The sequence below is a fragment of the Coenobita brevimanus genome, chromosome 101 (genome assembly GCF_032717465.1).
Source record: "Coenobita brevimanus isolate Jiangsu-jjx chromosome 101, ASM3271746v2, whole genome shotgun sequence".
In the NCBI taxonomy this organism is placed as follows: Eukaryota; Metazoa; Arthropoda; class Malacostraca; order Decapoda; family Coenobitidae; genus Coenobita; species Coenobita brevimanus.
This window is the reverse complement of record NC_137054.1, coordinates 23,397,351-23,469,439: the sequence shown is the minus strand read 5'-3', so window position 1 is coordinate 23,469,439 and position 72,089 is coordinate 23,397,351.

Genomic DNA, 72,089 nt, shown 5'->3' with positions numbered 1-72,089 from the left:
TGTCAAAATATTACTGTGATCTCCAAAGGTCAGCACCACTGTAACTCAGTATGGTTAACCCCGCTCAAAACTCAGCTGGCTGTAGGTAAAGCAGGACTAACAATTACTCCGATACACTTGTGGTGGCTCCGCGCTTTTTTTTTTTTTTTTTTTTTTGCAGTTTAACGCTTACTCTGATTAACACACACACACACACACACACACACACACACACACACATATATATATATATATATATATATATATATATATATATATATATATATCCTCAGTGGTAGAGTGTGCGTTTCGTACACGGGTGAACCAGGGTTCGCGCCCCGCCAGGGTAATAAACTTTGGGAGTGTTCACCCGGCCACGTACTGCATTGGCGGACACAAGGGGTGCTGTGGTTGAACCAGTGTCGCTTACTGTAAAGTATGCTTGCACCCAGTCGGCTTGCGCGGGCCGATTACACTGGGTTCACAGACTACACACACTCCCAAAGCCATTCCAACATTACAGTTACAGTTACAAACGCTTCTCACCCTACATACAATCTCTACCAGACAGCCTAAGCCACTTGGTACAGATACATTGGCTGTATCGTCCCGTCTTCAGTCGGTGATAGGCCGGTCCTGCAGTGGATACTCAAACGGCTGATGATGATGATGATATATATATATATATATATATATATATATCTATATCGGTGTATATATATTTATATAAAGTCTTGTCCTATCATTTTTCTAGTCATACAATTTTTCTTGTTCTACTTTATGTACCGAATTCTTATCCCACCAATGTCAGCTGTGTTAGCACTGTATCTACAGTATCTAGATATATGTACCGTATGTATATACGTATGTACCATCTTAATACTAGATATAATATCCATAAAACTGCCCACACTCTACCTGTCTCTGTTTTTGGCTGAACTCTACCTATTACCACTTACAGTAGGCTACACCCATTTAGCTCTCCATTTAAAACAGTCCACCAAACATCCCTCCATCTGTCCACTTCGATACTAGAACACCTATTTCAATTTTTCACTCAGCCTACCAATATATGCTAGTAAACAAGTTATGTATCTCCATATCTTCCCCATTCTTCAAATACATTTCTCTGTATATCTACGTATCCATCCGATGTATATCAGCAGAAGTATAAATTTAAAAATATGAATCTTTCTACTGCATCCGTTAATTATCCAGCTGCAAAACTATCACTACGTTAATTGTGGATTTATTACCTACTGCATCCATAAAATTGTCAATCTGTGTATCTACCGTATCAATCATATATTTATCAATATAGCTACATTATCCACCAGTTTGTATTTAGTTACTGTGTCCATCATTTATCCATCTTTTCTTCTGTTCTCTGTATGAGTTGTAACTTAGCTGCTGTATCTATCACTTAGGCTATCCATATTTGCGGTTTACTGTCATTCTTTCATCCATCCATCTATCTATCTATCTATCTATCTATCTATATATATATATACATATATATATATATATATATATATATATATATACACATATATATATATATATATATATATATATATATATATATATATATATATATATATATATATATCCATCCACATAGGTTATAGAATTTTCATCAGATTTTCGGTGGTACATTTATCATTTGTTATTCAATTATTTCTCTGTGGTATTGATCCACCATTCATGTGCCATATATATTAACTGTATTCATTAACTGTCCATCTATACAGTTATCATACCCAGTCATAGCCTAATTATATGCTCGTATAACTGTATCTGCCTTATCCATCCTCTATCCGTTTTACACATAAACATCCATTAATTAATTAGTTATATACTGTATATACAGCCTTCATATAATATCCCAACATATAACCCCGTTTCATAAATTATGATTTAACTACATAACTAGCCTATATTCATCAACAAACCATTTAGTATCACGTCTAAAAAATCTACAAAATATTAAGGCCTTGATCTAGCTGCATGTTTATAGGATAAAAACTGAATACTATTTCAGGTATATATTAGTCCACAAGTACATTTATTTGTCAGTCAGTCTCTACTTTTCAGTTCGTCGTGACATCCGTGCATCTTTCAGTTCAAGTTATCAATTTTTCAGTTCATTCTACCAATCTGATATTTAATTAATGCACCAATCTTTTCTAGGGCTGGACAAGAACCAGTTCCATAACCGGTTGCAGCGACTCTGATGAGGTAAACTCAGAATCTATTCCCAACTCGGAACTGGTTCCCAAGAAGCGGTTCCGCCAACACTAGAAATTGTGCTATGTTTTGTTAACTGCAGTCTGTCACTGATAGTAGTAAGTTATGAGAAGTACGTTTATTTAATATTTCTCAATGGTTGGCATTATTTTTTTTTTTGAAAGAGAAGCATGTTTATTCAATATATCCCAATAGTTAGCATTATTATTTTTTATAAAGACTAAGAGAACCATATATGTTTATATAATAAATACCAATGGTTTAATTGTTTGGCATTATTATTGTTGACAAAGAGAAGCATGTGCTTATTTAATATTATTTAATATTTCCGAATGGTTGGCATTATTATTTTTGATAATACTGTGTTTTGGTAAATTAGATTTTCTCTTCCCGCATAATAGAGGTAAAATTGTAAATATTTATTATTTAATGCACCTGCATCACATGCTGTCCGTCCCAGCTGGCAAATTGTCACTCAGCTACTGATATGAACTGGTTCCAACGATTCCTTTGGCACTGAGAATCGGAACTGTCCACTCCAATTTTAACGGTTCTTGCCCAGCACTGTTATTCTTGTCTGTCGAACTGTAAAACATCAGTTAATCAATATATCTGCGTTTTCTGCCCATCAAGAACCCACCGACCGGGCTAATGTATGGCTCGGCCTTTGCTAAAGGCGAAGGAAATCTACAAACGAACGAACGAACGAGCTGCCATGACATTGCTCGCCGCGCCAGCGAGCTTTCTGGTGGCCTGTCCGGTTGCCCTGGCGGACAGGTGGGTGGCCCACCAGCGGAGTGCGGACCCTGATGGGTGGCAGGTGCCCACCATGATATGCTCCTGGCAAAAGCCATCCCCACTGACCGGGCTAATGTATGGCCCAGCTCCCTCTGTAGGAGGGAGATATCTTTAAACGACGACAACAACAACCGCTATGAGTTCATTATTATTTAATGGGTTATTTATATGCACTCATTTGCCAGTAAGTTTAACCGTGTGGTTCTCAGACTACCAAGTTATTGAACCAAAGACCTGTTAAATCATATTACAAATATACTTACCTATTTATTCATAACTTGTGTATCTGTTAATTGATCAAGTTATCTTTTATTTACCTATAGCAGAACACATTTTATTTATCATGAGTCGGTTCAGTAACACTCAACATACCTGTATTGATTTACAAACTCTTATAGATATGGTAAGTTATTCAGTTTATTCACCTCTGCATCTATCACTGTAGTATATTATATCGGTCGGTATCACAGATCGCAATTTTAACATTGCCCATTTTTTTTTTATTGTCTCCGTTGCCTAGCTGACACTGTCTAGGACTCTAAGTTAAAGTTGCCCGCGCGAGTTGACACCCCTGCCATCTAGTGGCGGAATATCGTTCTAACTGGCACCAGTCCCAGCGCGCTGCTACCTTCCCTTTCAAGGAAATAAAAGAGGGAACATTTCTCTCTGACATTTCCATGTATATCTCAGTCTATCTATTCATCCGTCTATCTATCAGCCCTCCCATTCATCGTAAATATATATTCTTGTGTCCTCCGATGTATCATGAGTATATATACTGTATATCTGTACTGTCCAACTATCTATTTATCTATCTTCCATATTTTACAGTACCTTATATCAGTCAAAATATCAAATTATCCAACTCTGTCCAACCATCCAGCGCGCATTTTTCTGTATATCTACTCACCCAACATAAATCTGTCCATCTATCTATACATCAAGATTCTGTGAACCCATCCGCCCTTCCATCATGAGTATCTATCTGTGTCCACCAGTCCTCCGTAAACCTATCAGTCTGTCAATCCACTCATCGAACGTCCATATATCTATCTGTATGTCTATTCATCAGTCTATTAATAGTACATCGTAATTATGCATGTCTATCCACATGTTTACGAATCTATATTGTGAAGCTGTCCATCAACTCACCAGTCTACCCGTCCAGTTTTATATCTATCCACCCACTCAACCACTCACACATCCATCCATCCATCCATCCAGCCACTCTTCCGTGATAATTCTGTCTAGCCATGCGTCATGAATCTAATCTATCAGTAAATCTCTCCAGCCACCTTATATCAATGAATCAAGCAATTTGTCTATCCACCAATTTATCTGCCTATCCAACCACTGTTCCATCATTCCGTCAGTCTATCCATCTGTCCATTCAACAGTATCTCGGTGAACTAGTGTGGGTTGGCGTGGGTGTGGGGAGGGAAGTCACTTCACTTAAGAGTGCAGGTTGGGTGGCCCTGATTGTCTGTTGGCCCGGGTAACTGGGGGGCCGACTGGACGATTGGCTGTGGGATTGGCCGCTAACTAGGAGGGAAGAACGAAGAGACGGGCGGCTTTTTTGCTTAGGTTATTTTTATCTTTTATTTTTGGCGCGGCGTTTTTTTCTCCCCATTTTTAAGGCTTTGAACTATTTTGAGGGACTTGTTATATGACTGTGGCAGGTATTTTATTTTTTACATTAACAATAATAATAATAATAATAATAAACAGTAATTAATAGTAATAATAATGTAAATATTATAATAATAATATATTTTTATTGGCAGTCATTATTATTATTATTATTAATTATTATTATTTTATAATCATGGTATTATTATTATTATTATTATTATTATTATTATTATGATTATTATTGTTTTATAACCATGGTATTATTATTATTATTATTATTATTATTAATAATAATAATATTATTATTATTATTACTGTGCTCGTTATTATTTGTCTTGTGTTGGTTTGAGCTATTCTACACTGACTGGGTTGACTGCGACACTGACAATGATTTCAGATCCTGTGTCTGGCTTACTGAACTGAGTGACTGATAGGCTAAATCTGAGTGTCCGAGAACTTACGGACTATGTAGCATACCGTCTAAATCACTGCCATTGACTGTTTGATATCCATATGCTTTAATTTCTGGGAGGTCACATGTTTAATCAACTGAGAACATTAGTGCCTGAGGATTTTTGGATTGCATGACTTCCAGACTAACAGACGGACTGACCAAAGAACTGTCTCATCGCAAAACTAAAAGCATATGAATGATATTAATGACTGATTAACTGACTAAAACGCTGGCAGGCGGAGTAATTGACATCAACTGAGAAACCGAATGACTCACTGAGCAAATCTGGAATGTGACTCTTACCTGCTTCTGGATTTAACGCCATTACATAATATTATGTTGTTTTAAATCGTCCTGCGCCAAGACCAGACGATTTTCTTTAACTCTGAATGGACTAGTAGTAGTGAGCAGTTTGACGAAAGCTCTATTTAAACACTTCCAGTTCGAAACTTCTCTCCCAAGCAAAATCTATTCGTTAGAAGATAGATAGAATAAAATGCAAATGACGTACTAACAAATTATTAGCCCAATAAGAAAAAGACAGACAACTTGTTAATTACATAACCGTTTAATTGTCTGAAGTGAGTGACTAACTGCCCGATTCAGAATCTAACTCAGTGACTACATGGCTGACCTGACTGACTCGCTGAACACGCTACTAGGCCACATGGTTGTATTTTAGGTGCTACAGGAAGTTTCGTGGCTTCACTTATGTAGCGATTAGTTTACATATTATGCCCAAATATTATCTTTTATACACTTTATATTATCGCTTTAATACCGACACCTGTGCACCTATAACACACAAGGAAACACCGAGCTGAAACGTGCGGAGTAATTCACTACGGAAAAGTTATTATGAAATCCCCAAAGACATAGAATAAGACCAAAACCCATATCCCTACTCGATTGAACATGTGAGCGATATGTTAACAGAAGACTTACTGTTTGTCCCGTTTAAGTGACAATTCCACTGAATCACTGAATGGCAGGTTGACTGGCAATGTTCCTTGGCTGTTAACGTGAATAGGAGGGAGTGTAAAAGGAGTTAGTGAAACTGACTAAAGGAGGCTGCACTGAAGAGTGGAATGAAGAAAGGGAAAGTGAAAAGGGGGAAAGGGAAACTGGTTAAAGGAGGGGAACTTAGGAAAGAAAGTGTTTAAAGAAAAAAAAGAGAAGAATGGGTGAAAAAGGAGTAAGAGGGATGACTGTATGAGGCAAGGGAGACCGAAAAAGCAAGCAAGAATATATGGAAGGAAAGTAAAAATGGAGAAATGAAGAAGTTGTAAAAAGGAAGAAATGAAAAGGGTAAAAAGGGAGAAATAAGAAACGAAGGGTGGAATACAAATGGAAAGAGAAAAATAAAGGAAAGGAGGAGGAAGAAGGAATGATGGGGGGAATTCTCTTAAACAGGGCAAAGGAGGAGGGAAGATGTATACACACAAAATGTGTACCGGTATATATGGGGAAATTGAATGAAAAAAAAATTATAGTATAAAAAAAAATGAAGTAGTTGAAGAGGAATGTAAGAAAGGAAGGAAAATGGATGAGTTAAAATGGGGCAGAAATCACGGGGAAAAGTGAGTTAGGAAAGAGAGAGGAAGAGTGAATATGGAAGACTTGAAAAAAAAAAAAAAATGGACTGAAGAAAGGACAGTGAAAATCGGATATACGAAAAACATAAGAACAGGGAAATAAAAATATAGAAAGAGGAACACATGGAGGGAGAAAGGTAGAGTGAATAATGGAGGAGACACTGAAGGGGGAATATGAAAAATTACAAAAGAGTAAAAAGGCGAGAAAAAAGATAGAGAAAACGGAAAAAAACAGTTAACAGGACAAGGAAAATTGGAAATGTGAGGGCAAGAACGAAACTAAGAAAAATACACAGAAAGGGTGCGATGAGAAAAAGAACAAAAAAGTACGGATGATGGGAAAGAAAGTGGGCAACCCAGAGAGACGGGAAGAAAACGAAAGGAAAAAAAAGTGAGTGAGGAAGAAAATAGGAAAACAGAAAGATAATGTGAGAAACGCGTAAGAAAGTAGGAAAATGAGAGTATAGTAGTTACATGAGGAAAGGGGAGAAGGAAGAACGTGTTACGGGAAAGCAGGGAGTAAAGTAGGAGAAAAACACCATGGGAGAGAAAGTAGATAAGTGAGAGAGAGGGGAAGCAACAATTCTACATGGGATATAGTGCGATAGGAGAAATAAAAGGGCGGTAGAGAGAGAGAGAGAGAGAGAGAGAGAGAGAGAGACCCATGAGGTGACGAGTATAAAGGATGAAATGAGAGAGCGAAGAAGAGAGTAAACCAGAGGGAATGAGAGAAAACAAATAAAGGAGATGCAACGAGAGGGCGAATGAAGGCGAATCAAGGGAAGACGAGGAAAAGGAGAGGGAGACAGAAAATATCAGACAATGAACACAGGAAACAGAGGAATTATTAGGAGTGAGGGGTAAGAAAAGAAAAAAAAACACGACCGTAAGAGAGAGAGAGAGAGAGAGAGAGAGAGAGAGAGAGAGAGAGAGAGAGAGAGAGAGAAAGAGAGAGAGAGAGAGAGAGAGAGAGAGAGAGAGAGAGAGAAGGAAAGGGAAATGGAATGAAGGAAATGGAGAAAGAGAGGATATGAAAGAAAAAAAAAAAAGGGGAGGGGAGTGAATGGGGGAAATGTTGGGAGTGAAGAAGGTAGCGAATGAGGGAGAAAAGATCATGCAAAGGTGTGAGAGAGGGAGCGATTGATAGATTTAGGGAGCCACACTGAGCCACGAACCTTATTGTACGGAGCAAGATCCACAATATAAAGAAAAACTAAATAAAAAGAGGAAAAATTAAAATAACATTACCAAAAGAATGACAGGCACAAGGGCAGGGGACTCGGAGTAAAAGAATGGGAGGAAAGGAAGGTTGGTGACGAAAGGAGGGAAGAGGAAGGAGGGATGAAGAAAGGAATGTAAGGAAGGAATGAAGCAAAGAGCAAGCCAAAGGTGAAATGGGGAGAGGGAAGTAAATGAGGAGGAGGGTAGCAGGGATAGAGAAGGGAAGTAGAGAGAAAGGAAGACAGAAAATGATGGAGCAAATAGGGATTACGGAAGAGAATACCGAGGAAGGAGAAGGAAAGCCACACTGAACAGAGAGAGAGAGAGAGAGAGAGAGAGAGAGAGGTCATGGTGTGGAGTGGAGGACATGAAGGTGGGACGAAAAGGGTGGAAGGGAAGCTGGAATAATTAGGGAGAGAGAGAACAAGCTAAAGAAGAGGGAGGGAGAAGGCCATATGCAGTAGCGAAAGGGAGAGAAGGCCATATGCAGTAGCGAAAGGGAGAGAAGGCCATATGCAGTAGCGAAAGGGAGAGAAGGCCATATGCAGTAGCGAAAGGGAGAGAAGGCCATATGCAGTAGCGAAAGGGAAAGAAGGAACACGGTGTAAGCGAGGAAAAACAGAGAACTGCGGGAAGGAGAGAAGGAGCAAGGGAGACAGGGATGGAGAAAGGGTTACTCATGAAGGAGGGTAGGAGAGCGTGGGGAGGAAGGTAGGGAGCTAGAGGGAAGGAAGGGAGGGCAGGAAGGAGGGAGCGAGAGGGAGAGAAGGAGGGTGCAATGGGAGGGAGCTTGAGGGAAGAATGGATAGAGTGTGAGAGAAATAGATTGTAGGAGGAAGGGAGTAGAGCGAGAATAGGAGAAGGAAATACGAAGAGAGAGAAGGAATGAGATACAGCCAAAGGAGAGAGCGAAGGAAGGAGAGAGGGAGCGAGGAGGACGAAGGAACGAGAGGGAGGCGAGAGCTAGGAGTGACACTAACACACACACACACAGCACCGAGGCCGCCGACTGACTGAGTGGGACAGCCAGCTCTCACCCCCTCTCTCCCTCCCCCCTCGCTCTCTCCCTCTCTCTCCCTCTCTCTCACTCTCTCTTGCTGGCTCTCTCACCTGCGCGCTCACACCACCACAACTATCTCTATGCCTCACTTTCTCCTATCTGTCTATTTACTACTGTATATACAGTATGTACAATTGGCATCTATGCTGTAGGCATCATTTCTCATCTCTATTTAGATCTTCCTATCCTCCCCCTCCCTCCCTCCTTCCTTTAGTCTCTCCCACCCTAGCTCTCTCTCTCTCTCTCTCTCTCTCTCTCTCTCTCTCTCTCTCATTTGCGCACTAGCACTCTAACCACAATCTCTGCCCTTGTTTTTACATATACCAGTATGAATTTATAATCTCACACCATTCTATCTTCCTTTCCCTCTCTCTCCTACTTCCATCCTTCCTCCCTCTCTGCTTCTCTCACCTGCCTGCTCACACAAACAGCACCACTATCTCTCAATCCCTACCTCTCCCTCATTCCTTCTCTAACCTCTCTTTCTCTCTCCCTCCTTTCCTCCTTCCATCTCTGTCCCTACACTTTCTCCCATGCACCCCCCCACATCTCTTTCTTTCTTTCTCTCTCTCTCTCTCTCTCTCTCTCTCTCTCTCTCTCTCTCTCTCTCCAGCAGCACTCCTACCTTTCTATCTTTCTCATTTTTTTCTTTTTTGTTTCTCCAGTGCTTATTTTTCCTTTCCACTTCTTCCATTTTGCCTTCTTTCTCATCTTTCGTTCCTCCTCTTTCTCTTCCTTTCCTCCTTCTGGCCGCTTCTTTCTCCCCCTCTCCTCCTCCTCCCCCAACCACCTCACGCTCGTATCGCCCCTCCCATTACTTTCCACCGATAGCTTCTCCCAAACCCCTCACCTCTTTCTGTACCACCTCCTACTCCCTCCACCTCTCTCTCTCTCTCTCTCTCTCTCTCTCTCTCTCTCTCTCTCTCTCATTTGCGCACTAGCACTCTAACCTCAATCTCTGCCCTTGTTTTTACATATACTAGTATGAATTTATAATCTCACACCATTCTATCTTCCTGTCCCTCTCTCTCCTACTTCCATCCCTCTTCCCACTTTCTGTTTCTCCCACCTGCCTGCCCACACAAACAGCACCACTATCTCTCAATCCCTACCTCTCCCTCATTCCTTCTCTAATCTCTCTCTCTCTCCCTCCTTTCCTCCTTCCATCTGTCTCCCAACACTTTCTCCATGCACACCCCCATCTCTCTCTCTCTCTCTCTCTCTCTCTCTCTCTCTCTCTCTCTCTCTCTCCAACAGCACCCCTACCTTTCCATCTTTCTCTCCGTCTTTCTAACTAGAGAGATTCCATAACGTCTTCCTTTACTCCTTCACTACAAAGAGCTCTCGTATGCTGAATGAAAATTATCTGATGCTAGCGGGCGTAGAATATAAGGCGTCCTCGTTGTAAATGCTTAAATCTCTTATGATCAGGACAGGTCTAGCATTCTATCCCTGCTAAAGCCATATGTTTCTGTTCAGTTGACAGTGAGTATGGGAGTCTGAGAGTGTTGATACTGCCACCTTTATTCCCTCTCAGGATCGGGTATAAGCTAGTAATTTATTTTTGCTAATCCTGTATGATATTATTCACCTAAAAATGGACAATAGGAGCCTGAATGTGTGATGCCTGTAGAAAACACGCTGAATAGTGTAAACATAATCAGTTCATGACTCTTCAAGGGACACCGTACCCTCGCTTATAAGAAGGCATCCATTAAAAAGAAAGACACCGTGGAAACAGTAAGGGTAAAGACAATAGCTTTACTTTTTCTTGTTGTTGTAATATGTTCTTATCAATTCTGTTTTCCAGCAGAAGGCATGTTATTTCCTTGAATTCTCTTGTTGAAGCTTAAACTAGAAAAAAAAAAAAAAAAGTTGCTAATGTCTTGAGGAAAAGAAGAAACGCCACGACAGCAAGTTCAGCAGCCACCATGACACATTTTATCCGACTCATTAGGGTTAATACTCTCACCCTTAATTCAATCATGTCTGTGGCAAAGATTTTATTGAACTACAATGAGTCATGAGAGCCAGAGAGAGTTAACGGAAGAAGAATATAAGTGAGAAATTCCGTTATAAAAAGGCACAAAAATCATTATCGACTTCAGTTCTGTGACGACTCGTTTTTAGCTTGTTCATGCTAATTTGCAGATTATTTTTATCAGCCTGAAAGAGGATCCTCGAAATGGAGGAGTTAGAGACAGCTTTCATGAAGATCACCACGTCAGGTGGCTCTTCTCAGCTAAATGAAAATTTTATGGTAACAGCCAGATACTGTAAACTACGAAAATGTCTTTATGTTGAAAGAGTGAGAGGGACAAACAACCGCAGATGGGCATCCTGGACTTAGTTATGAATACATTAGAAAACAAGTAAAAAGCTTCCCTGACCCCCTAATTAATGAGACCCGAGAGTTAACACCGGACGATGCTCAAATTGTTCACACTTTATTTCTTCACCAGTAATTCAGCTTTCACAAATGACACCGGAAACGAATGCGGCAGTAATTAATTGCCAGTACATATTACCTGAAATCACTATTACCGAAAATGGCATCATAAAGCACAGAAGTTGAATAATCATCCTAACCTAATTTCCCATTATTTTATGGGGTTAAATAAATAAATATGGGTGTGTACAGAGTTACCTTAAAGTGTAAGGCAAGGTAGAATAATCCCTAAAGGAGAGTTGGGGCATTTTAGGGTAATTTTTGGCTACATCTGAGCGATTTGATCGAAGTAAGAGGAGTAGGATACACCACCCTCAAGAGTCAAAGCCTTATGTACCCCACTGAACCCCGGGAGAAGTATACACATCAGTTACGTATGCCTCTATCCCTTTTGTCAAACTACCGATGTCATTAGTCTGTTATCGTCTGATCTTATCCCTGGCTGTGGTTAAAATGAACATTAATGGGTATCAGTGAATACATTAGCGTTCCTTATATTTTATATTTGGCATTTTTACTAAAAACAAACAAAAACAAAAAAAAAAAAAAAAAAACAAAGGCTGGAAGCATGATGAAAGTTGCCCTCTACAGCTACTGGTGGCTTGGCACATGGTCTGCTGTACTCGGACTCGGAATAACACACACACACATACAAACACACACACACACACACACAAACACACACACACACACACACACACACACACACACATTAATAAAAGCAGCAGTTGTAAAACAATCCTCGTCTTTATGTTCGAGCAGACCAATCAGCCGCAGGCAAGTAATTGACCCTGCAAAGCTATCCCATGCAGTGAACCCATGTTTTTTTTGCCGTGGACAACGCCTCGCTGCAGCGAGGGTCGGATAGTGTGGAGATATGATTCCTGGATGGACGCCAGATCTGTGTCTCCATCCAGTTAACAGGAGAACCATAGCAGGCTCCACTTCACCCCGTTATTTGCTTATGTGGTTACCACCCGGTGTTGTCAAATGTTTTCCATGTTACAGGAAACCATCAGGCTTGGCACTTAAGAAGAAGTAGGCAGCACAACATCAAGTGCGTGGATGGTGATGGCCACCACTTACCACTACTAGCATTGTTTAAAATCAGTGGCCATGTGTCAAACACAGCCGTGGACATAATTTCTTCCGCTCAGTCTTCTCTTCCTAGGTAGATGTATCGAAACCCAGAATCATATATTTCCGGATGATTGGAAATAATAATAATAATAATAATCCATCCATCCATCATCCAATCCTATGTTGCCCATGAGGAGCGTAGAAGCCCTGGGCTAGGGAAGCTGGTCCTGACATTTAAGATAAGAGTGACCAGCCTCACTCATCCCTGAGTGGCATTATGTGAGCAAGAAACCTCAACCATCACTTGGATATAAACCTACACACGAAACGACCAGGCACCATAATTTGTTTATATGCTTACCACTCAGCGTAGTAAATGGTATCCTGGTGTACAGGAAACCATTTGGCTTGACACTCAGTGTAGAGTCACCCATAGGCAGAAGGAAGAGGAAAGAATAAAGGAAAGAGAGACAGAAGAGGGAATGTAAACTCACTCGTAAGCAGAAGGAAGAGGAAAATATAAAGGAAAGAAAAACAGAAGAGGAAGGAAGGAAAAGAGGAAAGGGCAGACACTCACAGCAGCACTACATCTGAGTGGATAGTGAGCGTCCCCAACTACAACGTATAATAATAATAATAATAATAATAATAATAATAATAATAATAATAACAATAATAATAACCATCATCATCATCATCAAAGGAGAAGTGCTGAATGATTAAGCTGACAAATGTCAGATCTAGATATGCCAATATAAAACACTTGCTGGCCTCTGCATCAACGGGATACTGCTTCTTAAAGTTAAGCCTTAAGGAATTATAAAAGATTTACAAACATTATACAGTGCAAGTAGTTAATCGTTTTAGAATGTAACATAAAATAATGGTTGCTGGAAGCTCATCCCTCTGGGTCTCGGCTGACAGCAAACTACAACAGGATTTAGTACCTGGACATGTTTCTTATTATTTACGAAGAAGTCAGGCCCAAGTAACCTGACAGAAGAATGTTCAGATAATTTTAATTTGATAGTATTACAATAATTAACAATGCCAGTATAAAAATACAGCAATACCTAATCCATATGAATAGATGACAAGCTAAATTGTAAAGGCTTTTTAGTATAAAAGTAACATGTTATAGATACAAAAGGGACTATGCAATGAGTAAGCCTACCCGGGGCAACATGTTACAATAAAAAGGAAGGGGATTAGTAAGAAAAAAAAATCAGTTTCAAAAGGCCTCAAAAGTCCAAAAAATGATCCGAATCTGTCAAGAGTGCATGAAGAATAATGGGAGTCTTAATGTGACATCCGACATATAAAATATAAAGCATGGTCATTGTACTATATATTAACATTGTGCAACAACATTATGCAATGTAGTTTCAGTCCCCTCAGCACTGCGAAACACAGTTAAATTACGATATGCTCTACACAGAGCAACACAAATCATGCCTTGTTCCTTGTAATAACCTTGTAATGGAAGACTGAAACATATCTGTTTTCTTTGTCAAACACTAGCTTACAGGAAAGAAGCAAATGCTATGTAAACCAATAAAAACACATCTTGATTTTTCATCTTCGCCTCTGTTATAATTACACATAGCAGTAACATAAAATTAAAAGGCATTTAGATAAGATACTCGTATATATTCTTTTTCCATCACAAAAGTGCAATTCAAAGCTGGTAGAATTTAAAATTTCGATTGTACCAATGAAATTTCCCCCAGGCATAACATTCCAGCACGCTACTGCTTCTCACTGTTTTCGTCCTCGATACGCTAACTGGAAGGGTTAGACAAAGGCTGAGTGTGGGGACAGACTTGTGCTGCACTGCCATTCTATTATGATAAGCCGAGGCCCTTAGCATTGTAACCTATTAGGTGGAGCTCCTTTCAACACTGTAGACCGTCTTGCAATCGGTCCACCGGTTTTGCGAAAATAAATTCCACCAAACATATCATTACTTAACTCTAAGACAAACACTGATTTCCCCCTCCCTATCCCATACCCTTTACCCCACACCCTTCATGATCTCTGGTCATAGGAAGTCGTTCTCATTCTAGTTTTGTGACACCATTGTCTAGACGTGTGTGTGTGTGTGTGTGTGTGTGTGTGTGTGTGTGTGTGTGTGTGTGTGTGTGTGTGTGTGTGTGTGTGTGTGTGTGTGTGTGTGTGACTGCCAGTAAAAACTACAGTAGAATAGAATTCATGCTATGTTGTATGACTCTCAAAGTTCTCCTTTCTAGCAAACCAAAGTATTATGTTGCTGAATTGTTAAAACTTCCATCATTGTGCCAAAATGTGGCACTGTGAAGTGAGGATGATCCTTTTCACCCCAGTGAATAAGGAGCTGGTCATCAATTGCCTTTCTTTTATTGTTCGTTTTCCTATGTGGATATTAGATTAAATAAGAGATTGCCATTAGCTATGAAACAGTTGAACTCTGTTGATTTTTTTTTTTTTAAGAGGTGCTCAAAGCCTTTCTCTTTTCAAGGAGGTACGATCTTGAGAGAGTTGTTGTGATGGATATCAAGAGTTTAGTTGCTGTCACTTCTGTAGAAGTCTGATATGCATACGAAAATCTCACTTTACTTGTAATGGTACAGATGTCAATGGTTTTCTAGTGGTAGTAAAATTCTTTTAAAGAAGTAGATTTGGGGGGAAACAATTATTATTATTATTTTTTTTTTTTTTTACTACTACTACTACTACTACTACTAATGATAATAATAATAATAATAATAATGAATTATTACCATTATTATTATTATACGGTCTTAACTGCTAATGTAGTTCTTTGTTGTTGGGAAAAAAATTACATTGAAAGAGAAAATGCATACGTTCTTTCTTTTCAATCGCGTCATTACTGATGATAAATATGAGTGAAAATGAAATGCTAAGCCAGTTGCAGCTTTTTATTGTAAGGGATCAAAAACTGCGGCTGAGTATTTTGGTAGGAGTGATACGGCATTAATCCTCATCACCCTGGGTGTCACCAGCCTGACCCATGCTCCTGTGCAAGCAAGTGTAGGAGCTATCCTGGACAGTTTTTGCGTGTGCCATAAGGCGCTATATAACAAAAATTATAGTATTATTGTCTCAGAAGCGATGATTTGTGACTGCTGAGAGCATTGTGTTTCGCATATTCCTAACAGTGATGCGAGAAAAAAAAAAAAATGCTTCCTTGAATAAATTTCAATTACAGCCACTGACTCTGTATATTTTGGGTAACGACGAAGAAAACAAGGGAACCTGTAGCTTAGATATATGTTGCAGTAACGTGATATGATCATGAATATTCATTTGTAATCTTTGTGCAAGCCGGAATGTTATGAAATTGTCACATAAAAGTTTTTGGTCATGAGAAAGATGCACATTTCCTTCTCTCTGAAGAACCTTCTGCTTTTTACGACCCAACTCATTGCTGGGGATCTTTCTGAAGCACAGGTGGCTGCTGTCTCCACTGGGTGGCTGGGAAAGGAAGAAGTAATTCAAGTCTTCCCAGTCCGTGACGAATCCTTCCAACGCCACACAAAAGGGAACCAACGTGCATGAAACTGGATGTAAGAGTCATGGAGGGGCAGATAACATATGTCTTACTTTCACAACAGGCTATGGGAGGCAACTCATCCTGTTGAGATTAGCCTCTCCAAGCCTTCTCCTGATTCCCTCACTAGCCAGACAAATGTCTGATCGTGGTCAGGTGGGGCTGGGAGAGTGATCCAGTGAGGGATCACCTGGCCATGAACCAAGCTTCCTATCTTCTTAGTGCCCTTGCATGCCCACACCCAAGGTGCCGCCCCACGTGGATGTTATTTTACAGGAAGCGTTGTTGAACCCTGTTTTGGTACTAGGGTTTCTTTCCTGTCCGTTCACTGTTCCGAAGGGGTACCCAAAGACAGACTGATAGTGAATTTCAGTTTCCGTAATATATTAATGGTCACCCACTGTTTCCAGCTAATTACAGCACATGTTTAATTCCACCTGTACCAGGAAGACTGACTCACAGCTATAAGACGAATATTGGCATGTACCAATCCCCCCATGTTTCCACCATTTCCTGGCGATTTGGTTGGATGGTGCGACATACCAGTTAACCTATGTCTCCCTTGAGTCTTCTCCAGAGGTACCAATATGATGGTGTGTAAACTCTCATGGGGAGGTTGACATGTTGACGTACTTAGATAACTAGTTTTTCCTAGTGGCCACCATGGAGAGTATTGTGCAGGTTATGCAATGTGCACGAAAAATGAGCATCTGGGTCAACCTCGAAAAGTTTCTACCTGATCCCTCGCAGCAGGCAATTTGGTTTGGCCTTTAATGGGACACCAGACAAGCCAGGGTCTTGCTTGCAAAGAACAGTATTCATTGATTTATGACAGCACGTGTTTCAGGAACAAGTTTGAGATCAAGTTCCTGTTTGAATATATCTTTGAGTTTATACCAAGATGAGTACTGGGGGAAGAGCGAACCACGTGAAATTTATTTTAACTAAATATCGCCTAAACCAGATGGCATTTCCTTCCACCCATCATGCTTAAGTACCTTCCAGGGCTGCAGTGACAGGGAAGAAGATGGTCAAGTACTAATGTCAGATCTCCCAAGACTAGGAGATCCAGTAAGTGATACTCCAAGGTATAATGTTCTGTTTGATTTCTTTTCCTCATATTCTTGTACCGAAGTGGTGGCAGCTTTATCATGCTCTACAGATGACGGCAGCATTTTATGTTTGTATGTGCTACAGAACGGCAAGCAACCTTTCTTACTGCTACAGAATGGTAGGCAGCAGTGTGGGATATTATTGATTCAGGGAGGTGAATCATATTACGTTGCTTCAAAGACCATGGCCTCGTTTGCTAGTGCTTCCACTCCATAGCTTAAGCCAGTAGGTCAATGGTGTTTGTTCAGTTTTATGACTATTCTGATTTTCCCCCTCTGTGGATTAACATGTGGCTCTGTTCTTGTATTTCTTATACCAAATATTGATTGATTCTTTCTCCAACAGCTTGGCAGCCTGGGGAAATGGCTATTGATCTGTCCTGATTGGATGCTTCCTATGTAATAAGTTAATCTGTTTGTGGCTGCTGGCTACTCCCAACATCCACTCACTTGATATAGTGCTGCCTTTAGGTCACTCTGCACTAAGTGATAAACCAAATTCTTTCCTTGAACTCCAAAAATTATATACCACGCTGGATGGTAACCGTATAACCCAAAGTAAGCGAACATTAATTTCATGTTCATTCACATATTTCACGCAGAGTAGTAACCATATAATGCAAGATAACCACAAAATTGCAACTAAGCTGCCTTTTTGTACAGAAGTAGGTCAACTTCCTCCGCCTGTTACCAGGATTACTCAAAAAGTAATGAACGGATTTTGCGTAAATATTTTAGAGGGGTGATCCGGGCCATCATCCAGATCCAGGAATTTTAATATGATTCTTTAAGATTGCGGAATAGTGACAATTTCAACATTTTTGCTTCTAACTCGATAAATAATGCCTACAGTGCTTGCACACTGTGCTGATATGCGTTTTATATGATTCCAGCTATAAAAAAAAAAAAAAAAAAAAAAAAAAGAGGGAATCTTTTGTAGGGATGTTGACAAATGGGGGACAGCTCAGCCTTGGAGGAGGTTTGCAGTGTCGGATTGCTCGTTATTTCTATGTTGGCACGGAAGTTCGCTAAGATTTTCTTTCATTTTCATGTCTGTACCAATGTTAGTCTTTTCTTTTATGTTGTAAAAACAGGAGGTTGAATATAACTGAAGTGAAATTACGATGATTGTTGACTCCCATGGCTGGACTGATGTATCTTTGCTGGTGCTTCCTTAGTTACCCCTTCTCACTGGACCTTTATTTTTCTTATTTTTCATTTTCTTTTTTTTTATTAAGCTGATCTGGTATAGGTACGTGTGGTACAGGCATGTCTTGGAATGGAAGCGCAGACTATTAGGAGGCACTGTAGTTCTAGGGATCCTTACTGACTTACATTAGGGAATGCCTTCAGGGTGTAAATGTGTGTGTGACTAAATGCAAATGTGATGACTGATTTCAGGGTTAGATTCATACAAGGTTCATCTATGAAGTTCAAAACATAAAGTCATACCTCAAATCGGTTTGCAACTGCACATTTCCTCGAGTATAAATGTCAGGGGAGATTAGTGGTATATATGTTACAGGCAGACTGTTCAATCAGTCATTTCGTGAAATGCCTAGTCAATTCGTGAAACGAGTCTAAACTGGGATGGGTTAATTTAGGTTACGTTAATTTTGGCTGCGGTTAGGTCACAATGTGATAATCTAGATTAAGATTAGGCTAGGTTATATGGGGTTACGCAGGGTCTTGTTAGGTTAGGTTAGGTTAATTTTGATGAAAGCTTAACATAACTCACGTTCATCGAAATTAACCTAATCTAACCTCACCTCACCTCACCTAACCAAACCTAGCCTCACCTAACCTAAACTTAACCTAGATTATCCCAGCCTAACCTAACCACAGCCTAAATTAACCTAACCTAAGTTAACCCATTCCAATTTAGATGGATTTGACGAACTGACTAGGCATTTCACGAAATAACTGATTTCACAGTCTATGTGTAACATGTATACGAGCCAGTTGGCTTATTTTTTCGGTACTACAGAAGAGAGATTAATTTGTTGATTTCATATCACGATTGTATTGTAAATTTCCGTATTCATGCTTCTGTCTAGGTTAATCATTATTAGCTAAAACTGTCTTCCAAAGGGTTGTTGTTGGTGATAGTTAACTCTGGTTCGCCAGACCAAGCAGAACCAATGAGTGCAAAATAAACCACCGCCTTGTTAGGGTTTTCCTATAGGTTCCCTACATCGCCAATGTTATGTCGCTAAGTATAACCTGTGCAGTGCAACGCTCCACTATGTATGAAATGTTCTGTGGGCCTGTTACTGTACCAGAACAAATGTTATCGGTTACTCCACCTAATCCAAAGCTAGGTTGATAACTTGGAAGGGCTTGGTGATGTCCTGATCTTAGCTTAGGTAGATAAGAATATCTCTGATGGGTGTATGCCGGGAGGGTCGTCTTGTGGTTATAAGTTACCTAGAGACAAATGTGTTAGTGGATCTTGCCCTGCCGCTAGCAGGGTTTGACAAGAACAGAGATGTTTTATGTTAGTGTAGGCTGCCACGTAGAAATGTTTTCCTCACATGTTAACGTATTCTCTGACTGAGAGGTCTTGAGTTTCAGACTGTGAGTGGTCTATGGACCAAAACTGGTGAAGCCAGTGATGATGTGTAGTGTTGGTCTGTATGGTCTGCAAATAATGGGTGTTAGATAAGATAGGAGCCCATGCTGGGAATCATAGTACATCTCTGATATGATACAATTCTTGCAGAAGTGGGAGATTGTTCTTTTTTCTTGTTATTCAAACTCTGTTCCTGTAAGCGCCTTATATGCATTTAGTCCGCAGGGTGCATCACTGCAAGCCTAGAACTGCAGCTAATATTACCTGAAGACCAGAAGGCGATTGTGACTTACATCACCTAAATCAGTTTTTAAAAAGTCACTCTCCACTTTTCGTTTGACGTCAGTTGGTGCCTAATGGCCTCTTACTGATCATATGATGGCATCTGAGCTCATTTCAGCGACTTTCCCCACTCATCTCTCCCCATCTGGTCATTTTTCTTAATGCAGTCCCCCTGAATTTCGAAAGTTGAAACACGCACCCCGACTAGGGTATTGCAGACAGCATCTTAAAAATTTGCATACCAATCCTGTAATGTATGGTTATTCATTTCATCATGCTAAAATATCTGTGAAGGAAATACAAAATTAGATTTTTTTTTTTTTCACCAAACTAAAACCGTTGAGCTTAACTGCATAATGAGTAAAGTGTGAGATGTTATATTTAAGAAAGACATACACATCCGTCAACATTTTCTCTTTCATATAAGGGAAGCAAAACTAATTTCTGACGTCATAAGAAAATCGATATATATATATATATATATATATATATATATATATATATATATATATATATATATATATATATATATATATATATATATATATATATATACATATATATTTGCATGCCAAGAACGCGCGAGTTTTCCTATTTTTTCTGTTAACTTAGTTTATGGGTTAATGTCTTGCAAGAGGTTTTTGAAGATGTGTCCAGTGTCATATGCTACTCCAAGGAGGAGTTATACGACACAGGTAATCCATAAATGTGATGTTAGCAGTGTATCGGTGCAGTTGACTGTCACTGATGACGAATATTGTGGTGGATTTGGCTGGCACAATCGCCAGCTTGTCCTCGACCCATGCCTGAAGTGTATTGAGGTAATCTTGATGCAGTTAGCAGACTGTGTCTGCAATGCAGTGTGAGGTTGTTATAGTAATAACATCTGCATATGGAACAATAATTGTGAGTGGCCGCTCTGTTGGAATACCATGCATATGTAAGTCGAAAAATGTAAGTGAGAGAATGGAGCTCTGTACATCCCTGTTAGGGAAATTTAATGTTCATGATGACTTGCCCTGGTAGGTAACGCATGCTTGTGTGCTTGACAGATAGGGTAATACCATGCAGTGGTGTTAAATAGAGTACATGGACCGGATTACCTTATTTATTTATTTTCCCCATTAAAAAAAAAAAAACACTATACTTTGGAAACATACTGTGCAGGGAACATGAGTTTAAGGCCATTGTAACTGACGATGTGATACAAAAACTAGTCCCCAACGCACCCTGATAAGATGCTACATAAGTCAGTTGTTTCATAATAACTTTGCTTTGTGTTACTGAAATTCATTCAGAATTCTAATATATGTCTTGTTAGAGTAGAAGGATTCAGTAATGAAATACATCATGAGAGGAACCATAATACTTTTTTTCTGAACTTGTCATGACAATATGGGAGTCACTCTGAAGAACCCCTTTGTAACAGGAGGACGATTGCACCAGTCCTCTCCTGCCTCGGTATGTCCGAACATGAACTTACGATCTTCTGGGTCTCCAACCCATGGTTTCAGTACGAGTTTCAGAATGAGTTAAAGTTTCAGTCTGAGTATATGTTTGAGTTTGTGGTAAGATGAGTCCTGGGAGAATGGTGAAATAGGTGGTATTAGTTGTAAGTAATTATCACCCAAAACTGGATGATGTTTGCTGCTAACCACCATATCCAAGGAACTTACAAAATTCCAGAGTCAAAGAAGATGGCCCAGGTACCAGTATCACATCTATGCCAAGACCAGGATGACTTATAAGTAGTGTGCCAGGGTAATATATACTGTACTATGTTAAGTTCTTTTTTTTTTTTTGGATTATATGACGGAAGTGTTAGCATCTTTGCTTAGTGCTACAAATGGAAGCAGTGGGTCCTTCTTTGGATAATAAAATAGTAAGTAACATTTCTTAATCTTTCATGGTAAGCTCATTGCCGCCTTATCTGGGAGGTCAGCAAGGTGGCTTCAGCTGAGGAAATGTTACGGGATATGCAGTGATCAATACCCCACTGCCTCACAAAGCCCGTACAAAGATGGCTGAGGCCCATCACACGACCAGTGGGTACCATGGTCCCCACCGGAGCCCCAGTTGACTGTGGTGACTGATTCCTCTAACCATGGTGCGAGTGTGCACTGGTCACTGATGCATCAGTTGCAAGAAGTGTGGTTAAAAAGGACAGGGCTTCTCAGAAATAAGGGTGGTTCTCCTAGCCCTGGAGGAGATCCATTCCTCACCAGGAATGGCAGTTCACCTCCAGATGGACGTTCAGGTGATGATGCACTGCATAAACAAGCAGGGTACCTTCAAGTCCGAGGTTTTGCTTAACTTGACAGGAGGTTCTGCAGTGAGCCTACTGTTGCCAAGTGTTCCTATTGACTCCATATGTGCCTAGCGAGGAGAACCAGTGCACTCTTGAGGTTAAGCCAGCCTCTGCTTAATGGACTCTCAGGAGAGGCATGTCCAATTCATTTATTATTTGGTGGGACCAACCCCAGATTGGCTTCTTCACAGCCAGGGATATGTACCTACTTCTTCTTTAAGTGCCTAGAGCAAACGCTGACAGGAGGTCTGGATATGTTAAATGAGGAGCTGAACACGTTGAAGTTTGTGTATTTACTCCCCAGTTAGTGACCAAAGTCCTAGACCACCTGGAAGCTCTGAGCCCTCACTCATGGTGTGTCTGTGGTGGGCTATATCCTTTCATTACCTGTTGACTGCCATACGGGATATCCTACATGCATAACATGCCTTCAACAAACAGCACCAGTCCTGCTAGAGTGCATTCTGTCACTTTTGGCCATATTTGAGCAACCCACCAGTGATGGAGTTCGTGGTCCTGTCCCTCCTGTTGATCTCACACATAGGAGAGGCAGAAGCAGTGACACCATCGCAGTTCATTTTGTTTTTTTGTTTTTTTGTGCAAGAAAGAAGGAACCAAAGGCCAAGTGCCCGCAAGACTGTTCCCTCCAAGAAAAAACAAAAACAAAATAACAGAGAGCCAAATTCATGATCCGATAATTTCAAGATGCCTGGACACACTGCGTTTGACAGACTGGAGATCATAGGCAGTAGGATATACAGACAGAGGGAGACAGTTCCAGAGTTTACCTGTTGCATACATGAAGGACTGGGAGTAGTGGTTAACACTTGCATTAGAGAGTTGGACAGAAAAGGGATGAGCGTTTGTTGCTAGATGAGTGCTTCACAACTACCGTAGGTGTGAAGGGATGCAAGCAGACAATTCAGAGGAGCAGTGACCACTGAAGTATCAGTTGTCCTCGTGGAACCCTTGTGGTATGGTCTGCCATTAAGTCTCGTCAGTGCCATCTCCCTACTGAGACGGGGATTCTTTCACCATTGTCAGTATCACTGCAGTCCTTGACTCACTTGTCTTCCCTCACCTCAAGAAGATGGACCAGAATATTCCAAATCGGGTTGATAGCATTCCTGCCACATTTCCCCAGGTCATTAGCTAAGAACAATAGGGAAGATTTTCACCTGGGCTTTCTGATGATTCAGTGTTGGAGGATGAACATCACCCATCACTCTGTACATACTCACTGTGTTGTGGTGAGGGCACCGACATAGGTTCTCGTTTACAGCAACTCAGGTGTCACTTTCTCAAAGTGGGCTATGTACAAGCTCATGCGGGAGGCGATTTTCGAAAAAGATCTAAGCAGAGGCCTGAAGATGCATGAATTATGGGGAACAGTGGCATCCTTGGCATTTCTAAAGATGTACTCCTTATCCTTGGTGCAATAGGGAGTGAAGCTCAAGTACATCATTCATCACGAGTTACCTCAACAGTGATCTCCAAGATACCCCACATGTCGCACTATAGGTCTCCAATTGGAGATGGGGAGGGAAGTGGCACACTGTGCAACCGAATCGGAGTGTGCCACGATGAAGATGGTCGAAGCAACCCTCACGACAGTCAATCCTCGGGTACTGGGGCCGCATCTTGCATTGAGTTCCTCCTCTCTGAGATATCTCTGATCAGTGAGCATTATTGTATGGGGCCGTTCTCTCTCTCTCTCTCTCTTTCTCTCTCTCTCTCTCTCTTTCTGTCTTGCGTCACTGGTACTATACCTCACCCACTTTACTAGACCCATGCAAATAGTATCTATTGCGTTAACACAACCCTCATTGATAATAATGCATCTTGCAAGTTTCACACTCCATTACCACCCAGAACTGCGACGAAGTGTTTATCTAGGCGGTTTTTCTTTCGGAAAGGGAGGGGAGGAAGAGGGGAGGTGGTTCATAGAACATTATATAGCCTATAATCCCTGTACATCTGTCTGCTATCCTGGCTGTCTACCAACAAACAAATAAATCCAAAACATAGCCTCCCCCCCCCTCTCTCTCTCCCTCTCACACACACACACACACACACACACACACACACACACACACACACACACACACACACACACACACACACACACACACATACACACACACACACACACACACACACACACACACACACACACACACACACACACACACACACACACACACACACACATCCAGTCACAACAAGCCAGATGAGTTGCTGAATGCTGTGTTGTCGCTTATTGTTAAGACTTTTAAAGTAAGTCACAGAGTCATATGTTTGTGGATTTAAGTTTGCCACTGTACTCAGTCCATCTGAGGTTAGCTTCTGGCATATGTTGTTTGTAACGAAATCGTCCTGTATACAGAAACATTTTTCTTTTTAATTTTCCACCGAGCTACGGGAAATATGCCACAAAATGACCACAAATCTGCTCCAGGTTACAGTGAACCAGTTACAGTTTCCATTCCTTCGCGTGTCGCATTGCATAATAGGTGTCTAGTGGTAGACACTTAAGTGTGTGAAGGTCGTGCCAATTGCACAGTACTTTGAGTTCAATAGGTGACCAGGGACATTTATTATCATATGGGGTGCTTTCACGAGCGATAATGTTTTGGACTACAGTAGCCTATTCTCGAATCTCTTAGCCACTCCCCGAGGAGATTGATAATGGATGGCTGGTACACCCTTTTCTATTTATTTATTTACTTAATTATTATCATTATTATTATTATTATTATTATTATTAGCAGTAGTAGTAGTAGTAGTAGTAGTGGTAGTAGTAGTAGTAGTATCATTATTAATATTATTATTACAGCTTATCTCTCTCTTGTACGGTATTTGTATGTTTATAATTACATACAAACTGTATTTTAAAAATTTTTACGTGCCATATGTTGAAGTAGTCTAGTAAAGGAGAGATACTAGAGGGGCTTATAAGGCTATCGGCACATGGCCCAAAGTAACCCTAATTACCTCAGTCAGTTGCATTCGATGCCGTCTTTCTATTACATCCCTGCCATCTTGAGACGATCATTTCCAGGTCAGGAAGACTATCCAGACTGAAGAAGTTAGGTATATTATGTCCCCGATGAACCCCTTTGTATCAAGATGCCTCCCATAAACCATGTTTAGTCGTCTGTTGGTTACAAGACATGATTAAAAACACGTCATGGCACTGCATGTATACCCTTAGTCATCGCACTGATAACGAGTGAATTTATTTCACATCCTTTCCTAACTACCCATCCACTCCCCCCCCCCCTTAATCCGTTCACCATAATGATTTTATTTTCTAATTTTAATCTCACAAAGTTAACATTTTGCCGCCAGAGGTTTAATCACACTAATAACGAGAGAACTACGTTATTTTGAGCACAAACCTTCTACCCCCATACCCCTATCTCTGTAATGACTCTGGTAACGACTGAACTACCTCACACATAGTACCGGTACTCACACTGCTTTATCGACTAATCTACCTCTCCAGTCCAAGCTCCATCCACTTTATCTGTCTGACTGCTGTTTATGCTCTTCACCTGAGTAAAATCAGCTGGAATTAGTTGGAATAAATTACAAATCTCATAAAGTGAGGCCATGCTGATAATTCAAATTATATAGGATTATAAACCTCTCAGGTTCCAGTCACTCACAGCTGAATAAAACCGGCTGGCGTTAGGTGAAGAAGAACGAAAGTTGTCCAGACCATGAGAGTTAATATATTCTGCTGGGTGGAGGGTTTAAGATACGTTAACCTTTATGACGGTAGCAAGATCAAGAAAAAAGTTCGCATTTCCTGTCCGAAGAGTTAATCACACTATTAACAGGAGAAGTACTCCATTTTATGTACCCTTTCCCTTCACGACTATAATCAAACATCAAAATTTAAAACTCTGTTTCATTAACGACGTTTTTATTAATGTAATTTTCAAATCATAAACAGATGAGGATTTGTATTTCAATCAGATTTTCTTGATGCTTAAGAGTTTTAAGGGATTATCTTAGTTTAGATTATGTCTCTGTCACACACACTCACACACACACACACACACACACACACACACACACACACAGTATGTACAGCCCCCATCTCTCTCTCTCTCTCACTCTCACTCTCTGTTTCACTGTGGTCACGTGAGGTGGTTAACAGAACAACTGCGGAAGGAGAGGTTAGTCACTCCTGTACGAAGATATCACAGGTGTACATTGAAAAAAAATGATTCTGATTATTTTATGCAATTTTTATTTATTTTTGGGCGCTGAATTAAAAAACGAAAACCATTTCTCTCCAGCATGTGATTTTTTTTTTTCAGGAAACCCATTTTTTAAATTTCATTTTATCTCATTTCGCACAACATGATTACTAACATGTGGATATTTTATTACAATGAAAATATTTATGAACTTAGTGTTTCCTAATATTATAATCTATGTTTCAAACAACACAGTTATTTTATTTTATGATAAGTTATAATATAGCTGGAACACATCAGCAATAAGACATATATCACATGGACCTGATCTACCAATCCCAACTTCACATTATAGACTTTATTATGTAGAAACTCACTCAGAGGAAGAAAGTGCTGCGGTAGACAATGAAGAGTTTGTCCCAAAGTGTTCAAGCAATGAGCCACAGCCATTCTCTCAGGATGAACTTAATGATTTAGTAAGAGACCTCGGTCTCCCCAGAGATGCTGCAGAGCTCTTGGGGTCCCGATTAAAAGATAAAAACTTATTACATCAGACAGAACTTTCTCTCGGCACCGAAACAGAGGAAAAGAATTTGCACCATATTTCAAGAAACACAGATCCATGGTTTATTGCACTGACGTAAATGACGTAGTGCAGGAACTTGGCAGAGATCATAATGCTGAAGAATGGAGAGTATTAGATTCATTTAAAAGAAGCCTGAAAAGGGGTACTTCATAATGGTAATAAATATGCATCAACAGTTGTTGTTTATTCTGTGCATTTAGAAGAAACGTGCCAGAATTCGACAAATCTTCACGAGAAAATCAATTACAATGAACACCGTTGGTTCATAAGTGGGGGCCTGAAAGTTTTGTGTATCTTACTGGGTCAGCAGTCAGGGTACAAAAAAATTCCCATGTTTTCTCACTGAATGGGACAGCAGAGCCATGATTTACACTGGGTTCAGATGGAATGGCCAAGTAGAAATAATCCACAGTTTGGTGCCAAAAACATCATTAGATCTAGTTTAATTAATCCAAATCAGGTGCTTCTTCCATCGCCTCATATCTAGCTTGGATTAATGAAGCAGCTCGTCAAAGCGGTATCAAAAGATGGAACCTGTTTTATGTATTTATGCCAGAAGTTTCCTGGTTTGTCTGAAAGTAAACTGAAAGAGGGCGAATTTACTGGACCTGATAGAAAACTGATTTCTTATCCAGAATTTCATGATGCGATGAACGACCTGGAACGAGAGGCTTGGATATAATTCAAAGAAGTAATTTCTAAGTTTTTAGGTAACAATAAGGACCTAAATTACAGAGAAACTGAGAGAAATTAGTTGGTCAAGTTTATGGACTTGGGATGCAACATGAGTCTCAAAGTCCACTTTTTGGATTCGCATTTGAAATTTTCCCCCGAAAATCTTGAAGTGGAGAGTGAAGAACAGTGTGAAAGATGTCATCGGGATATCAAGGACTTGGAAAAAAGATATCAGGGACGTTGGGATGTCAGTATGACTGCGGACTAATTTTAGATGATTATAGTTACGCACCAGAAAAAGTGCACAAACGACTGGCCACCAAAGTTTTAGAGCACTAAAACTGAGAAGTTACAAAGACTAGAGAAGTATGTGAGTCATGGATTATACAGTATTGTTTCCTTTATGTATATGATTAAAAAATTACATTTACTAGATACTGTACATTCATTTTCAATCAATTTGGAGCAGTATTCTACAGTATAGATCGATTAACATTTATATTTTGCTATTGTTTAATTAATTAATTTTTTTATTAACATATGATGTGATGGAAGCATTCTAAATTTATTTTGTGTATTGTGTTCATAAGTGCAATAAAAAATAACTATTCAGAATTAATACAACTTTTTGCAGACCTGTGTAGTTTCCTCAATTGTTCGAGTCCTATGATGTTTTAGTTTTATTTTCACTACCATCATCTATTTTATTTAGCTGAATAGACACTAGTTAAAGTGAAAAGGATGATCTGCCATGTCCAGTAAAAAAAAAAAAAAAGTACTCAGTTAACTAAAATACGTCATCCGATTGAAAGGGGTTAAGTTGAGCAAAGGCTCCCAGTGGTAGGTTATAGTTAAAATGGTGTGTGGGAGGGATGCCTTCGCGCTGTGGCACCGTTATTTCTGGGTGTCTCTGCTGCTTGGTTACACAAAGCTCCTTTAACTCGCCTCTGTGTTCCTCGAAAGGAAGATGACAGACCGAGAAGGGCGACATCAGGCTGAAATTCAGGTTCACATTCGGATGAGCCTGGGGCAACAACAACATCTAGAGGGAATACAGTAGAAGGTAACCTTACAGAAGGAATTAGGTGAGATGACATATAACTCGCCCAGTACGGGGGTCTCTCCCAAGTTGAATAATGTCACCCACGGCTGCCAAAATGAATCAGTCTTGACGTTACCACATTCAAAGAGTTAAACAGTCCTCTACTATGACTTTCTTTTTTTTTTTCTTTTTTTTTTAGTCCTTCGAAAAGTTTTATTTCAAGTAAGGAAAGTTTCACAGAGTAGAAGGGTTAAATATGGCCGTCGTTAAACAATTCAATACCAGAGGCAGTTAGTAAGTGCAATGAAAATAAAAGGTAACAGCAAAATATGATGTATCATAATCAAGGATTAACAAATTGCAAGTTGATAGAAAAAGGTGTGAAAAATTGAGAACAAGAAGGTTCTAGGGTTGCTAAAACAGATAATCAGTTACTGCTAGGTCTCTACCTTTCCTCAGGAAATATCCCGCAGTAGTAGGCTTACATTCTGGTACCCACTCGTTAGGCTAGGTGAATAGAAAATAAGGAAATAATCTGAGTGAAGAAGTATGACAGTTCTGAGGACAAGGTGTGAAATAACGAGAATAAATTAAAAGAACACGACATGCTTTGGGGAAGAGTGATGATCGTTAGGCTTGCAAGAGCTGGTTAGGCGACCGTTCTGGATTTCGTCGCGAGTATCGTGTGACCAAATAATGCTGATGGTTAAGTTAATTAGGCTGATAGAAATTCTCTGCTTTGCCAACTTTCCCCTACTTTGCTGCAACAGCTATTGTGTGTGTGTGTGTGTGTGTGTGTGTGTGTGTGTGTGTGTGTGTGTGTGTGTGTGTGTCTGTGTGTGTGTTTTCGGGGACTAATCAACGTTCGAAAAAAAAAATGAAAATTTCCTGTTTCTTGTAAAACTGAGAATATATATATATATATATATATATATATATATATATATATATATATATATATATATATATATATATATATATATATATATATGGAGCCTCTGTGGTACGGTGGTAAAGTGTGCGTTTCGTACAAGGGTGAGCCAGGGTTCGCGTCCCGCCAGGGTAATAAACTTTGGGAGTGTTCATCCGGCCACGTATTGCATTGACGGACACAAGGGGTGCTGTGGTTGAACCAGTGTCGCTTACTGTAAAGTATGCTTGCACCCAGTCGGCTTGCGCGGGCCGATTACACTTGGTTCACAGGCTACACACACAATCAAAGCCACTCCAACGCTACAATTACACTTATAAGCACTTCTCACCCTACATACAATCTCTACCAGACAGCCTAAGCCACTTGGTAGAGATACATTGGCTGTATCGTCCAGACTTCGGTCGGGATTGGCCGGTCCTGCAGTGGATACTAAAACGGCTGCTGCTGCTGCTGCTATATATATATATATATATATATATATATATATATATATATATATATGTGTGTGTGTGTGTATAGAGAGCTGCATTGTTTGTTTGTCCTATCACGCCCAAACCAAGGGCCAGAGATCCCAAGACCCATATATATTCTGAATCAGGGTGAGCCAGGGATGGTTGTGGGGGGGTAAAAAGTCAGATCTGGGTCATTTGAGGTCACCAGTAGTGTGTTAGCCTTTTTGGCCTGGGCAAAGCCGGGTACCCCTGCAGCCCAGTTTTTGGCATGGAAACTCACATGATCTTCATTTCGGACTTAGGCTATGTGAGGTTAACCTCCGAAGTCGTTTGAGGTCACCGGTCGGAGGTCATTTGAGGTCAACAGTAACAGTAAACAAGTACGCACAAATACTGCGCTTTGCTCTGCAATAGCAGAAATAGAAAATTCCTGGTCCTCTTATAATCCCTCTTCAAAAGCATACGAGGTACTCCACATGGTCCTTCTGGAGTAGAAAGACTGAACTAGAACAAATAGGATTATAGTATTCGCCTTTTTTGCCCGGACAATGCCGGGTACCCCTGCTAGTAATAGAGAGAGAGAGAGAGAGAGAGAGAGAGAGAGAGTAATGATTTTGTCACGCTGATAAATTAATGTGAGAGAGACTATGGTACAAATCACTTCTCTGTTCTGCCTTTCTCTTTGTTTCTTTATACATCTTTTGTCACGTACTACAGGGTGTTCCAACACCTTAGCCCCCCCCTGCCCAGCTTAAATTAAAAAAGGTAGAAAGGAAACAAATATATGACAGAATAGCTGTATTAATTGCCAACACATGTGCACACTTGTAAGAATTTATATCAATATTTGGTGTGCCCACCGGCCGCTGCTCGAACTGCTTCCAATCGTGCCGGGTAAGATTCCAGGAGTGACACAAACAACTCGTGGTCGAACTCCATTTCTTCGAGGACATTGGCCACAGTAAGCAGGAGGTCTTCCCCGGCGTTCTGAAGACGTTGTTCAACCCTGTCCTTAAGTATTGCTCCCAAATGTTCACAGGCGTTGAGGTCAGGCGATGCTCCGGGCCACTCATCATTTCCGAAAAAATCAACTTTGTTTGCCTTCAGAAGATTTTGCGTTGCCAGAGCACTCATGCACGGAGCTCGATCGTGCAGAAATGTGGTTTCCTTGATGCTAAGGACATTTTCTGAGCTTTTTAGGAATGGAATGACATGTTGAATCAACACAATGTCTCGGAAGTATCTTCCATTCCATGATTGTCCTTGTTCTTTGACGACCCACATCAACCTTTTCGTCGTGAACATCAAAAAGATACCAACACATCGTTCAGATTTTGATCTCTCTCGAATCTTCAGTTCTTTCGGAATGTCATCAGTGTTAAGAGCCCAAATTCTGTCGTTCTGAAAGTTGGGATGACGAACCTCATAAATAAAAAATTCATCTGAAGGAGCCAAGAAAAGGAAATCATCTGTTGTCCACTCGCTCAAAAACTCACAAGACCACATGAGATCCTCCACATTTTTCTGCGACAGTTTTGGCGCTGGAACCTGATGAAAAGCCTTGGCACCAATGGAGTGAAGAAACCTGTGGATGCTTGCAAGACTCTTTTTCTTCCCTTGAATCCGTTCAATCTCCTTTTGAAGCCCGCGGATACTTTTTTTCTCTCTAGCAAGCGACTCGGTGATGATTTCCTTGCTTTCCTGAGACAAGCTTTCTGCCACTTGAGCAGGCCGCCTGTCCATTTCGCAGTCAAATGGATCACGATTCCAATTACGTTTGACAAAGTCTTCAGATCTCTTCAAGCATCTGGCAACCCAGGATCGGGATATGGTTCCTGCCGGCTGATCTTTGGCGATGCGAAAAGTGATGGCCATAATGCGGCATATCCACCTCAATTTCTCTGAATCATTCACCAAAGACATGTTTCACAAAATCTGTAATAAAAAGAGAAATAATTATTAGATTACCATAAAATTTGGTATTTGAATAAGCAATTAAATGTACTTTCCTACTGTATTAGTGATTTTAGTTAGTGACGACCCAGTTATGCTGCGCACGGGGGGGGCTAAGGTGTTGGAACACCCTGTAGTACGTGCTAGGTAGTACCTGGATAGACCGATACAAGAAATACCCGAAGCTGCAGCCTCCCTGCTTTGCCAACCTTTTCTCTTTTTAATACTGTTTCCGTCATTCTGATAAACAAGCAAAAACAATGAACTTTTTCCACATTAATAATGCTTCGGTCACGCTGATGAACGAAAAAAAAAAAAAATAGGCACAACTATCCTACGTTCTTAATCATTAGTTTCTATTTAATTATTCTGTTGTCACATTCATGGATGAGACATAAAATGATACACATAAAAGAAATACTCGTGGCTACAACTTCCCTATTCAGCTAGAATTTTCTCTCCCCCTGTGTAGGTGATGTTTTAGTCATGCCCTTTCCAGATTACCCTTCCCATAGGGCGGCTGGCAGCTGTCCTTCCTCTGTAATCTGGCTGCCCCTCTTATTTGCATCTCATCCTACGCTACACAACACTACACAACTCTCTCACTCGTTTCTCCAGTTCTTTCACTTCTTTCTCTTGCTGAACACTTTCCTATTGATATCATGCGTTTTTCTTGTTTTTATTTTTTTTACTAACCTCTTGATCGTTACTTCTCATTTGCATCCAACGCTGCGCAGCAACTCTTTCTCCTCCATTTCTCACTCACTTCTTATTCAACACTTCCTCATTCATTTCATTCTTCCTTCTCTCTCATTTTTCCTTTTCTGGCCCAATTTTCTCTGCATGAACCCCTTTTCAATATCATTTTAAAAATCATTATATGCCTCGACTTCTCCCTCCCTCCTACATTTCCCACTCACCACCCTCGTCTTAAATACTACTTACAGTTTACTGCATTGCTCTTCCTTCCTTTAGTTGCCTTTCACCTTCATTTTTCATTAAAAAAAAAACGCCTTTATCATTATTTGCCCACTTCCCTCTCTCTCCTCCTTTCACTTATTTCTCCCTCCTCCTTTTCTCATAGAAAATTTGTAAAATTTCATTTCTTACTTCATTCTAGCATTTCGAATGCAACTTTCATTTCTCTTTGGTTTCATTTTCATTTAGCATCATTTTCTCTCCATTATTTTTTTTCATTTCAATCTCGTTCTATAACTCAGGATAGCCTTCCTCCATTCACTTAATTTTTATCCACTTATCTCTTCTCTTTCATACTCCTTCAGCAAGTTTGTTCCCTCTCACTCTCGTTTGCATCCCATCGTATGCCACTTCATTTCCTTACTTCTTCAGTTCTCATCCACAGTGTTCCTAAACTTTACTACACACACCTCCACATTGAGTCACATCTCTCTCTTCCGTTTCTCATTCTTATCTCTCATACTTGTAATATGTTCTTGCATATCTTCACTAACCTCTCTCTCTCTCTCTCTCTCTCTCTCTCTCTCTCTGCATCTTGTGTCACATCACGTCAGGTCGGGATGATGATGATGATGATGATTCACCAAACCCCCTGCCTCACTCACGTTTTCATTTTTCACATGTTCTTTCTTCCTGAACACCAATTTACTTATTTGCGTACTATTCTACCCCACACGTCTCCCATCTTCCTCCATGCTTCATTCAGTTTGTCTTCTTTAACATTTTCTTTCTCATTTGCATCCCAAACTACCCCACATCACACCTTTCCCTCCATCCTCCATTCCCCATTCACTCCTCTCTTGATTAGCACGGTCTTAATTATTTGTAGACTGTGCCACACCCCTCCCTTCCCTCCTCCATTCCTTACTCATTTGCTTTTTGCTAAACATGTTCTTATCCACTTCGTCCTTTCTATTTTTTTTTTTTTACTCACTTCTGCCTTTCCCCACGCTCCTCAATTGCTCACTCACATTTCTCTATTCGAAAACATATATTGCTGATTGCGTATTTCCATCTACCATCTTTTACACACTTTTCGCTCCTCTTTCACATTGTTCACATGTAATTCATTTCCCCACTTATAGTCACAAGTTCCCCTCCTCTCCGTCCTCCATTTCTCACTCGGTTTTTTCTTCCTCGAGTCTTTTTTTTTTTTTTTTCCCTTATTTGTAGCTGCTTTGGCTTGCACTTTCTTTCATTTCTCTTACACCTTATCTGCCTCAGCATTTTGTAATTTCCTACAACCTCCTATTTTCCTTTCCTTTCACTCGAATTTATTTTTCCTCTCTTACGCTACCAATCTTTACTTACCCTGCCTTTCATCTACATCCTGCACCAAACCTTTCTTTTTTTTCTCATTCACCTCTCTCTTTAGCACTATATTAATCTTATTTCCTACAGACTCATTTACTCATCTTCCACAGTAAAGATTGTCTTGAAAAATTTTCAAATCTATTTCAGTAAAATAATTTAAGTGAATACTTTAGACCAAAGCAGCACCAGATTAATGGGAGCAAATGACAGAGTAGGTAACAGCTTAAGTTAATTTAGAATGAATGAATATGGATTTTTATATAGAATGTGCTGGATGTTTGCTCAGGTGTGCTAAGAAGTTCTATGATTTTGCAAAAGTGTCAGCTAACTTTGTGAGAAAGGAATTGCATGGTGAATTGTGAAAGCAGACATTTGTTGTAGAAGAACTGAAGAAGGAAAGAAATGAAAATACGAACTACACAAACAATGGAGGTACACACGACAAGGGCTGGGCTGCACACTTTATTTATCTCGAGAGTCAACGAAAGATTCTTTATATACCAGGCAAGGCAAAACACATACTTTGAAAGGATAGTTAAGACGGTGAAATGGAGATAAGAATTTCTACAACTTGGATGATCAGTTAATGGATGAATGATCCAAATCACTCGATATTAATCTGATATACCAGCTGAGTAAACACACACACACACACACACACACACACACACACACACACGAGTATATATCCAATCGTTGCAAAACTACTATTATTACTGACTTAATGGGGGAAACTGGTCTCCCTCATAGTTCACATAAGGTGATTGATAACTGTAGCTCCGTTACGGTTGAAAATTGGTTCCATGTTGATATAGTACTTTTTTACTCAAAGTAAACCCTCGAAACACATTTTGAAGTTAGTGTGTCAAGTGCCGGGAGACCGTTAACTATATATATATATATATATATATATATATATATATATATATATATATATCCAGACGCCTGAATTCCGGAAGTGGTGGGCTCAGACGAATCTCTTCCATATCACCCTGTCCTTGCCGTCAGGCTGGTCTCGCTCCCTGCAGCTTGAAGCCCTGTGAATCATATACCTCTACATCCCGGATCTCCACCTCGTCCTCAGTTTTCCCCTTCTCTTAAACCTCTACACCTTACTGACAAACACTTTTGCTGTTAGTCTCTCAATATCTAGTCTTTTCACTTTGGCAAAATCATCTCTAGCTACTTATCCTAATGCTTTCTAACATACTTATATAAATAACAAAGCTCTCTTTCTTTTCCTTATTAGTCTGCCTGTCTCTCCACATAACTCCAAATGAGCTCTCTTAAATAACTCACTACCACTCCTCTCTCCTATGATTTGTATCCTTTCTGGAGGCAAAACTTCACATCCATGAGCCAAAATGAGGATGCTGCGCGATTTCTTTACTTCTATATTCACATACCTATTTTACGCCATTGCTTTCAATGAACCTGCAGCCTGTTTTCTCTCTTGTATCCTTTCACACGCCTCATCCCCTAACTTCTTTCCTCACTCATCACACTACCTATAATTTTGAAGGCACTCACGTTCTCTAATTCCTGATGGTTCAGTCTCACTTGCATTCTGTAACTTTATTGCTTTCAAAGACTACAGCCTTTCTTTGTGCTAGTTTCATTTTTTATTTCGTTTTTTTACACACACTTCGAAGCTCAGTAAGCAACCCTTGGGACTGTCGGTCATCTTCGTTCAACAATACAGTATCACTTGCATACAACAGTACAGCCAGTTTTCAAACCTACCCTCTCTCACGCAGGGCACTCCAGCACTCACTGCTCTTATTTGTTAATAGTGAACAGACATGATACATCCCTGCATCAGAGTAATACTCATATCCAAGTGCTCACTTGGTTCATCCTCCATACATACCGACGCACTCTTACACATCCTCTAAACAGCATTCAATGAAATCCCACTTTCTATTCACAATTACAGTACCTTCCTCATTACATATCTAACTCTTGCCTCATGCCTCCTCCATATATATATATTTACTAAACATCTGAGAACGTATGTCTGCTCATAACCCTCTCCTTCGCAAAACATATTCTCCCGTCCCCAACTAATGTCTCCGTTTTCCCCCTAACGTTGATGACAAGTAACCTGCTATGTACTGTATATCTTTCCAATTACACTGATAAGACGAGCTCCCCAAAATTTGCCACACACTTTTAATTTATTTTTGCTTTCATTTTGTATAGGGGAACAACGAACAAGTTCAACTTGGGTACGATTTCTCTGTAAATCGTAAGAAATATTTCTGGAAAGATGTAAAGAGAGTTAGACACCGTGTTAAGGAAGTTAGTCGGGGAGTGAAAAATAAAATTGGTAGACTACTGGTGGAGAAGGGAGAAAAAGTGAACAAATGGAAAGAACACTTTAATGAATTGTTGAACATAGAGAATTAAAGCAATGCGAGTATAAGTGGCTGAGGAATGGATGGGAGAAGGAGGGATGTGAGAAGATAGAAGAAATCAGTAATACAGAAGTTGTGGAGGTGTGGTAGGTCTCCATATTATAATTGCAAATCATACTAGATAGATAGATAAATAGATAGATAGAGAGACAGATAGAAGCAGGAAGTCAAATGATGAGAAGGTGTTGTGTTTGCGAGAAGCGAGCAGCGCTAAACGCTTACACGGAGGAAAGCTGACGACAGCGGCCAGTAAGGAGATGATTCAGTTAGCTGTCAGCAGTCCTCTCGTGAGAAAGTTCTGTTGCCACGAGGAAGATACGTGACACACACACCCTACTACACGAGAATTTAGGAAAGAGAGCTCAGACCTAGATTAGCCACCGAACAGGCTAGACAGAAGGAGACAAGCGACCCTAGAGAGAGGTCGAGACGGAGATTAGCTTGAGAACAGAGAGAGAGAGAGAGATAGCGAGACAGGGAGGTAGCTACCCAGGACTTATACTATTATACCTGTTTAATATTTCCAAGACAAATAAAAATAGTCCCATACTATTCTTTACCTCTCCCGTCACTACATGACATCTGGTAGTGGAAACTACTACAAGATATAAAAGCCGCTCGACCACAAGTCTAAAATATACGCCTCTACAAGCAAATACAAAGTCGCTGCTTTATGATACAAAGTCTTTATGACATTTGGTAGCAGCGAACGTATACGAACCTCGTCTACGAATCAACATTAAATTCCTACAAAATATCAAGATTGACAACAACCAACAATATCAGCTCCTGCCCCCTCCGTCTCCCAGATCATTACGCTGATGCAGAGGTCAAGAGATCACTCGACGCCTTGCAAGTAGCTTAACGACAAACCAGCAAATCTGCGGACATCGTCTCCGAATTAAAAGCAAATTTCTACAAAAGCAACCGAGACTACAAGGTTAGCTTCAGTTCTACAAAGTCTACAGCCATCTACAATCAACTACAGCCATCTACAATCAACTACAATTAACAACTCTACGTCGTCTGTATAATCTTCTACACGCACCTACAAGTAGCGGCAGTCTTCATCCCACAACGAATAAATCACTAGAGAAAAGGACAGAGAAAACTTCCACATAGAATAAAGGGAACAAACAAACGAAGAGTGAGACACGATTTACAACTCATCTTACTCACTCGTCTTCACTCAAGTTACTCATCGCTACTCATTCACTCACCACAGCTACCAGTGTGGGAAGTTGAGGTCATCATGCGTGCTTGCTGAACAGACGCCACGTCAGTCAACACACCACCTGCACCACCACTCACACCATTTCCCACCACGGTAAAAATTAGTAAGTTACATAATTACTTCATTTATACAATACACAGTGATAGACAATAAGCTTCTGCACAAACATATAAAACGTGCTGTATAGTTACAGTTTAAATACACATACTTACTTCAGTTATCTGCATAACTCAAACACTAAATAATCACCAACAATAAATATTCTACACTGTATATATTCATTCATCTATTATAACATTTATTTACTACCAACGAGTGTTACCATTTATACCTACGTAAAATACGTGTTTCATACATACAACTATACATTAATTATATCTACAAAGTAATAAAGAAAATATACAATCACGGTTACTCAGTGAGCAATTAAAAGAACTGTATTAAACATTTATTAATTAAAGCTACCTAGTGGAAATATATAAATTAAGTTACAAGGTAACCTAGAGAAGAAAAAAAAAATGGCCAACACAAATGCCGTTAGCAAGAGTGAACATCTTCAACACAATCGTGAAGACAATGATTTCCACACAGTGCTGACACACATATTACTCACAAGAGGTACAGGTGAACAAGTCAGTGTGTATAGTTAATACTGTATATATGTATATATATTTTTTTTTACAAAATAACAAAATATGGGACTATATAATATCATTTTCAGTAGTATCTGTGCAATATAAACTAAACTTTAAAAAAGTATCCCAAGTAAATTAGCCAGTAATTATGTAACCATGAACAACATGGAAAAAAGTGTACACAAGCAAAGAGATACAAACTATAGAAAATCATACAAAAAAAAAAAAAAAAAAAAGAAAGAAAGAAAGAAAGGAAAGTAAAACAGAAAAAAGAGAAATAAAGTAAGATCACATAACAAACAAATGAAAATAAGTGTAAGTGTTACTACATAAGCCAAAATACCACATAAACTACAAACAAAAAAAAGCAAATTGTTGTCTCCACATACAAGTGGCACGACACATCATCACTATCATCGACCGCAGCATATGTTAGGACTGCAGTTATTACAATTGTTACTCCATATTATAATTATGTAACGACAAACGATTGCATTATGTTACACTTTGCCAATTATGTAACAGTTGCATTAACAAGATGTAACTTTTATGTAACTTTAACAACAATTATGTACCTACAAACGATATGTAACAATTATGTAACGACAAAACAGTTGAATTAACAAGATGTAACTTTTATGTAACTATAATTATAAGGCCAACACAATTATGCATTAACACAATATTTGGTAACAATTCATAAAATGTTACAATTATGTAGTACCACAATGTTAGTACAATATTATAAGTCATACAATTATAGCACAATTCTATATTACCAGTATCATCATACAAGTTAGGTGAAATATTAGACATTACTAAAGTGATAACTCAAATATGTAATGTATAACCTAGCAGTATTACCATTGCACAATTATATGCGTACGTCTGTTGTACATGCACGTCTTACAAGTGTTATACAACAACCATTGCATTTATTCAAATATGTATACAACTTGTTTAAATGTAATATTACTGAATAATCACTATTTACTATGAATAATATATGTATACAATATTCATACAATTATGTTACTTTACAATATTATGTATTTCACTTAATTAGCTTATAAGTTCATTATAATGTGTATGTAGTATGTATTAATATATATTATAACTATTAAATGTCGATGGTACGCCATTTTGCGCGGCAGAGCAATGTGGTAGGTCTCCATATTATAATTGCAAATCATACTAGATAGATAGATAAATAGATAGATAGAGAGACAGATAGAAGCAGGAAGTCAAATGATGAGAAGGTGTTGTGTTTGCGAGAAGCGAGCAGCGCTAAACGCTTACACGGAGGAAAGCTGACGACAGCGGCCAGTAAGGAGATGATTCAGTTAGCTGTCAGCAGTCCTCTCGTGAGAAAGTTCTGTTGCCACGAGGAAGATACGTGACACACACACCCTACTACACGAGAATTTAGGAAAGAGAGCTCAGACCTAGATTAGCCACCGAACAGGCTAGACAGAAGGAGACAAGCGACCCTAGAGAGAGGTCGAGACGGAGATTAGCTTGAGAACAGAGAGAGAGAGAGATAGCGAGACAGGGAGGTAGCTACCCAGGACTTATACTATTATACCTGTTTAATATTTCCAAGACAAATAAAAATAGTCCCATACTATTCTTTACCTCTCCCGTCACTACATGACATCTGGTGGGGAAACTACTACAAGATATAAAAGTCGCTCGACCACAAGTCTAAAATATACTTCTCTACAATTAACTACAAAGTCTTTATGACAGAGGCAATGAAGAAAGTCAAAATGGAGAAAGCCCCAGGAGTTGATGGAGTGTGGGTGAAATACTGAAGCATGGGGAAGATATAGTAGTAAAATGGATGTGGGAGATGTGCAGATTGGCCTGGACGAAAGGTAAAGTCCCGGAGAATTGGAAGTCATGTACATATAATTATTCCCCTGTACAATGGAAAAGCATAAAATGAAGTGTATGGAAATCATACAGGCATATGTCTTCTTGGTGTAATAGGTGAAGTATATGGTAGGGTACTTAGTGACAGAGTTAGGAAAATAACAGAGGAATTAGTTGCAGAAGAACAGGGAGGTTTTAGGAAGGGAAGAGGTTGTGTGGATCAGATATTCATTCTTAGGTCTTTAGTAGAAAAATTTCTAGAGAGGGGAAAGAGGCTGTATGCGGCCTTCATGGATTTGGAGAAAGCATATGACAGGGTGGATAGACAAGGATTGTGGAAAGTATTAAGAATATATGGAGTAAATGGGAAGTTGTTGATGGCCGTGAAAAGCATGCTAAGGCTGCAGCGCCTGTGGACAGTGAAGTGAGTGAATTTTTCTATTTGAAGGTTGGATTGAAACAGGGATGTGTCATGCCTCCATGGCTGTTAAATCTGAATATGGATGGCGTTATAAAAGAGATACAAGGTAGGACAGTGGATGCTGGAGCGACGCTAATGAGAAAGGGCAGTGTGTGGAAACTCCCTTTACTGTTGTTTGCAGTTGATACTGTGTTGTTAGGTGAAGACGAAGGGGAGCTGCAAGACTTGGTGAATGAGTCTGGGACAGTGTGTAAGAAACGCAATCTAAAGGTGAATGTAGGGAAGAGCAAAATTATGGTCTTGGAGAGAAATGAAGTCACTGAATGTACAGTGAGGTTGGGCGAAGAGGAAATGGAAAATATGAGTGCGTTTAAGCACTTGGGTAGTGTGATGAGTAACGATGCAAGTTTAGAGGGTGAAGTGCTTGAAAGGATACTACAAGGAATAAGGGTTTCTGGTTCTTTGAAAGCAGTGATATGAAACAGGGAAGTGTGCATGAAAGTGAAAAAGTTATTGCATGGCAGTATTGTGATACGGAAATGGCTTATTTGAGAGAAGCATGTGGAGTCATATGGAGAGACAGACTGACAAATGGGAAAGTAAAGGGGCATTGTGGTGTGGATGTGGATGTGATAGAGGCGTTAGGAGAAATACATTGAGCTGGTTTGGCCACGTGGAGCGGATAGAGGGCGAATGACTGATGAGCGTGCATGTGAATGAGGTGGAGAGGGCGAGAGGCAGGGGGAGCCAATGATGAGATGGAGAGATGGAGTGGAGAGGTATATGAGAGAGAGAGGGGTGTGAGATGGTAGCAGGGCAGTGAAATGGCGGAAGACAGGGCGACATGGAGGCGATTTGTTTGTAGCCACCCCTCACGGGATTACGGCGTCTGGAAATAAATAGGTAGATAGACGATTTCTCTAGAACTCTGCCCTTCTCCCAGGTCATTGTGTACATTCATCATATCCATTCAGTCTGTCTCACCCGAGCATTTCAACATTTCACCACACACTCCACCATCTCCGGTGCCCTCCCTCATTTTGGTATTTTTCAGTGTCTTACAAACTTGTATCCAGCTGATCTCGTCTTACCTTCTAGCCACTTTTATTCTCCCAGCCATTCCATAACTACTTATACTTGCACCAATCTCGTTCTCTGCGTTCAATAGCTTGCTAAAATGGTCTCTTCATCTGATCACTTGCACTGTTTTCTCCACAAACATTCTACCATTTTTCCCTCATCTCTCTAGTCTCTTCTAGTTTCATTATTACAGTCTTATTTTCCAAACCTCTTTCCAAAACAGGTTCTTACACTCCCTGCAACTTCCACTCGCATTTTTTCCTAACTACTTCTCCATTCTCTTCATATTCTCTATTAATAATCTCTTTACCTCTCTTCCCTTCTAAACATACAGCTCTGTTTTCCGTCTCTCCACATATTCCAATCTTCGAATTCCCATCCAGTCATTATGTGGTTTCTTTGTCTCTTCCACAGTTCGTTTCACCCCATCCCACCACGTTGTACCTATCATCCACTTATGTCTTCTCACCCCACGCACTACCTTACATGCTGCACCGATTTCTCTGTGAACACCTTCCACATATCTGCCACTTCCTTCATATAAGTTCGACCGAGGCGCTATTCCACTTCTCTCTTGTTCTCCACTTTCTACTCTGTACCAACTGCTTCTTCATGTCTCCCTCTACCTCACGTCACTTAATTCTGCGCATCTGTCTTTGACACTACTATGAAGTGATACGACTCCCCAGACTTCTATACACCCCTGCGCACATCTTTTTTTTTCATTCGATCATATACACACAGGCAATCATTGCCTCAAATTTACTTAACTCGTCTCCCATCCATTTTATCACCCGCCATGTGTAATTGTGAATCACCGTGTGCCTGAAGAAGGGGATGACTACTGTCATGATCTTCCCTTCAGAAACTCCCAGCAAGCCAGTACTGCTGTCCACTCCATTGGGTACACCTCACCGTCCAACCGTCCTATCTACAGTATTTTGGCATTCCCCTCTTTACATTCATATCTCTAATCAGGGACACTCTACTGTTGCTCTAAGGCTTTTCCAGGGATTTTTCTATATACAACCAAAACTTTCACAGTAATCAGTAAATTCTTTGTCAGGGCATACACATACAAAGTCGCCCATATTTTTTTTCCTGTTTCATTCTTACAACCCTTATTCAACTGGTCCAGATTGCCTTATGCTTTTCTTCTAGTTCTTGCTTTTCCCCATTTCAGATTTATTCATCCTTCCCACATCATACTTTTGGGAGAAGTGGAATACGGTCAGCACAGTGATGAAGATGATAACTAATGGAGCAGAACTGTATGCTAACAGAATAAAGTTAATGTGAAAATTATGGAATAGTTTCGGCATTCATAGTCGCCTGAAATACGATGGAGTTTTATATTCAGAACTAAGTATCAGTACACTTCAACAGTAAAAATTGCAATTGCCTGAATATACTAGGCCGTGCAACGCTGATGCACATGATGAAAAGGAATCTGAAATATATAAAGTTGATTTTAGTGAAAAATATCCGTGTGTGCCTATACACAGAGGCCGACAAACCCGTCAGTCAATCAGTCGGTCAATCATTCATTGGCTAAGCCACTGTACCATTTAGAAGGATGAAATCTTGCAAGATACAACAGTAGAAATTTATAATCGCCACACCTATGGGAGATTGGGGGGTTGAGAGATGGATTTATTGGTAAAGTGTTTAGGCCATGTTTGAGATGCATATAGGTTGCATCTGGGGTGTGTCCAAAGCAAGATCATCTTTGTGCTGGGGTCGTGGATGAGCAAAAGGTGGGTGCTGCTATCTAGATTTTTTTTTTTTTTTTTTTTCGGTGTCTCTGCACGGTTCTGTTTAGCTCACTCAGAAGAAACTTTCTGGACAAAAGAGGTTAGATATAGCCTTCAGTGACTCCTTCACAACAACGAATCTTGGTGGAGGTAGCAAGACTTAAAAGTAAAATACATCAACGAACTGAACGTGTTACACACACACACACGCACACACACACCAAATACAGGCGGTATCTCCTACAATTCGATAGAGTATATGGATTACGACAGACTAGAATTGTTTTACCCACGCCTTTTTCTAGCAATAAAAATTTGCAAGATTTTTTCTGGCTTGCACGGTAATCCTCCACACTTTTATCTGTTGGCTTTTGGTTGGGGGAGTGCTGCCACAAAAGACCGTATACTGTTATATCCCACTCGGTTATAAACGTGCTTGAGACATTATATTTTTCTAGAATCCCCTTACTCATCTCACTACCATGACGTTTCTTATTCTTCCTGCCTTCAGACAAATGTTTTCAGCATCAGACTTTCGAACTGGAGGGAAGAGATATTGCATTCATTAACCCCCTGACTGCCATACTTTACTCTATGAAATTTCAGTCAAATGGTCTTAACGTCGCATGAATCTAATGAAATACACAACATAGCAAAGGAGTGTTTATCCTCTTCACTGCTACGATGTCGTTTTTTTTCTTTTTTTTTCTTTTTTTTTTGCTACATCCAGATCAATTTAAATAAGCGCTCTAAGAGTAAAATGGGTTATTGGGCTATATGAAATCCTCGAAATTAGACGAACCTCTCTCAAGCTGAAAGATATCGTATGGCGTGAGCACAAGTTCAGTGAAATGGACGTCATGACAGTAAAGTGGTTAATTATGTCCCTGAAATAACAGCGTTCCTTCCAGGCTTCCTATATTACTATGGCAAGTATATTAGTCACCCAAGTTCTTACACGCACAGATTTGGTTTTCTTGTATTTCTCCCTCGTTTATTTTTTCCTGACATACCCACTTTCTGACGTAGTTAACCTCTCCTCTTCCATCATCCTCTCTAGTCTCCCTCCTCTACTAACTCTTCCCCCTCCCCTCCATTTCTCCCTCTCCCTTCTCTCCAACACCCCTCCAGCTCCCCTCCCACACCCATAAACTCTGTCACCCCTCCCTCCCTTCACCTCCCCTCCCGACTCCTACTTATTTTCCCATTATCCTCATGCTGTGCCCCTCCCCTACCATCCATTCTTACCCCACCTCCCATCCCCTCATTGCTCTCGAGTCCCTAATTCTTTCTCTACCCCCCTTTCCTTCTATTTGCATTTCTTTCTCAGTATACCTCCTTCATTTACTGTCCTTTCATTTTCCCTTCACCTCCCCCCTTTCCTTTTTCCTCTGCTCCTCATTGCTCTTAACCTCCAATTTCTCTTCCCACTTTTATGCCATTTTCACCTCTCCTCCCTATTCCTAATTCCCGAACATCCTTTCCTGTCCTTCTTCTTCCCTCCCTCATTTTTCTCCCTACGTACCTTCCCCTTCCAGTCAATCTTCTCGTCTACCTAACTCTTTCTGCCTCCACCTCCCTTCCACTTCAAGTGTTTCTTGCTGTTCTTCCTTCCATTCCATACATTTCTCTCCCTTCAGCCCCATTCATTCCTATTAAACTCCTCTTTCCATTCTCTTTCCAGTTTCTAATCTTCCTTTCTGTTCCTCCTTCCCTACCATCCATTCCTTCCCTCCCTAACTCTCCTCATTCGTATTGACTCCTTAATCCATTATATTACCACTTCTCTCGCATTTCCAGTACCCTATTGCCTTTAGTCTTTCCCCTTGCCATCCATTTCTCCCCTCCTACCCCTTCCTTGCCCCTCAGCTCTCTCTCTCTCTCTCTCTCTCTCTCTAACCTCGTCTTATCCTTCTTACCTGCCCCCTCAACTACCACCTCTCTACTCTTCCGACTTCATCATCCTTTCCTCTTCCTCTTCCCTCACCTTCTCGTTCCTTTTGCCTTTACTATTTCCCACTTCCCCGCCCTCGCCTCAATAACTCTTGTCTTTATAACTCTTTTCTCACTATTTTTCCCCCATTTCCAATTCTCAGTTTCACACTTCCTCTTGTACAATACCTTCCTCTCTCCCATTCTTTATTTCTTTCTCTCCCCTTCCCTCCCCCCCCCCACATTCCTCTTTTCTTCCTAAATCTCACACCACTTCCCTTGCTTTTCTTGTATCTCTTCTATTCTTCTTTCCCATTTACCTCCAGACCACCGCCACCCACACTTTGCTCAGATCTCTCTCCTCCTCCCTGGGTCCTATCACTGTTTTTATTTTCCCTTCCTTTTCCGTCTTGCTCCTTTTTTAGCCCACATCACCAGTCTCTCTCTCTCTCTCTCTGTCTCTCTCACTCTCTCTCTGTCAGTGGGTCTTTCTGTCTGCCTCTGAATGTCAGTTTGTCCGTCTGCCTCTATGTATGTCGGTGTATATCTGTTTGTCTGCATTTGTGAACATCTCTATGACTGTCTTTTTCTGTCCGTCAACCTGTCTGTTATGTCGGACTGCTTTCTTTTTCTGTCTGTGTCTGTTGCTGGCAGTAAGTCACTGTCGGTCTGTCTGTCTGTTGATTTGCCTCCGTTTTTCTGCCTGTCTACCTGTCTTATTCAGTGTATCTCAGTGTGTCTCCATCTTTCCCCTTACTGTTTCCAGTGATCCCTTTTACCTTTTTCCTTACTTCCTCCAGGATATATGTTCAGCCTTAGTCACTCTCTCCCTCATCATACTTTTTCACCACACTTTTAAGTCTTTTTATTCCTTCCTGTCTATTTTGCCCTTGTTCTCAAGCATCCTACACTGCCACTTTTCTCCCCCCTGTCTTTCTCCCTTCACATTCCCTCCTTTCCCCCGCCTGTCTCTCTCTCTCTCTCTCTCTCTCTCTCTCTCTCTCTTTCTTCTCCAAATATTAAAATCTCTGTTCCTACTTCTGTAACAATATTAACATTTACCGCACCTTTGACTAAACCCAATTTCATCTCTACAATCTCATTTTATCCCTGTGATTGCTTCGATTCTTCTTGACTAAATATAATCGTCTTAAGTTAGCCTGAAGAAAATTTTATGGTGCATTCACAGCACAGAGGGGATTATTAGCGGCAGTCATAGCTTTTAATCTCTGGAGCTAAAATGGATTTGTCTTTTGGTATTATCCCGACGAAAATGACTATGGGTTTCTATATTACAAAAAGGGTTAACTTGAATATTGCTTTTCGCTCCAATCCTTGCCACTGCATAACCATTATTCCACACCCTGCCCACCTCTTTTGCCATTTAACATATTATCTAGGTGACATCAGTTCATTATTTCCCAGTCCAGTATATCCTCATCATCATACTATAACTAGCTCATGTCTTCTTCCTACTCATAGTTGCCATTCCCTCCACGGCATTACGTGTTTCTAAAGCTCACCTTGCTTCCGGTGTTTTGCCTTCTAGCTAACAACTCATCCCTATCTCCCTAAATCCTTATTATTGAGATTACCGTCTAATAACAATGCCTCTTTTTAGCTCTTTTCATTCCTTAATGTGCTATTTCGTAATCGTAATTGCAACTCCTCAGCCCCATTCATTGTTCAACCAATTATTCTCTAGCTAAATACATTTTCCTTATCCATTAATCCTCTTCCATATCCATAATCATACCTTAATACGTCGTTTTTTACAAAAAAAAGTCCAGTTCCATTACCAACATGACATTTTCTTACAACTGATTCAACCTCCATTTTTTTTTTTTTTTTTTTTTTTTTTACCATTCAGCTAACAAGTCATTTCTATCTCTCAGTTATGCGATCCTCCTATTCTCTCTTCGCTCAACATCTAAACCACGGCCTTCTTCACTCTGATCATGCCAGTCTATTACATCACAGTGTCTCCATATAGTTTTGCTTCTTTCATCCATTTATTATCTAGATGGCATCTCCTCCGTATCCCTTATTTACGTCCTCCCTATGCTCACACATTAATGTGTCTTGTTTACTCAAAACCTTTCTCTTCTATAACCACTTTGTCTCTCTCTTCTCTCTCTCTCTCTCTCTCTCTCTCTCTCTCTCTCTCTCTCTCATTACATTTTCTTTTCAGTGTATTACTGTCCACCTAATTCATTCCCTCAGTCTTTTAGTTTTGCCCTCATCTTTACTACGGTCCCCCATCCATCCTTCCAACAAAACTGATTTGCTTTTGGCTTTTTTAAAACCTTCCTTTCGTATTCAACATCTCACACATTTTCCACCAAATTTATCTAACAAACACATTTCCCTGTGTCCTAATCAAGTAATTAGACTTCATAAAGCCCGTCTCTTCGCCTAAAACCATGCCGCCTTCACTCTAACCCTTTTCGTCTTCAGACCCACACGCTATTCCGTCTCTGCTCCATTATTTTCTAGCAGACCCTACTTTTTTTTTTTTTTCTTTTACGTGTCCGACTCCGGGAAAAGGCTCAGGGCCTATTTCTTGGGGGCAGTGGCCTATCCCAAGGCCCAATAGTCCTCCTACACCTCCACATGTCACCACTTCGGCGCTAACACCCACCGTCCATATTGAATACATGCGGTGGCTGAATCGGTAGAGAGGCGGCTTGCAGTCCTAATGGACCCAGGATCGAATCTCGGCTGGGGCAGGGAACAGTTTAAGGATTTGAATTTCCTAAAAGCAGACTTTCCTGATCTACCAGATGACCCGCCGACATGTCGTAAAAGTACCCCCGCTAATACCAATACACCAGTCCTGTATGAGACAGCCCTAGCATGTATTCAATATGGACGGTGGGTGTTAGCGCCGAAGTTGTGACATGTGGAGGTGTAGGAGGACTACTGGGCCTTGGGATAGGTGACTGCCCCCAAGAAATAGGCCCTGAGCCTTTGCCCAGAGTCGGACACATAAAAAAAAAAAAAAAAAAAAAAAAGGACTGGTGTACTGGTATTAGCGGGGGTACTTTTACGACATGTCGGCGGGTCATCTGGTAGATCAGGAAAGTCTGCTTTTTAGGATATTCAAATCCTTAAACTGTTCCCTGCCCCAGCCGGGATTCGATCCTGGGTCCATTAGGACTGCAAGCCTCCTCTCTACCGATTCAGCCACCGCCTTGGTGCTCTCACCATCCCACTGCCTGCTATCTACAGTATCTAGTCAAAATGTCTCTGTTAGCAGTGCCAACCTCTCATCGTCCAAACGAGCATCCACACAGCTTAATTAGGGATACTTTTTTTTTTTTTTTTTGCCTTTACCACTTTGTCTACCATATCTCTCTCTTGAGATAACTAAAATCGTCTGGAGGCAAGCAGAACGAAAAATGAAAATCAGTGTACGGAAGAGGTTAAAAGAGACTATGTTAAATTACTTCAATATGGTATATGTCCCATACCACGAACAAAATCGTGCGGCGTCATTAATGATATGCCATAGTACTGAAGGGAATTAGCAAATCATCTTTTATTGGAAGAACCTACAACACATATGGAAATGTTTATTGCAGAAGATACAAGAATTGTGACCCGACTTGGGTCTCATTCAAGTATGATGGGTGTCAATATCTGAGCAAAATCATCTCAGTAAAAAGTATTTTCATTTTGGTGTAGAATTCTTAAAGGAGAACAGTTCATAGGACTGTGAGACACAGATATCTTCTCCTCATCTCTCATCATCTTTTGCCTTTGCCTCCCAGTCTTACCTTTCGCCAGTCACAGTGTCTTCTCTCTTTTCCCTGCTGTCTAACTCCTACTACTCCCCGTCTACCAGCCGTATTCTTTTACCCGAGCCCCTCCTCTCTCTTCCCATTCATCACTGCCCTTGATAGCAGAACCCCACTCCCCTCTCCCACTCCCCTCCTTTACCAACCTTTCCCCTTCCATCCACTCTGACTCACCTTTCTAATTAACTAGTCTCTCCTTCCCTCTCTGTCCCCTCCATATCCCTTCCCCTCATTTCCATTGCCCTCCTCTCCCCTCCATTCCACACCCCTATATCCCCATTTCTTTCTCCGTCTCTATTCCCTTCCCTTCCCTTCAACCTCATCTCCTATACTAGTCCTTCCATTCCCTTCTCTCTGCTTCTACTCTCTTCCTCTTCTCTCCCCTCCAGTCTCCTGTACTCTCTTCCTCTGGCCTCCCTCACCCTCCCCTGCAAGTCATCCTTCTAAACACACTCCCTCCCCTCCCTTCCATTCTCCCGACACACATACACACTTTGAAAATGGAACCTCCCTTTTATCCTCTGCCCTCCATCACTACAGCCTTCTTTACTTTAAACTCCGTATTTTCGTTCCTTGTTTTATATTATTGTTTACTTCATGTCATCTCCACACTTATCTCACTACTTTTACGCCATATTTATAGCACTACCTTATTTGACTCTTCGTATCCACTTATCATCATCCATTACAATTCCCCGTTTATTTATTGCTACGGCATACATTTTCGTCCTTCCTTGATGTATTATATGAATTTTCGTGCTTTCATCTAACATACCCTCTTTTCTTATATAATATAGAGCAGCTGTCTGCCATACCCTTGTTAAACGGTCAACTTTCATAACACGTTATCCCATACCTTTTGTTTCGTGTTCGTCTTTTTTATCTAAATTATTACTAAAAAAATACTCTGCCTTCTTCCTGGTTATCTCCCCATCTTCCAGTGCCATATATAGCTGCTGCCTTCCTTCCTCTTTTTTTTTTTTCTCCATATCTGCAGGATTCTTTAATTTTAATTTTTAGTTAGATGACGTACCGTATACTTTATATCTTTCTTACTGTCGTCAGACGATTTTCAGTTTATAAAAGTCAGTTTGAACTAGAGTGGTTAAGATATAGCATTAATTATCTAGAGGCGGTAAGAAAAAGCTAGAAGAACACGTCACCTGTTTCATGGGGTTAACTGTCACTTAGTCCCTTCACTTCCACTGTAATTCATATGACTTTCCATCCCTATCCTTAGCTCCTCCATCTCATTACCGCTACTGAGCTTTCCTTCACTTGTCCCAGTTAGTTAGCTTTTTATCTCTTCACTACGATGGGTCTCTCCCGAGCTGATTTAACACGTCTTACAGTAAAGAGAAAATGAAAAGGAGCAAATAGGTTGACAAACCTAACTTTTTCAACCAAATGACTACAGTATGTGTTCTGTTCTTGCCACTATCAGTCTGTTATACTCAGAGAAGGAGTAACATTCCGAAGAGGATGGGTTGGATATGACCTTCATTGATCCCTTCACTTCCAAACATCATCCTGATTAGAATAAAATCGTCTTGAGTCGGCAGGAATAAACCAATGTCCACACAATCGGTTAAAGAGTTTAATGGCGACGGTTTCCAGCGCTCTGATATACTACGACACAGTACACAGTCCACACTTTCTCATCTCCCCTCCCCGTCCTCTCTTCTGTCGCTCTTCCTTATCTATCTCTACCACAATTCTAACCCTTTCAACCAGCTACCTACCCCCTATCCCTATCCCCCTCCTCTCCCGTACAGCTCTCTCTCCCACCCATCCATCTCTTCCCTCTTCCCCTACCACCCACCCTTCACACCCTCTCCTCCTCCGCACCTCTAAACAGTATCCCTGTGCCCCTCTCCCATCTCTTCTCAATCCACTCTACCTGGACAGTACCTCCCTCCCCTCTCTCCTATCCTCGTCCTCCCTGCTCTCTCCTACATCCGGTCCGCCATCCCCTCTTCCCTCCATCACCTGCCCCACCTCTCTAAACTCTGCACAGTATCTCCCCTCCCCCCCTTTTTCCCTCCAACTACCACTTAAATACTTTACACAGCCTACCACTTTCTACTATCCTACCTTACATCACACACACACACACACACACACACACACACATCTCTGTCTGTCTGTCTGTCTCTGTCTCTGTCTCTTTCTCTCTCTCTCTCTCTCTCTCTCTCTTTCTATCTCTCTCTACACTCATGTATTTATCCGTATCCCATTCTTTCCCCCACCTTTCCTCCATACTCCTTCTCTCCCCCTATCCGCTGTCTCTTCACTCTTCCATACCCCCAGCCCCAGCACAACATCTCATGTATCCCTTACCTTAGACAACAATCTTTTTCTCCTCCTACCCTCCGGAGCACCCCTTCTCTCCCCCTACCCTCCACAGCATCCCTTCTCTTCCCTTACCCTCTACAGCACTCCCCCTACCTTTCACAGCATCTCTTTCTCTCCCCCTACCGTCCACATCACCTCTTCTCTACCCCTACCCTCCACAGCACCCCTTCTCTCCCGCTACCCTCCACAGCAGCCCTTCTCTCCCCTTATCCTCGACAGCACCCCTTCCTTCCCCTACCCTCTACAGCACCTCTTCTCTCCCCTTACCCTTCTCAGCATCCCTTCTCTCCGCCTGCCCTCCGTATCATTTCACTCCTCCTGGTTCTTTATATGTTCTTTATACCACCCTCCACAATATCCACTTCCTTTCCCTGCTCCTCTATACTTTTCTGCACAACACCCCTTCTTTCTCTACCTTCCTCAGGTTTCAAGTATACCCCACAATTGTCCCACGTTTACCCTCACGTCCAACTGACATCCCTCCAACCCATTCCCTCCTACCATCCACAACTCCTACTTCACTTTCTTTCTTCCCTTCTTTCTCATATTTCTCGGTTCACCCTTGTTCCTTGTCTTTCCCTTACTCCCCGTCTCTTCCAGACTCGCAGCTTCTCCAGTACTTCCCTTCTCTCTCTTACTCCTCCTCCATCACCCAGGAATTCTCCATCCTCCAGTACATCTTTTCCTCATCCCTCCCCAGTCACCCCTGTTCTTTCAGCCCGTTCCCTGTAACTCTACAAACTATTTCTTCAATTCTTTTCTCGTAATCTTCCTTCCCCTTTTACCCAATACTCTTCTCCTACCCTTTCTTTCTCTTCCGCATCCGTTTCTCTTATCCTTCCCCTTCCATCATCACTATCCCACCCTCCATAACTCTCACTTCTCTCTCTTCTCGCTTCTTTCTATCATCTCCTTTTATCCCTTCCCTCCCTTCTTCACCCCCTGCCTTTCCCTAGCTTCTCACACAGCAACCCTACCTCCCCAGCCCTCAGCATCCTCTTTACCTCCTCAGTACACTCCTTACTCTTTTCTTCTCTCTTTCTCTAACCTCCCTCCTCTACCCCCACAATCTCACTTCTCCTCCACTTCTTCTCCACCCCCCAACCCCACATCTATCGTAGCCATCGCCGAGCGTTTCCAAAATGCATTAGATTGTAGGGATTTTTAAGAAGGAGAGAATGTTCAAGTTGTTCTTGACGTGGGTGGCAGGAGAAAGATAAAGATGAGTCTTGGGTTTGACTGCAAATTTATTCTCCAAAGAAAGTATCTCACAAGAGCAGTACTGAGGCGAGAGCGGTTTTATGCTTGCTAACTCCGTGCGCTCTGTTCCTGCCTTTCCCATCGTCTCTTTTCTCTCCTAACCCCTTCTGCCCTGTCTCTTCCATTTCCCCTGTATATGACTGGTTGGGTCATGCGTGAGGGCACGTGTCAAGGGACTTTCCAACACTGTGGAAGTTTCCCATCAGGCGCCATCTCGTGCTGTGTGCGAAATTCCCCAGCCAGAATGTATATCGCTAATTCCTCTAGATATCTCGAGTTTAGGCACGACTTTCTTCCAACCTCTATATTACATATTAGCAATATATACGTTACTAGCTATTACGCTTATGTAATGTGTTATGCTATGTTACTGTCAAGACACACCTACACCCACTTTTCTTTATTCTTCCCCCTTCCTCCTCTTGTCTCTCTCCCTTCCTCTTTGCCTGCCCCTTATCATCACTCTCATTCCAATCCTCCAGTCCCCCACCAACACCCCTTCTCCCCATTCCCTCTTCTACCCTCTGTTTTCTCATTCTTTTTCTCTTTTTCCTTCCCTCCTTTCCCTCATCTCCCCTCTCTCTTCTTATCACTTCTCCCTTTTTCCCTTTCTCTCTCTTCTTCCCTCCTCTCCTGTTGGTACCCCTCTCCCCAGCCCTGCACTCACACCCTCTTCTCTTCCGTCCCCTCACCGCTCCCCCGTCATCACCCCAACCTCCCAGCCTCCCACCAACACCCCCTCACTCTGATTAAGGAACCGGTTACCCATTAAACGCCCGACAATTTATTAGACGCTGAATTAATTGCACTACAAACAGAGCCAGCCCGCCCTCTGTCTATCTATCTACTTATATCTGTCTATCTACCTCATCACACTCGCTTTATCTATCGGCCTATCCGCTCGTCTGTCTATTTGGACAGGAGGGGGGAATTTATCGGCAGGCTGTTATTCACCCTTTATTCATTCGTCGATTTGTTTCCCTCGCGTCTACATATCGTGTGAAAAGCGCTTTGATTATTGACGCTTTAATGAATCTGTGTACAGTGGTCTGCACACGAATTTTTACTTACGAAAGCATATAGTTTAGCCTGGTCATGTACTAATCTCTCCATATACCTGCAAATTTAATACAACACCTGTTCAACGCTTGGGTATTGCGAGGGTTTGTGTACTTAAAGTGACAGGAAGTGTGGCAGTGAGATTAGCGGTGTAAAGTATGGAAATATGAGGTGTGGCAGTGTGATGTGTAGCAGTGTGAAGTATGGTAGTGAGATGTGTGGCAGTGTGATGTGTAGCAGTGTCAAATATGGCAGTGTGAGGTGTGGCGTTGTTAAGCGTGGAGGTTTGAGTTATGTATGTCGTAAGAGACGGGAGGTGTGGTAGTCTGAGATGTGAGGCAGTGTGATGCGTATCAGTGTGAAGTATGACACTGTGAGGAATTGCGTGGTCGCGTGAGGCGTTGTGATGAGTAGCAGTGTGAAGTGTGGCAGTGAGCGGTGTAGCGTTGTAATGTGTGGCAGCGTGGTGCGTAGCAGTGTGAAGTATGAAAGTATGGTAGCGTGAGATGTGTGTTAATGTGATGTGTATTTAGCAGTGAGAAGTATGGCAGTGTGAGGTGTAGCACTGTAAGTGCGGCGATGTGAACTATGACAGTGTAAAGTGCGTGTTATGTATGGCAGCGTGAAGGGTGTCAGTGTGAGGTGCGTGTGTAATGTGGCAGCGTGAAGTGTGGCAGTGCAAGGTGTGTGTTACTTATGGCGGCATGAAGTATGTGTCAAATGAGGCATGCTTATTCTATTGCACAGATATGTTTTCAAGCCCCCAACATGCTGTATCGTATTTATGTCTCGGTATAATAATGTTCATATTTCTGAATTAAAGTCACCTTGCCGGGAGAGATAATATAGTGAGGGGGGAAAACAGTGTTGACATTGTGACGAAATGGTGATAAAGGTGGAAGAAGAGTATAAGGAAAACTGGAGAAGGTGGCCATATTACTGTGCACATACCATACCGATATCATAATACCCACCCCATCTCTATTCGTCCCGTTAAGTACACTGTAGAACTAGACCTTCTCCACGCAGGGCAGTGACGCCCAGAATCAGACTCTCTCTTCCCGTTAAGATAAAGTACGAATAATATCTGGGCGTGTGCAGACAATGTGAAAGTCTATCTATCTATCTATTGCCAGACACCACAATCCCGCAAAGGGTGGCCATTTGACACTGAGTTAGTTGTTTTACAGGGAGGGGCACCAACCCTCCACCAACCCACTTGTTGACACGTAGGGAGCACGTATAGTTTGGTTATACTGATGCGCATAAAAGTCAATGTGTTGTATTAGTTAAGTCTGTGATTGTCAGAGTCTGTGTAGGCCATCCGTACGAACCAAGAGCGTAGCACATTCAAGCAGATAACAACAAAAAAACTACAGTATTTCCAGCATCTAAAGAAAAAAAAAATGGTAAACGGAGGTGTGTTTCAAGTCAAAGCTCAGGGCACCGCAGGACGGGGAGCTAACGCATAGTATAACTCCTGAACCATCTTTTTCCAACAGTTTGTCAAAAGATGGTAGTACTGTAAATATGGATGCCTTTAAGGAAAACAAAAATCTTGTATATAAAAAACGAATATTTTCACTGCGGTGATGTACTATTTGTTATATACTTTCTCCATTTAGACGCTTTTAGTCACCTTACAAGTGGACCTGGAACTGATGGAGTTAGAACTTTCACTAACGTATTCAGTACTGGCTGCATCCTCTAACTTAAATAAATTTGTCTGGATATAGCAAGACTAAAAATAATGATGTCATATGATTCAGTGTTAAGCTATATTCAGGAGAGAGTAACTCCTGTCCTAAGCTGATTCTCTTTGTGAAGGGAGATAGTGCGGTGGTGAATATGAGGTGAAGAGGAACACTGGCCAATGGAGGTGAGTGATTTTATGTATCCAGAATGTTTGCTGAGCTACAGTCTGAATCAAAATTCAGCCTAAGATTTAACTTTTCAGCTTCTCGTTTTCCTGTGCTGGTTTATTTTCCGAAGATGAGGGAAATTTCGTATTATTCTCTGCCCTACGATAATTCTCTATACTATGATATGTAAGAGAGGGAAGTGGTGGTCATGCCATAAGCATAAAGTAGAAGCAGTGGAATATCAGGCTAACTTTTGGCCCTGTCTATGCTGAAAGACTAATGAGGTGGAAGGGGGATGGGTGGACGGAAGGAGAGCATTAGGTTGTGTGGAGGCGTCGTGAAAAATAAAAGGATGAAGAGAGAGGGTGTGTAGTGAGCTTAGATAGCATACTGTTAATGCATGAGGTTTCGTCGTATTGACTCAAACGTTAACATCTACACTATGAGAGTTATCCCATAAACTAAATAATATCGTCCGACCACAACAAAACCTTTATAAACCACTTCAGTCCTATGAGTTTCTCTTAAGCTGAATAAAATTGTCTGACCTTATATCTACTGTATATTTGTATGAATCCATATCAGGTACACGACAAGACCGGACCTTCTTAGGGGAGGAATATAAATGAAGGGACGTGTGTAGGAAGGTTGACGCATGTGAAAGTGTAAGCATCTTAAGGGATATGTTCCTGTGTGCCTGAGTCAGTATATATCATTGGCAGAACCAACAGATGCAAACGTATACAAACATATGAAAGGACATATCACAAGCACGCACTTCAAATGTCCGCCACAGCGTGAGGTCGAATGATAGCCTCGGGGCACACACAATATGAAATTCGTACGCTAACCACCGAGGCACCGCAACTTATGCCTGACGGAGGCAAGATTATAATTAAAAAACAGTTCAGATACCAGGTACTTAAGTGGTTAATTGACCGTTTTTTGTACTTCACTGAGGTGATATCTCCCCTTCTCTGAACAAAGCCGTCAGAGTGTGGAATCTGAGATATCCTGGTGCCGGAGTAGTCAACCCACGAAGTGGATGCACAACAGTCTCATAACACGAATATAAACGAACATTCAAGGCTACCGGAAAGGTTAAAGGATGACCTGAGCATGAAGCATTAAGGAAGCAGAGAAAGAATCTAACTAAATAGCATTGTTTATGAAAGAAGCAGAAAAAAATAGGTGGCATAGTTTGTAGTTCTGGATGGGAGGATGAGATGGAATGGACAGGAGACAGGAATGCATGAAAGTTTTGTGGGATGATGGGTGAGGGTGAAATGTTGTTGACGTCTCGCCTCGAAATATCCTTTCTGATTCCATGGTGTACAAGAATACTAGCCGACAGCAAAACACGTCTGAGTGAGACCTGGATTTTTTTGGAATACTGCATATAGCACTATTTAAACTGCAGTAGTTTTTAACACTGATTATATTATTTTTAGACAGGAATGAAGAAAGCTGATATCCCTGCCTTACCGGAGCATCCTCCGTGTACCGGGCTTTAAGAGACGTGTGTATATATATATATATATATATATATATATATATATATACTCGTAAATGCAGCACATTCAGCAACGCTGCGGCTGAAGCTAGTGGGTAGACCAGTCGTCTCCCAGGCTAATAATGACATCGGATGTGAGAGAGTGAGACCGTGTATTCTCTATGTAGCCTATTTGCCGCCTGTGTTACAGCCTGTCCTAAGCCAGCCGCGTGAGTTATGGCCTAGCCTGTCTACCTCCCACTCTCTGCTGGAATGGTACCCAGACTGGATACCAGAGAATGTGAGGTCGCCAACTGACTATCATCGTTAGAGTTATTAAATTTTCTGAGTACATAATTTTAGGTACGCTGTGGAATCACAGCTGCTTGGTGACGTTACATTCGCCTTGCACTCTGTGGAGCAATGATTTTGGACAGTGATAGTCAACCTGGGTGCATGGGGCACCCCAAGGTACCTGAATTTTTTCAGAGGGTATATGGAAATACTGGGGTATATGAATGGAAGGGTACATGACATGACCAGTGTAAGTGTGCACAGTAGGAAAAGATGTATCAGGAGAAAATTGTAAGTGTACTGTAAGAAATTAGTTTGAACTGCAGTTAAAATGTTACAAATTTGTGCATTACATTAGTATATTACACTCAGTATCAGCTATAAAGTATTAAGCGCCATTCCTCTCATATAGGCCGATAATGCCTCAAAGTGTTGGGAAAAGTATGAGGAATTAGGTATAATCATTTTTCACGACGGTTTGTGGCGCAACTAGCGCCTCGAGTTTGAGCTGTGGCATGTTGTGGGCCGCAAAGGTCCACTCTTATTAGACATGTCACTGGCACTGGTAGCAGAAGTATTCAGTGCTACCCTCATTCTACCTTCACATTCCCTCAGACACATAGTCAATTTGGCTCCCAATTTAACCACAAAATCGTTCGTATATTGGTGAGTAATGACATCTTGTGTTAACTTGTTGGTTGTCCCATAGTCTCTTCAAATACTATAATAATAAACACAGGTTTGTTTTAAAGATCGGTTTGTTTTTATCATTCATTCATGTGTTTGTATTGCACAACCTACCGTTTTACAATTACCTAATTTCTTATTCATCGTATTATTTTAGTGTTATGTGCTTTTGTCACAGCAATTGGGCACTGCCTGTTTGTCGTTTTGTGTTAATAAATAAATAAATAATGATAGGTAAATGGAAGGAAACATGGGTATGTAGATCAGACAATTTTTCATCCAATTTCGCTGTTGCCTCTTTCCCCTGAAGAAGCAACAACGAAAATAAGCGGGAAACTAACTCTGATCTACATATCCGTGTCGTGTTTCCTTCCATTCACATATCCATACACGTTATGATGTCTTGAAATAGAGTTAATTTGTGTCCGTGGCATGTAGAGGTCGAGAAGTATCAGACTTAGCGCATCATATAATTATTTTCAGGGTCACTCATATTGGATAGCCCTTTCGCTGGAGTCTTTTTCCAGGATAGACGAGGCTAAAACTAGAGTATTTATTATTATTATTATTATTATTATTATTATTGAAGAATATGCTGAGACTGCAGAAAATAGCATGGTAGATTTAAAATAAAACAAAACTTAATGGAGATTTTCTTTTTTCCCTGCAGATGTCTCAGCCAAAGTACTTCAAGAAACCCGGTGTTACTGAAGAACTACGACCTGAGGAGCTGGATTAAAGGCAAACAACAAGGGATGAAAATAGGCAGGAAGATCATCCAACTGGATCAGTTTTACTGACACCGAAAAATAGTGGTGAAACAAGTTTCAAGCAGAAAAGACAATACCCATCAGGTACGTCCATTCAGTTTCAAACAAGGCAGAGGAAGTGGAATAATGACTATGTGAAGTACAGATTTTATTTGTCAGATGAAGAGGATCAGAATCCTAATCCAGCTGCTCACTGTCTTCTCTGTTCTGCAAAGTATAAAAATTTAAATCTTATATCTTCCAAGCTACTGTTTCATCTAAAAATGTAACACAATGAACAATAAAATAAATCAATGGAGTGTTGAAGCAACTCGTGCAGGACTTGAAAAGCAACAGAGTTCCTCTGATGGTCTTATGGTCCATCGAGAAAAGGAAGAGAAGGCCCTTCTAATGTCAACAATGGAAATAGGACATGCACTTAAGAAATCTAAGAAATCTTTCACTTTAGGCGGGAAAGCCATTTTTCCACGCTTAGAAATGGCTGCCCTGTTTCTTGAAAGAGGCAAGAAATTACTTGATAAGTTTCCGAGTATTCCACTTTCAGATTCCTCAATGAAACGTTGATCTGTGGTAGTCGCAGAAGACTTGAAGGATCAACTACTTACAAGGTTCAGGGCAGCACCCTGGTTTCGTTTGCAGTTCGATGAAACCACTGACAATGCAAATGTTGTTCAACATTTAGCTTACTGCCCTTGCCTGACAGTCAGTCCAAGAAAACAGCAGAACATTTCCTATCCCGTTTACCACTAGGTGTGCAGACAACAGGAAAGGAATATCCACCAAGATAAATGAATTTATGGCCAGGAATAATCTGAGCTGGAACAAATGTGCTTGTGTTACCACAGATGGGACTGCAACAGTGGCTGGAGGTAAAACAGGTGCTGTCAAGAGAATTAAGGATATTGCACCCAGATGCTATTCTGTTCACAGTAGGCACTGGCTACCAAGAATTTACTATCAAATGTGAGAAAACATGACTTTGACGAATTCATCAGTACTGTAGTAAAGATAGTGAATAATATCGTTGCAAGAGCAAAAAAGAGTCGCATATTTGAACAGTTTTGCAAGAAAATGGATGCAAAATTTTCTAAGCCTCTATTGCATACAGATGTTCATCGGCTCTATGGTGGCAAAGTGTTGAACAGATTGCTAACACTGAGAGAAGAAATGTGCGTAATTCTGACAAGAAGGAGACGAAAAGGCTGCCAAGCTCCAGGACAGCTACTGGATGGTCAGATTATCATACATGGCTGAGAAGCTGAATCAATTAAAGGCAATAGCGGGGATATTTTTTATGTGACTTGCGAGACAAACTTTCAAGATGAAGAGTGGGTTGTGGAAAAGCTGAAATTAAGGCATTCAACAGTTTCTTTTTCCTTGGACAGTTCTTGAAAGAGAACAAATGGGATGTGTTATCTCCTTCACTGGAGTAAAATATTAAGGATTTTGTTATTTTTCAAGTGGAGAGACTGAAAAACATGTTTATTATCTATTTCCTTTATCAAGAGACAAGAGCACTCGAAGAATGTATGTGGTTTGTGAACCCCTTTGTCTCAGCTAATACCAGACCAGCCAATCTGGAATCATTGACAGCTACTTTCCTGGAACTGTCTACTGACTTTGCACAGAAGTTATCATTCTGTGAATTCTCCTATTACGGAGATTTCTGGTGCTCACTTTTAGGAATTCCAGACTTCAAAGAACTTGCACGAATTCCATGACTTATCTAGTTCAGATGCCAACAATATATCTGGCAGAAAGATGCAGCTCTAATATAGTGGATATTAAAATAAAACAGCAAAACCAGTTACAAGATATGGATTCATGATGAGGAGGGCACTGGAAAGTGAAATCAAACCTAGTTTTGATAAGACTGTTGGAACAATGCATCAGCAGCCCAGCCACTGCATACAAAACCTTTTTAATTTGCTGTTTTATAACTAGTGTAAACAATATGATACTCAATTTGCATTTTTTTTTCCAACCATTTGAAAAAGAACATGAAATGTGCACTTAAAAATAGAAATACAAAATATATGCACATAAAATAATATTGTACTATACACTTGGCACCAATCTAACAATTATTTAGGACAAAGTAGCTACAGTATTTTCTATTTTTTAAACAGAGACCTAATTCCTTTATTTATATATTTCTAGTCTTAAAACTAAAGAAAAATCTGAAACAGTCATGTAATTTTTTGGTAATTAATCGCCCTAGGAGCGAGGATACGTGAATTTCTCAAAAGCTCCCTGAAGGGGGCATGAACTTATAGATGGTTGAAGAACACTGATTTACGGTACGAACTCAGGCTGGGCAAAAAAGTTCACATGGGTGCTTGTAGTATCCCCGTATCATACGCTATTAGAATGTTCACACCTTTGCTTTGTAAATATGACATACTGTAAACTGACTCGGCACACGAGCATAGTTAATATAACAGCTTCTCTTGCCCAACCATTGCTCTCATCACAGATTTCCCATCCTAATGCGTGCTTCGCCATCATGAAGAAGAGTAAACATTTCCTTCGAGGGAAAGAAATAGAGATACAGACATATAAACCTTACTGATTACTCCGATTTCAGTCTGGTCTAGGAAGCCTGTTCACAGTATCCAGTAGTCTACTTACCACACCTCAGTTAAGGCTGATTCTCACCATTGTTTGACAATGTGTTTGGTATGTTACATTCACAACAGATCTGACAGAGCTGGTAATATTCTCAGTAGTTTTCTGAATATCTGTGGGACCTTATGAATGACCAGTGAACGAAAGGCAAAATAAGAGAAATAGGGTGTTTGACATTTTAATCCGTTTTGTATAATGTTAATCTCTTATTTTATCATTTATTAAGTTATGTTTTCCTTCGCTGTGATACAAAGATACGGTTGACTTTTACTTTGCCTGGGTGAACAGGGCAGTGACTTATGCATACAACTGAGTTTAGAAGTTCCTAGTCAAGGGGATTGAACTATCACCTTTTGTAGACAACATGGGAATGCTTAAGTAATACATTTGTCTGACCACCTTTTAAGGTTTTGACGAAGAAGAGTTTCCTTCTGTAGAAGCTGGACTAAGGTGCTATTTATTTTTTTTTCTTCTAGATCAAATCACAAATCTAGAAAAAAAAAAAAAAACATTTAAATGCAATCAGTGGCCAAGGTTTCTCCTGAGCTACGTAAAACAGTATGGCATTTACTTGACATATTATCCAAAGTAGGTAACTGGCAGGCTTAAGGTTAAAAAGAGTGCTCCACGTCGTTCAGCCTGATATACCATGGCTTACAGAAACTCATAATTGTTGTTATATCCTCCTTATGTGCGATCCTCTACTCATCAGTGAAGAGGCGCATCAAACTATGCGAAAAAAAAAAAAAAAGTCAAATACAAGCTGAAGAGGGATATCATTAACCCGTATCAGGTGACGGACTTTTAGTTACATTCACGTTTGCAAAGCGAGAGCTGATGTTATTTTTCTTCTGTATATATGTGTGTGTGTGTGTACTTGTGTGTGTGTGTGTTGTGTGTGTGTGTGTGTGTGTGTGTGAAATTACCAAAAGAACTTATCCGATTTTTAACAAGCTTCGTGCAATGATTGAAGGATAACGCATGAGTAAACCTATTGATTTTACAGAACAATAGGTCAAAGCTCAAGGTCACAAGACTAGATCAAAGTTTTTTTTATCCATTTTCAAACAAACATGGGGGAATAGTTGACGGTTAGACAAGAAACAACGCATTGTATTTTGAGAACAACAAATCAGATGTCTTGGTTTCAGGGCAATGTCAAAATTCTACCTGCGTATCTGCGTGCGTACAAAATAACTAAAACAGCATCGATCTGATTTGAACCACACTTCATGGATTGTTTGAGGATCACCCAAAGAGTTGACCTACTGGCTCAGAGAAGAATGGGCCGCAAGGCAAGGTTACGGAGAACAACCAGCTTGAACAGTTTTTATCCGATGTAAACCAGACTTTGTGGAAAGGCTTAGGGTAAATCAACCATAAAGAAATTCTATTTTGTGAACTATCAGTCAAAGAGATTCGTCATAAGGAAATATCAAAGTCACGGGGCAAGGTCAGTTCAAGCTGTCTTTATCTGACTTGAATCACTATTGGTGGAAATGTTAATGGTCAGACAAAAACGAAAAGTTGCAATCAGTTAGAGGTCATGGTCATAAAGCATGGTCAAACTTCGACTCGTATGTCTGCATGGGAACAGAATAAAGTAAAACAACTTTGATACGATTTAGATTAAACTTGGATGATGGGTTGACGATCACCTAGTGGCTTGATCTATCACTGTTGAAAACAGTAGATCAAAGGTCAAGGTCGCATGGGAAAGTCAACGTACACAGTTTTTATTCAGTTTAGACCAAACTTTGTAGAGATTCTACTTAAGACTGGGATAAAAAGATTCCATATTGTCGGATGTCAAGGTCTATCAGTCAGATGTCAAGGTCAAAGGGAAAGGTGAAAAGACAGGGTCACTGGGCAAGTCAGTTCAGACAGTTCTGATCTGATCTGAAGTAACCTTGATGAAAGGGTTATAGCTTAAGCAAGAATGAAGTATTTCAATTTTTAGAGCAGTTAGTCACAAGTCACTGTCACAGAGTAGTCAGAGTTTCAGCCCTTAGACCAGTCGGTGGGCGAGGGTGTTTTGAGAGCGCCTTCTTGTTATGTTCGTGCAACTGTTAGACCGGTTTATTTATATTAAACGGTTAATCACTCATTTGTCAAAATATATATATATATATATATATATATATATATATATATATATATATATATATATATATATATATATATATAATTCTAGTTATTTACTAATTTTGATTAACTTTCTCATTACGTTATTACTTTTATTTAGTTTATCCTTGCTGCTTGTAAACCACTTTATTGAACTGATGGAAGACTCGTAATAAAAAGGAGGTTAAATAAGGCAATTCCTAAAACTACCGAATAGATTCAAAATATATTTCCCAAACTGCATAAAGTCGCCGGCAGGTTCCATGATTAGGAGGAAATGCTGTCGTAGTTAAAGAGTTACAAAAAAAGAATCGTATGATACAGTATACATCTATGTATAAGTTCAACATGCTCAGTTGGTTGACGCAGATTTTAATATGCTTGCCACAACATGACAGTTTTATTCCGTCCAGGAGAGATGCTTCAACTTGAGGTATAAACAATTCAAAGGAGACCTTTGATAGCCATAGTCATCCCAGCCATATACATTATGCATTACCCCGGTACATTCCAGTAAGTATCCTTTGTCTTTGGACAGATTCTCCTGACACATCCCAGACACACCCCAGACGCACACTACTCGCACCTCAGATATCCCAAACTTGCTTAAGATTCGTACCAAATGCACCACCAATACCTCCATATCCCCTAACACATACTCCAGTGTGTTTGTGGCAAAAATCGACGGAAGTGCAGTGTGGTGCTTGTAAAACTGTACGGTTACAAGTAACTAAAGTTCTTATATTAAAGACAACAAAAAAAAAAAAAAAACTCATTGACTATTAATGATATATATACTCTACACTGGGAATGAGTATCGATTTGGCCGCTCCTGTGCATAAAAGATGTCTTCGTTACGAAACGGTTAGTGAAAAAAGGCATCATCGTAGTATATGGGTTAAGTTCTTCATTATGATGACGTAATACACACACACACACACACACACACACCCACACACACACACACACACACATATATATATATATATATATATATATATATATATATATATATATATATATATATATATATATGCCATAAGATAATTTTGTTCAGCTTCGAAGAAATGCCTAGCAATAAGGACGGGGGAGGGTGGTAACGAAGGCTGTATCTAATCCCTCCAGTTTGAGAAGTCGCACCTAGGATGCATGGAACTGGTAGAAGCAAGAATATAATACACACTACATCGCCAGGTTGAAGATGTTAGGCTGGCTGTGTTATCATTGCATCTGTTAATCACGGCAACAACACTGAACCTAAACCATGTTGAGCTATCGGGAAGACAAAGCTACCTCGCATGCGCGGGACAATTATGGCATTGTATTACAGATAATATAAGACGATTTTCTAGTGCTGAGAGTGAATCACAGGAGCCTGAGTGACAGTACTGGTACCATTAAGCATCTAGTAGTCGGTAAATATTTTATTCCAGCTGACTTCATAGCATTACATTCAGCATAAGTGAGTCAGATGGATAGGCATTGAGTTAGTCCAGGCACCCATTAACCCTGTCATGCTTGGGAAAATTCTAGCACTTTATTCCAGCTGACGTCAGATGATTTACTATTTGAAAGTGAGTATACGAGCCTGAGAGTTTTAATATAAAAGTATGCACGAAAAGAGAGGGATTTTTAGAGCACTTTACGCTAGCTATGTTATCTTTGCATCTGTTATTCACTGTCCTACATAGTCTGTACAATACTGATCTTGCGAAGAGATTAACAAGGTTTCCAGTAATCCCGACAGCTGTGCACTCTAACAAATTTCCCACACCTTCCTATACTGTGTGTGTGTGTGAAACAAGTGTCCTTCAATTTGCTGCACGGTCTTTTTTTTTTTTTTTTTTTTAACAAGAGAGGTGGATGGAAAAAATACGGTGGAGATCAGGAAAAAATACAGGGAAAATGTTATGTAGAATCTACTTTTTTTTTTCCTTGTTGCGCTTCCTGTTCCTCTGCCTTTCTGTTCGAATATGTGCCTGTGTATGTGAGTGTGCGTGTGTACCGTACTTCCTCTGCGTGTATGATAAGTTTTTAGAGAAAGATTCAGAATGCTGCTTATATGGCAACATGAAACACGGTTAATTTGGCAGTATACTGTTCTTGATGGAAGCCATGTTTATATTCTAGCCTTTTATGTAAGTTTACTGAAGATGTACTCTCGACATTACAACTAGCATGCCTCAGTGGCAGAAAAAGAATATTAAGGATTATTAACAGTCGCGATAGCGAAGCTGATATTTTCAGTTTGTCTGTCTGTGCGTGTTAGCACAATAACTTCGCAACCGCTCGAGATATCATCACACAATTATACAGGTGTGTAGTAGGGAAAAAAATCGATCACGAATTTGAAATTGGTGAAAACAGTTCAAGGTTTGTGTCTGTTACCACGATAACTTCGCAACCGCTCAAGATATCATCACAAAATTTTACAAGTGCGCAGTAGGAATGAAAATCTCATACGAGTATTGTTTTCACTTTGTCTGTCTGTCCATGTGTCTGATAGCATGATAAGTTCACAACCGCTCATGACGTCATCACAAAATTTTATAGGTGTATAGTAGGGAGGAAAAAATCCTACGAGATCGAAATTGGTAAAAATAGGTCAAGGTCCGTGCCTGTTACCACGACAACTTCGCAACCGCTCAAAATATCATCATAAAATATTACAGGTTTGTAGTAGGGATGAAAATCTACAAGTTCGAAATCGGTGAAAGTAGGTCAAGGTCAAGGTCATATTCCTTCCGCGCAAGATATGTATCAGCTCGAGGCTCGTATATGTGATTCCTCCCTTTACCAAATTTAGTCACAGTTTGGACCCCTGACGTATGAGGCGTTTCGAGCCTGAGGGGCGGCCGTGCATTTTGCTTATTTGCTTTGACATCTAATTATCAAACTGTAATATGCTTTAAACATGTCATGTTTACCACCATTTTAATAGCACTTTCAAGCTAAACAATAAAATGCATATAAATATAATTTTACCATTGTATAATAAGCCATGTCAAAGTTTAACAACTAATTACCGAAAATAAGCAAAATGCACGGTCACCCCTCTGGCTAATATGTACCCGAATGAGATATCGCGTCAGCAAGAATTGGGGGCAAGGGTTGGGAGGACTACTGTAGTACAGTAGCGACCTTTTTTGGACATCTCAGCCAATTTTGAAGTTACAAGCATGACTGACACCAATTTGGAAATCGCATAAAAATCGTCAATTATTTTCATTTCATAGCAACCTGTAATTCCCAATAGTTTTTCCGTAAATCGAGGAAACGATTTTCTATAAGGCAGATTAGCATAACAGCTGGCTGTGCAAGATGTAACTGTCTAAGGCTGCGTGAGTAGCGCAGCAGTATTTTCGGAGGATTGCTGAGAACAACCATGTTTTGCCTTTTCAAAACAAAGGAATACCTTCTGTTTGGCTTTTTTTTTTTGGGGGGGGGGGGGGAATTTTTGACTGAATCCGTGTTAGACTAATACAATACCCTGATCGATGAAAGAAATTCTGAATTTCTCACTTCTGATTCGAACTGGAGTGCACCGAGAGATTTGGTGAAGGCAATTTTTGTGAAAGAGCAAAAAGCAAAGTCATTATTAACCTGCTAGGTCCCAAGCCCTAGACCTAAAATTAATACACGAGGAGTATTGGTTTTAGGAAGTGTGAGGGAATAATTTTGGTGCAATCTAATACGATCTTTTTAGTATTTTTAGGTCAGGAAATTAGAGGAAGATGATGAGCTACATGAGATAATGTTCAGCATTGCATGATTTGCTCGCTCGCTCGCTCGAACACGTTCCACATTTTCAGTGTGGACGCCTATTACATATTTATTATTATTGTCCGCCTTTAACATGGCAGAGTGATAATGTTATGCCCGCGTCTGTTTGTGTGTGTGTGTGTGTGTGTGTGTGTGTGTGTGTGTGTGTGTGTGTGTGTGTGTGTGTGTGTGTGTGTGTGTGTGTTACCATGGTCTGTGTATGTTACCATTATATCTCATGAACGGCATGATCTATCAACAAGATACCTTCAGGGTATCTAGATATGACCAAAATCTTGGATGAGTTAAAAAATGGGGACTTGGGGTCAAGGTCAAAGTCACTAAAATGGCGTCAAAGGTCAACTACTTTATTATCGCCCGCCTTTAGCAAGGTGAAGTGGTAATGTTTTTGCTAGAGTCTGTGTTTGTTGTCGTTAGTGTGTGTGTGTGTGTGTGTGTGTGTGTGTGTGTGTGTGTGTGTGTGTGTTACCACTGTGTGTGTATCTGTTACCATTGTATCTCATGGACGGCTTGAGCAGTCAACACGAAACCTTCATGGCGTCAAGATATAGCCAAAGTCTTGGACGGGTTCGAAAATGGGCATTCTGGGTCAAGGTCAAGGACACCAAAATGGATGGCAAAGGTCAACTCATTTTTTAAATATGGATTGGCTTTTTGTGAAACACGGTGACTGAACTGCATAGAATTTTGCGAACCTTCTTCACATTTGGTTTATGAGTAGCTTGTAACTTGGCCAACAGCATATTCTGGTGGGCGATTAACATTCATCTCCCAAATGCTTTTCTTTCATTATTATTATTATTATTATTATTATTATTATTATTATTATTATTATTATTACTGAATGTAAAATCAGGAGCATAAGCAATTGGCAAGACGTCCATCCCTTAAGCAGCACTATGTGAGAGTTCAATAAACCAAACCCATATAACTACACCCTGTTTAGCAGTGTTAATCCACCAAAGGTCCAGACCTTCAGTTGTTACCTATGTTGCTTTCACCAAAGTAAATTTTTTTCTTCGGTACAGAGAGCGTTTTGGCTTGCCACTTATTGTCTAGCATGCGGAAGTATCATTGAGTTACTGGATAGTCGGCTCTCTTACCTGCCACATCAATAATGATGATGATGATGATGATGATAATAATAATAATAATAATAATAATAATAATAATAATAATAATAACTAGAAAGCACTCAGAGAGAACATACCTCAGCCAATGCCATTAAAAAAGATCCGGATCTGGATTTGGATCCGCCCATAAATTTAATAAATTCTTTCTTGGTTCATGGCCCACCTTTCCACAAAGTTTCAATGAAATTCTCTGAGAACTTTTGGAGATATTGTGCTGGCTACTCCGGATCCAGATCCGGATCCGTCCCCAAATTCAATCACTTCTTCCTTGGCGCATGGTCCACAGACGCAAAACGACAAACAAACAAACCAACGCCGACAAAAACATAACCTCCTTGGCGCAGGTAATAATAATAACCACCATCACCAACATCATTATCATAATCATCATCATCATCATCATCAAATAAGAAGTGCTAAATGATTAAGCTGGCAAATGCCAAATCTAGATGTGCCAATATAAATCACTTGATGGCCTCTGCATCAACTAGCTACTGCTTCTTAGAAGCCTTAAGGAATTTGAAAATAAACATTATACAGTGCACCTAGTTAATCAGTTTAGAACATAACACTAGAAAGTACTCAAAGAAGGTATACCTCCGCCAATGCTATTGCCATAAAAAAGAATCCGGCTCCCTCTATAGGAGGGAGATATCTTTAAACAACAACAACAACAGTACCGAGTTACAGATTGAGTACTGGTACCAGTAGTGAGACTACTTTTATCGGCCTGTACCAAAAACGGTGCCGACAGTACATTTTTAGACATATCTTGTCGATACTCAGTTGCGGTACATTTTTTAGGGAAAGGCGTGCTGAAACTAAAACCTGCAGGACTCGGCGACGGTCATTTTGAGATGCTCGTCTTCCTCAAGGGCCACACTGGGAAGGAAAATTTAAGTACAATGCGTGTATGTGTTGATCGATGTTGATTGTGATAGTGTTTATCTTATACTATATGTTACAACTTCATGTATATTTTACAAACATTACATATAATACAAGTGGTAAAAATTGTATTTTCTTATTTTAATGCGTTTTTTTATTAATACGTAGTACCGAGAACGAGTACCGATTCGGTTTTCGGTACTTTTTTAGTATGTACCGATAACCGGTACCGATGGTACAAATTTCGTCTAGTACCGGTACCGGTACAGATGGTACTTTTTGTGTGCCGGGTGCCCACCTCTGGTGATAGGGATGCACACTGGATTTCGCCGCATCTTCAACTTGCCGCAAAAACGCATGCAGTGATATTGGCATACATGCATTGCCTATCGTTTGGGCATCTCCGGTAGTAAAATGATTAATGTGACAGGTCTGAATCCTCTTATAGCTAAGATCTCCCTTAACTGTGTGGAACCTGTGACATCAAAGTGAATATCCTTTTCAACCAGATGGTCTCCTTATTCCTTGACTGTCAACAGTCTGATAATTTTATTCGCTTTTTAACTCAGAAGTGAAAGGGGTTCGACTACTTTAAACTCTTCACTATTAGAAACCTTTCCCAGGTCAAGTAAAACCACCTGGTGAGAGCAAGAAAATAAATCAATGACGTTATTGTAGCGAAGGGGTTTTAATATTTGTGTGGTCGGTAGCGAAGGTGTCCTAACATATCCAAGAAAGCATTGTATTATTGCAGCGAAGGGGTTTAAATATTTATGTGGACGGTACCGAAGGTGTCCTAACATTTCCAAGAAGGCATTGTATTATTGTAGTGAAGGGGTTTAAATATTTGTGTGGACGGTAGTGAAGGTGTCCTAACATTTCCAAGGAAGTAATGTATTATTGTAGTGAAGAGGTTTAAATATTTGTGTGGACGGTAGCGAAGGCGTCCTAACATTTCCAAGGAAGTATTGTAGTGTTAAGGTTTCTTCACTTCGTGATGTTTATCGCGTTTTTCGTTTCCTTATCAAACCAAACCTGCAAAAATGCCTGTACCGGTATTCTGATTAACCCCTGAAGTATGATGACCCATCCATAATCTGCATTCTTGACACAGAGCTAAGGAAGGACTTCTCGTCAAGGATTAATAGACTCAGTCACTGGTCACCTTTATGGCGAATGATGATTCAGCTCAAGTCACTACGTGACAAGTTCACACAACTTATGAGGGATTCTTAAAGTATGTGCACGTTAATATACTTTATACATGGTCAGTCTACATAATAAATAAACTATAGTTGGCTGAAAATGAAATACAGAAAAGGAAAAACCTATTTTTACTAATAAACCAACATGAAAAGCAGTTCGACCTCCATGAGAAGAGTAATTATAAAATAACATTCCCTTGGCAAGCTTGATTATAGAATAAAAACTGTCTTCTGCGTCATAACAAATTTCCTTGACAGAATTTTTTCCGAAAAAAATATTTTCATTATATGCTTTGACTATATAAATTTGAAAGAGCTCTTTCCTTTCGTTAGAATAATTTACTTTGCAAAAGATCACTTTGAAAAAAAATATTTAATTATTAAACCGATTGCTTAGTAAGCGTCGATATAGAAAAAAAAACTCTTAGATAACTTACATTGTTTACAGAAGTAATCTCCTTCACTAGCTTCATTGTATAAACGTCTTTTCTTGATAAACACTATTATTAAAAGAAGAGCTCCTTCTTGATGAGCTTCAACATAACAAATGTTCTGCCTTGATTAATTCCAATATAAATAGCTTACTTATACCGGTTTTATATCTATCTATCTATCTGTCTACAGATACATTGACTGATAGATTGATAGAAATTTGCAGCAGCAAAACTCTCCCCAGCTAGAAAGCGAAGTCTATAAAGGAAGCTGAATACCAGCGCTACGATGGGGATCTTCTTCATTTAACTTTGGAACGTTTTGATTTCTACACTAGCCATCATCAGCCTTAAGATATTAATCATCAACACTTATCTCGGAACACCCATATCAAGATGGGATGTAAATGATTAGTTATATAAGCAGCATTTGGTCTCAGGTTGTCTGCGGTATCTTGAGATTGATTTTAGTTATCATGTAGTCGA